This window comes from Zingiber officinale, chromosome 8B (genome assembly GCF_018446385.1).
Source record: "Zingiber officinale cultivar Zhangliang chromosome 8B, Zo_v1.1, whole genome shotgun sequence".
NCBI lineage: Eukaryota > Viridiplantae > Streptophyta > Magnoliopsida > Zingiberales > Zingiberaceae > Zingiber > Zingiber officinale.
This window is the reverse complement of record NC_056001.1, coordinates 108,603,220-108,665,967: the sequence shown is the minus strand read 5'-3', so window position 1 is coordinate 108,665,967 and position 62,748 is coordinate 108,603,220. Positions and strand designations below refer to the sequence as shown.

General features: G+C 39.0%; 4 protein-coding genes and 1 long non-coding RNA gene across 6 annotated transcripts; 3 read left to right on the top strand and 2 right to left on the bottom strand.

Moving 5' to 3' along the window:
• The first annotated feature begins 4,184 nt into the window (after window positions 1-4,184).
• LOC122017189 (pectinesterase/pectinesterase inhibitor PPE8B-like) lies at window positions 4,185-6,078 on the top strand. The gene is made up of 2 exons (XM_042574731.1): window positions 4,185-5,124; window positions 5,313-6,078. Exons 1-2 carry the CDS (start codon window positions 4,269-4,271, stop codon window positions 5,999-6,001), a joined length of 1,545 nt encoding a protein of 514 aa, XP_042430665.1. The 5' UTR covers window positions 4,185-4,268; the 3' UTR covers window positions 6,002-6,078.
• A 30,007-nt stretch (window positions 6,079-36,085) lies between these two features.
• On the top strand, window positions 36,086-37,335 carry LOC122015902 (protein TIFY 10a-like). The gene is made up of 5 exons (XM_042572992.1): window positions 36,086-36,309; window positions 36,404-36,521; window positions 36,617-36,837; window positions 36,921-36,978; window positions 37,062-37,335. Exons 1-5 carry the CDS (start codon window positions 36,177-36,179, stop codon window positions 37,156-37,158), a joined length of 627 nt encoding a protein of 208 aa, XP_042428926.1. The 5' UTR covers window positions 36,086-36,176; the 3' UTR covers window positions 37,159-37,335.
• Window positions 37,336-39,998: 2,663 nt separating this feature from the next.
• LOC122016631 lies at window positions 39,999-42,694 on the bottom strand. The gene has a single exon (XM_042574005.1). The coding sequence runs from the start codon at window positions 41,517-41,519 to the stop codon at window positions 40,341-40,343; it is 1,179 nt and encodes a 392-aa protein (XP_042429939.1). The 5' UTR covers window positions 41,520-42,694; the 3' UTR covers window positions 39,999-40,340.
• Window positions 42,695-44,800: 2,106 nt separating this feature from the next.
• On the top strand, window positions 44,801-45,495 carry LOC122016632. The gene is made up of 2 exons (XR_006121145.1): window positions 44,801-44,936; window positions 45,120-45,495. It is a non-coding gene; the product is annotated as an uncharacterized LOC122016632 (long non-coding RNA).
• Window positions 44,979-50,906, bottom strand: LOC122016630 (3-oxoacyl-[acyl-carrier-protein] synthase II, chloroplastic-like). 2 transcript variants are annotated; one of them, XM_042574003.1, is made up of 13 exons: window positions 50,498-50,906; window positions 49,620-49,813; window positions 49,302-49,505; window positions 49,014-49,124; window positions 48,820-48,915; window positions 48,695-48,740; window positions 48,546-48,625; window positions 48,191-48,259; window positions 48,004-48,088; window positions 47,783-47,937; window positions 47,627-47,707; window positions 45,819-45,878; window positions 44,979-45,225 (listed from the first exon to the last, which is right to left on the bottom strand). In XM_042574003.1, the coding sequence occupies exons 1-13, from the start codon at window positions 50,844-50,846 to the stop codon at window positions 45,109-45,111; spliced, it is 1,647 nt and encodes a 548-aa protein (XP_042429937.1). In that variant the 5' UTR covers window positions 50,847-50,906; the 3' UTR covers window positions 44,979-45,108. The 2 variants fall into 2 exon arrangements, with proteins under 2 accessions (XP_042429937.1, XP_042429938.1); XM_042574004.1 differs by lacking the exon at window positions 45,819-45,878.
• Between the last annotated feature and the right edge of the window lie 11,842 nt (window positions 50,907-62,748).

Genomic DNA, 62,748 nt, shown 5'->3' with positions numbered 1-62,748 from the left:
TCAGCCCCTAAGTCTCTTGGAAGACCTTCCTCTTCTTTCAGTTGCATCTTCTTCCACAAGGATCAAAGCTGACGATGCTAGGACAAAGACAATAGATTTTCAATCAGGTTCCTTGTCTTTATTATGTTTATGTATTACTTTCTTATGTCATGTTTAATTAATGAAACTAGATCTTTTTGTTCTTGTATTTCTAAAATATTAGTTCTTAGTGTTTTAGAATTCATGCGGTGTAATTTTTACAAGAACTAACATTAGGAACACAAGAAGTTGAGTAGAAGACGTTGTGAGTGAGAAGGATGACATGGGAAGCGAGTCGACAGACTCAGTGCATCCAAGGGACGAGGAGCTACGAAAGAGTACACCGACGGAGTGAGAAAGACGTGTGTGGAGCTTTCGAGGTATAAGAAGCTGAGAAGGAAGCTTGCTCGATGAGAAGGTCAAAGTTAGGTTCAGGTGAACTAAACTCTAGATGACTAGAGCATCACCCAAGCGAGCGAAGTTTGAAAATAATCAACTCGAAAGTTGACCTTAAAGACTTGAAGACCTGAGACGCCTCAGTTGTCTAGAAGTGCCTCGGATGAATAGAAAATCTTCTGCCAAAAAAGGGACTTGAGGCTCCTACAATGGATTGGAGGAACCTTAGATGAACAGTAACCAAGGCGCCTCCAATTGATCGGAGGGCCTCCAATCCCGTAGAATTGTTAGGCTGTCATTATGTTGAGGATGAGACTTTATCTCATTGGAGGCACCCTGGATGACATTGGAGGCGCCTCCACTGACACATCAGCAATGGTCACTTGTGACCAGAACACTATAAATAGCATCCTAGACCTAGGAGTTCGACAACATACTGAGAATCAACTTCTATACTTACTTTCTGAGCTTCTAACTGCTGTAAGGGGCTTATCCACCTTCGACTGTTATCGAAGAAGGAGTTTTTCTTTTAGTAGTTTCATTTGCCTTAGATTAACAACCACCTAAGTTATAACCAAGTAAATCTCATAAGTCCTTTCCATTTATATGTTATTTATTTGTTTTAATTAACTGTGTGTCATTGCTAAGAAAAACAAAGGGCGTGGGGAATGGAGAGATCCTAATTCTTCCGCAAGGAAAACAAAAAAAAAAACAACAAGATGCACTTTAGAAAAATATAAAAAAATTAGTGAGAAAAAAAAGAGAAAGGGTTATTTCAAGTGGTTGTGTTGAGGCAAAAGAAAAGAAGAGATAAACCTGCAGCTTAGAAAGAAAAAGTAGAAGACAAAAAAGTAGAAAAAAAAATCAAGAAAAGAGGGTGCGGTTCCGAGAAAGCAAGAGAGAGAAAAAAAAAAGTGCATCTAAAATAGTCTCGTGAGTAGTAGGTGTTAGTCTAGTAAGCACCAATGATTGAACTTAGGTTTTGATGAATGACAAATGGTTTAAAGTTAGATTCTATGCTTGTCTAACCTCTTTACCGAGTGTGCATGAATTGATGGATCTAGAGGACTTAACACCAGGCTGAAGTATAGAAGTGTGATTCTAGCAAGAAGTCCAGCTGGGTCTGCAAGACCTGACAGTCGGCTAAAGTCCAGTCGAGATGTTCGATTCTAGACGATTGGCTGAAATCTGGTTGTGCGATTCTGGCAGAAAGACCTGGTGGGTCAAAAGGCAAGTCAAGAGACTACAAATGATAAGTGAGGTAAGTCAACTGGAGGAGAGTGATCCAATGAGGGTGGGACTGTAGGTGCTGGTTCAGCTTAGATTCATTTTGAAAGTCTAAGTTAAGTTCATGATGAGATTCTTATCATGGTAAGACAGGATCTAACTCATAAATAAACTATTTGTGCATATATTTTTTTTAACTCTGTATTGTAGATACATACACAAATCTTCAAATTCTGCACATGTGGTCACTGACAGAACCTGATTCCGAGTCTGGAGTTAAAAGATATAGCCTCCGGAAGATTGTTGTGTCGAACCAGTGATTGGAGGTGCCTCGAGTGGATGGAGTGAATCGAATTGGACCGGACTGGACCGAACTGAATCGGACCAAACCAAACTAAACCAAATCAGGTCGAACCAAAGCAATGGATAAGATCTGAATTATTTAATTAGTTTTCTCTACAGAATTATCTGTAAGATCCAAAGTCAGAAGGTTTATCCCATATTCAATGCATCTGATAAGAACAAGTTCATCTATAAAAGGAGATTATATGTGCAAGAAAAAGATATAAATCTTTTATGCTAATCCTTGACTGTCCAATTGCTCAGACATCGTCCTACCGTTGAATAATCATATTCTATTTCTTTCTATTTTTCATTGCGCACTCATTATAAAAAATAGGAAAACAAATTTTGATGATTCACCTCCTCTCCTTACTCATGTGCAATCAATCCTGCAATAGGGAGGCATAAAATTTTCATAGCACTTTAGATGGAAAAGTCAAGACAAAGTGGTGCATGAGGGACATCACGTCAATGATCGATCGAATTTAGGCAAAGAAGGAGAAGGAGCGTCCACCTCCCCAATAAAGGAAAGAGAAAAAAAAATGAAGAATCGTGACTATGATATCCATGTTAGGATACATAACACAAAGGTATAGAAAAGAAAGAATAGAGAGTCAACTAAACAGTTGACTATTATTGTTAATAAGATTATTTATATAAATTGTTAAGATAATATAAGAAAAATATAATGATAAAATTAGTTATGATTACAATCCAAGCATGATAAATCATTAATAAAAAAATAAACTTATAATTAATATCTTGAATTGTTATCTTTTATCATTATTAAATTATAATTTCATTTACATTATCATCATTAAATCATAATTTCATTTACAAAACCTTATATAACCGCGGAGTTAGAAGGTCCACCTAAGCTGCGTGAGCGAGCTAGGTGTCGTCCGCACAAGCGAGCAGTCACGTTGGAGGCGACAACCGTAAATCTATACTCCTGGTAATGTCTAGTGGTTAGGCTCGATTCTTTGTCAGGGCCTGTCAAATGTTGAGGTCAATAAGAGCCCTTTCAACCGAGGTTCCTCGGCGCCACTATGGTCTCGCAAATAGAAGTTGTAGGGTTATGATGGGATAATGGGTTTTTGAAACTATAACTGATTACTTTCACTCAGCAAGATATGTTTTTACTATGAAAAATATATACATCTTTCTCTCCTCGCCCCTCTCCTCTCTTTACTGAAGAGATATCGGAATGAAGATTACACCTCTCAACCACAAACAAACAATTAGTATTGACAGTTTCTGGGGAGACATGGAGCCCTATTCATGGCCATTAAAATTAAAAGCTTTCGTTTTTGCAAGGGACTTTAAGTCACCTTGTGACAAGGAGCTCAATAGTTTGGGATCATAAATCGAATTAGTTGAGAAGATCACAAGCGCCGAATTTATTTCAATAGTCAAGGAGAACATGTGCCACATATATGTAGTTGTCTTCGGCTAATGGTATTTTCTTACCTTTTTTTATTTATTTAAAGATTGAGTTTGTGGTGATCTAATAATCGATGAAAAATTTATATGAAATCGATTGAAAAATAGAGAGATGATGAACTCAAAATTCATATTAAATTACAATTTTTGGTACATAAATTAATCGGTTTTTATCAGTCAAAATTGCTCACCCGTCAGCCCTTTTAAAGTCGGATCCGATCCGATTATCCCCGTCCAACGAGTCACTGAATATCCAAATACGATGTCTTTTGTGTTAATAATCAAAATTATGTCGATAAAGTTGATTGAAACATTTAAAATGCTTTTTAAAAATTAAATAACATTTCTTTTGGGGCTTCTCCATGCGGTGTCGGTGCATGGCATTAAAGACTGACGGGACCCTGCTCGACGCACGTTCCATGTTTGGGAGATTGCAGTCAGAGAAATGCCAAATAGCAAACGGCGAAGAAATAAATGAAGATGTGATTGCGGATTTTCGTCTTCTTCCAAAATGTTTTATTTTATATTTTCATTAAAAATGGAGATTAAAATTTTTCTAAAAAAAAAATCGTTCTTTTTTTTTTTTTTTTTTTTTGCTTTTTCTTTCCCTTTCTTCCCCATCTGGCTTCTGTCCCATCCTCCTCCTTCATTTGATCCAGCCGTGGTTTTGTCTTCGTATCGACTCGACACTGGTTTATGGAATCGATATATACGTATCGTTTTCTATGCGCAGCTGTCACGCGTTTTCAGTGTATATAAATGTACACCTCTGCGGTCACTCTGCTCTGCTCCATGGAGTTAATCTGAGCTCACTCTTTACTTCCTCTCTCGTGCAAGCCGCAATGGCTTCTTCCACCTTCGCATTTACTCCTCTGCTTCTCTTTATCCTTCTCCTTCTTCCACCTCAAGCTTTCTCTTCCAAGAACAGTAGCTCTGTTTCGGCGGCTGCGGGATCGTCGTCGTTTGTTCCCTCCGCCTCCCTCGTCTCCACCTTGCAATCCACCCTCGGCCAGATCGAGGACGTGTTGTCGCTGCTTACCAGCATTCCCGGTGTCTTCGACCAACGCCTCTCCGCCGCCATCACCGACTGCGTCGACCTCCTCGACCTCTCCTCCGACGAAATCTCTTGGGCTCTCTCCTCCTCCTCCTCCACTTCTCGTCCTTCCTCCGCCTCTGGCAGCGTCACCGGCGACCGCCGCTTCGACCTCCACTCCTGGATGAGCGCCGCCCTCGGCAACCAAGACACCTGCAAGGAAGGCCTCGGCGGGGGGCTCCCGGCCTCTCTCATCGCCGACGGCCTCGACACCGTCACCTCCCTCGTCTCCGACGCGCTCCAGGAAATCGCCGGCGACTCCGGAGGCGCCGGCCGCAGGCGGCTAATGGGGTTCCCAGAGTGGGTCTCTCCGGCCGACCGAAGGTTACTGCAGGAATCCTCCCAGCCGCCGACCGCGGACGCTGTGGTGGCGCAGGACGGGACCGGGGACTACACGACGGTTTCGGACGCCGTGGAAGAGGCGCCCGACCGCAGCCAGCGGCGATACGTTATCTACGTAAAGAAGGGGGTGTACAAGGAGAACGTGGATATTAAGAAGAAGAAGTGGAACTTGATGATCATCGGCGACGGCGTCGGCCAAACCATCATCTCCGGCGACCACAACTACGTCGACGGCTGGACCACCTATCGCAGCGCAACCTTCGGTGAGGCACCAAGATTTTATCTTAAACCTACCCGGTCTCTCACGAGTGTTAGTGGGTCTCACGTAGGACTTCCTTCCATAGTACGAGTATGCCACTCGGGGAGGTTTCGTCGGTAGCTTTACTATAAATACTTTTTGTCCAAAACGGAACGAATCGGTTTATTCATTTGGTTTGGTTCAACTTGACAGCGGTGACGGCGACCGGGTTCATCGCGCGGGACCTGACGATCGAGAACACGGCGGGCCCGGGGAAGCACCAAGCGGTGGCGCTCCGCTCAGACTCCGACCTCTCCGTCTACTACCGCTGTGAGTTCGCCGGGTTCCAGGACACGCTCTACGCGCACTCCCTCCGCCAGTTCTACCGCGATTGCCGCGTGTCGGGCACCGTCGACTTTGTGTTCGGCAACGCCGCCGCCGTGTTCCAGAACTGCGAGCTGGCCGCGCGGCGGCCGCTACCGAACCAGAAGAACTCCGTCACGGCGCAGGGGCGGGCGGACCCCAACCAGAACACCGGCTTCTCCTTCCAGTTCTGCAACCTCACCGGCGAGGCCGACCTCACCAACGCCACGGCGACGTATTTGGGGAGGCCGTGGAAGGAGTATTCGCGGACCGTGGTCATGCAGTCCTATCTCGGCCCGGTTCTCCGGCCCGAGGGCTGGCTCGAGTGGGACCGTGATTTCGCCTTGGACACGCTGTATTACGCCGAGTATATGAATTATGGGCCGGGTTCAAATCTGACGAGACGGGTCAAGTGGGCCGGGTTTCACGGGCTGAGCGACCCGGCGATGGTGGTCAACTTCACGGTGGCCCAATTTCTAGATGGCGACTTGTGGTTGCCGGCCACCGGAGTTAAGTACACGGCGGGGTTATCTCTGTAATTACTTGATTATTCGATTGACGACGCAGCTTTACGAGTTAAAATTATTAAATTAATGTTTCGTGTTTGATAAAAAAAGTATCTTTATAAACTATGTAAGACGAGCACTGATCGGGTCGGAAAGTGAGGGATGGGTCAACTCCTGTTGATTGTCCTTTGTTGACTTTTACTAGGTTGGTTGTCACCAAATTTGACTTTTTAAACGGGTCGGCTTCTGTTAAGTCGGCTCTTAGAGGATCTGTCCTCAGTCGGCCGATGGCAAGCAAACAACATCCTGGTGAACCAGCTTCTTTCTACCTAACTAAAAAGATCAACCAAAGGTCAAAAGGAGACCCGATGCGTAAATAAGAGTAGGAGAAAAGAAGAAAAGGAGAAAAGTAGCCCCAAAGTAAATTTTGTATTGCATTCTCTTCTTTATTGAAGTCATTACCTTATATACAGCAACACTGTATATCTTAACCATCACACTATCCTAAAAGAACATCATTAGAAGAAATGATGACTTAATAAAGTACCTCCTTCCTAGGAATGGTTGCGTCACTACCCTTTATTTGATGTAATTATTTCAAGCGACCATATAATTCTAGGTGATTGTCTGATGTTCACAACTGACATAACTTTCTTGCCAACACTTATTACCGCTATCAAGAAAATTGACGAGCCCACTTATCTGGTTCCTATTCCATAACCAGCGCATCCCCATAATTGATGCCCTCCCACCCACTCTGTAATGCCATCAGCCAACTTTATTAACATGCTAGGGACTTAGCCAAGTGGGGGTGGAGCGCGAACACTCCCCTATTATACTTTTTTTTTTAGTTAATACTATATCTCGTCGTCACTTTACCTACGGATTCACCGTCGTTCGAATTGACCACATATTGAAAAAATTTTGCCCTAAGTTATCTATTGGTACCAGTTTTTATAAAAAAAAATATCACAAATTGGAATATTAAGTATTGAATTTTAAAAATAAAATATATAATGATAAACAGATGAGCTAAATAGTAGAACATGAAGTGAGAGTGCTAAATTAAAATTGAATTTAGTTCAAACTAAATTCATCAGGTAAGTGCGGTGATAAGAATTATGTTGGTTCAAACTGGGATTGATTTGGAGTTGATTTGGTCAATTTAAAATTTAAACGGGTTCGATCGATTTTAAACAAATTAAAATATTTTTTTAAAAAAAAACCTCCTCTCTCCTTTTCTTTCTCCCTACACACGCTTCAGCTCCCACCTTACAGTACGCCACCATTGTACATTCTCCTATTCCTCTCTTTTATTTTTACCTTCCTCTTCTTCTTAATTTTTATTTTTCTCCCTTTCTTCTCCAACAACAATAAACCTGTAATTATTTCCTCTCCTCTTCTCATGCACAAGAGCTCTCTTTTCTTCTCCTTTATTTTCTCTAACAAGCAAGAACTTCCAGTAACACGAGTAGCCCTTGCCCCTTACATTTTCTTCCTTGATCCTATCTGAAAATTATGGAGATGGTGAGTTGAGAAAGGTGGCACTAATGTTGACCTGGAGAAGACTTCGCTGGAGAGAGACGATGATACCTGGTTCTCCTTTTGGCTCCTTTCTGCGCATACTCAAAAGAGCCAATAGAACGTTAGGGCGAAAATCAAGGAAGGGGTCTCTAGTATAGACCTTCCTACACTCAAGTTAGTAGAAGATCGAGCGAAAAGTAAAGAAGAACTATAGTAAGATTGAGTGAGCATAGTAAGGAGTAATGTTATATAATAACAGTAGCGTACTTGAGATTTTGATTGCCTGAGTCGAACTTCAATTAATGTTAAATTACCTGAGTAATTTACTACTATATTAACTTAAAAAATCATCTACATTTCAAAATATAATCCTCCTTTAAATGTGTGATTTTTTAGCGAGGCTACAAAATGTACAATAAAATAACAAGTAGAATAACATGAGTATTTCAAAATATAATAAAAAATAAATATTACTAGTAATCATTTAATACAATACCTTGCTTTCATTTTAGCTATAAAAGTATAATGCATATTGCTGTTTATGTTTTAGTGAGACTGCAACATATAAAGTAAAATATAAAGTTAAAAAATATTTAATATTACAAATATATATTAGATAAAAATATAAATATTACTAATAATAATTTGAATACAACACATGTTGTTGTTTTAACTGTAAAAATATTAATTAAGCTTGTATAATTAAGATGTTCAACTATTTTCTTTTCAATAGATAACATCGCTCATCCATTTAATTTTTCTTGTGACATGGTTGATCGAAGATGTGTTTTAATCAACTTCAACTTGGAAAAGCTTCTTTTTAAAGATGTCACTGTAATTGGTATGGTTAATAAAATTCTGTATGTAACATGAGTGTTTGGATAATAATCATTCATATTTTTCAGTTAATTCAAAACATCTATTGTTCTTTTTACTTCCACTAGTAAAAACTGTTTCAAAATTGATAACTTTGTATACATATCATCTTCATCAATATCTAACTTGTCATTATATCTCAATGTTTCTTCGAGATTTTTACAAGATTTTATTAGATTATCATCATTAGCAAACTTTAATCTCTATGGATTGAACAAAAACCCAAATATTTCTTCGTACTTTTGAAATTGTTTGAATCGAGTTTTTCATGAAGAAATAGTTTAATCCATTAAGAAAATAAAATAATTAACTCTAAAAGATTCATTAGCTAATTGCATCACATCTTCACTACTACTTTCATCAAATTGTTTCTTTTTTCGGATAATGTGTTTTTCTTTGAATGTAGTTTCAATCTTCATTTCTTCTGCCATTTACTTCGCTTCTATCATGGCCTTATCAAATCCAAACTCTCAATACTTCTCAAAAGTAAGAATAAGTCCTTTTAATTGTTTAATTGCAATATCAATATCCATATCCATATTTTCACCTTAAAAAAATTTACTCACGGTATTGATCACATGCAACAACTTGTACCAAATTACCATGCCAAGCAAGAATTCAAAATTTTTAAGTTCATATATGTTGCCAATGATTCAGCTTCACTCTTTGTTTTTGGATCTTTACTCATTTATGTCAAATCAAGTAAAGCATCTCTAATTTTTTATGTTAGTTCTTTTATAGCTTTCACCCTTGCAACATGACTTTCCCAACGAGTGGGTGGCAGTGGCTTAACTGTCAGGCCTTCTACATGATTTTTAAAAACTTTCTAACACTTTGTAGAAGAGGAAAATAATGTATAAATGTGTTGTATCACTCCAAACATAGAGATAGCTTTAGAACAACAATTAGCCATATCACATAATGTCAAATTCAGATTATAGCATCCACAATGTGTATAAAAGGGTCTATGATTTATTTCAAGTAATCTTTTTTGCACCCCATTATACTTTCCTTTCATATTGGATCCATCATCATACCCCTATCCTCTTATATCATCAATATTAAGCTCGAGATCATTCAACATATTTTTTAGTTCAGTAAAAAGTCCAAATCCATAAGTGTCATCCACTTTTAAAAAAGCTACCACCATAACAGAGTTTGTTGAATTATCCACACAATGTATTACAAGAGACATTTGTTCCTCGTGACTTATGTTTGGAGTGCAATCTAGTATAACAAAATAATATTTTGCTTCTTTGATTTTTGTAAAAATTGTAGTTTTTTACTTCATTTGCCAACATCTGAATCAGTTCATTCTGAATTTTTGGACCAAGATATGTATAATGTGTTGGACCCGATAGCGGTCGGCTAGAAGGGGGGTTGAATAGCCCTGCAAAAAAATCAAACGAACCTTTCTCATTCTCCAACTCAGATTAGTAGTAATATCACAATTAGAATGATCAGAAATGAACAACTAATAATTAAAAGAGGCTAACAGATTTATTTGGTTACAACCTAGATGGTTGTTAATCAAAGATAGGTAAGCGCACTAAAAATTCTCCTTCTTTGAAGGTGGAGAAGCCTCTTACACTCATGAAAAGCTTAGACAATTTCTAGGAAATGATTGCAAGAGTTGTTCTACTATTTCCTAGGTCTAGGAGTCTTTTTATAGCCCCTAAGAAAAGTTATCCATGGCTGGAAGGTGCTTTCTATAGGGATGGAAAGCACCTCCAGCAAGGCAAGTGAGGGTAAAGTTTTATCCTTGCCAACATTCTCTTCTGCCAGGTTGAAGGCGCCTTCCATAAGGCTAGGAGGTGCCTTCGTACTATTCATCAAAGGCACCTTCCATAGTGAGGCGCGGAGGCATCGCACAGACGCCTTGGAGGCGCCTTCAATTCCCTTTGAAGGCGCCTCCAAGAGTATTTCCAACCTCCTTTTGCTCTTCTACTACTCCAATTGCCTGGGTGATCGCCGTCATCCGGAATAGGGCTCACCCAGACCCATTTTTTGACCTTCTCCTCGAGCAGGCTTTCGCTCCGGCTTCTCGTCCCTTGGACTGCCGCACGCGTCCTTCTCGTCCGCCGGTGTACTCTTCCGCAACACCTTGTCCCTCAAATGCACCGAGCCCTCGGCTCTCTCCCGTGCTATCCTTCTTGCTAGTCGCGTCTTCCGCTAAACTTTCTGTGCTCCTAAGCTCCTGCACACTTAGACATAGGGTTAGACACCAACAGGAACTAACCTGATTTGGTTGATCACATCAAAACTACCACGGGTACCAACAATCTCTCCTTTTTTGATGTGATTAAATCCAAGTTAAGTTAGGATTAAAAAAAACTTTCTAATTTTTGCAAGTAAGAGAAAAAAAATTTACAAGTAAGAAAATTTTTCTAAGTAAAATTTGCTAGAAAGAAATTTTACACACAAAAAAAATATTTACCAAAAAAATTTCAAGTAAAAAGAATTTTTAACCTAAAAATTTGTAAGTGCCCTCTAGACTTGTTCCCTACTTCCCCTTTTGATCACATTAAAAATGAGGTTCATATAAAAGTCTAAGAGAGAGAAAAAATTATAACTGTTAAAAAGAAAATTAAGGCATTTTTATAACTTCTTAATGCTTAATAGTTAGTCAATTAAATACTTATTTTAATAATTAACTTCCAAGCTATGGCGAGACACTAGGCCTTCTTGGATATTGGAACAACAACCACTTTCTAGACAAAGCCTCTTAAAGAAAATTCAATATTTAATTTTCTCTGAAAGTCTTAAGTCAAAAAGTAATTAATCTAAATATGATTTTAGAATTCAAAATATATTCCTTCCAACTGGGTTAACTAGGAATTTCTTAGGTATATATTTCTTTAAAAAAAAATAATTTGGCCCTTATGATATTTAAGGTACCCATTTAACCCACTATATTTTCTAATATGTTGAATATTTGAGCATACATGATTTTTTAAAGTTTCTATCTCTTTTTGTAATTTTCCATTTTCAATTTTAATTGTATCAGAGTCTTCTAATCGACAAGATTCAGCTAGTATTATTTTAATTCCTTAACTTCTTTTTCTAATTTATAGTAATTTTTTTGTTAATAATTTAATGAATTGAAATGATTTGTCAAGAGGAAGAGATTGTACCTGACTTACCTTGTCTATCCCATGATCTAAAGCTCCCCCTAAAATACTACTTTCTTCCGATGTCGCTCCCCCTTCATCGATGCTTTCAATGTTCATTTCGGATGAGCTTGCTTTGTCTCCTTCTTCTTGGTGACTTGATACTTGCACAAGTTCGGCGATAGCTTCAATTTCTGATTTGGACGACATTTTGCCCCACATCGCCTTCATATTCTTGTACTTGTTCGCTTGGGTCGGCTTCTTGTTCTTGTCTTTTAATTTAGGACAGTTATCTTTCATATGCCCTTCTTAATTGCAGTGGTAGCATCTTATACTTCTTTTTCTACCCTGCACTTGATTAAATCTTTTAGTTTTAAATAACTTTTTAAATTTACATACCATCTGTTCCATTATTGTTGAGAGAAGATTCTGAATCTTGTTCGTCCGCCTTTGCCTTTAAGGCAATGTTATGCTCCTTCTTCGGACCAGCACATCTCGTTTTATGAACTTCAAAAGTTGAAAATAATTTTTCTAAAGTAGTTGAATCTAGATTCGTAGATATATAATAAGCATCTATTAATGATGCTCATTCAGTATTTCTAGGGAATACATTAAGAGTGTATCTTAGCAAATCTTGGTTACTTACCTTTTCTCTGAGATTCGTGAGTCCAGTGATGAGCTCCTTGATCCTTGAGTGAAGGTGTGCAACGGTTTCGCCTTCTTCCAGTTTGATATTGCTGATTTGGATCCCGTCTCGTGAGTTTCCCCTCCGAGGTTCCTTTGTGTAGTTCCAGGAATTTCTCCCAGAGCTCCTTCGCAGACTCATAGGTTTCGATCTGGTTGACTTCTTGTGGCGGTAAGACGCTTAGCAGATGGAACTCTGCTTTGTTTTTTGCCACGAAATCGGCCTGCTCCTTTTTGGTCCAGTGGTATTTTTCTTTGCCTTCGGGTACTACAAAACCAAATTCCATTATTAAAAGCAAATTGAAATCAGTTTTGAAAAATACCTCCATCTTCTTCTTCCAGTTAGCGAAGTCTCCCTCGAACTTCGGTGGATAGATGCTTGATCAGGCCATCTCATATGCTTCGTTCGGCGATTAGTCCTCCTGAAGTGAACTTGGCTCTGATACCACTTGTTGGACCCGATAGCGACCGGCTAGAAGGGAGGTTGAATAACCTTGTAAAAAAGCAGACGAACCTTTCTCATTCTCCAACTCAGATTAGTAGCAATATCACAATTAGAATGATAAAAAATAAACAACTAATAATTAAAAGAAACTAACAGATTTATTTGGTTACAACATAGATGATTGTTAATCCAAGGCAGGTAAGTGCACTAAAATGTCGGGTCGTTGGTGGCCGGCTAGAGGGAGGTGAATAGCCCTGACAAATAAAAAGAACCTTTCTCGAATTTATGGCTTAATTAATCTAACACTTGCATAAATAAAATCAATGACTGAAAGAAAAGAGACACGAAAGGGTTACTTGGTTACAACCGAAGAGGTTGTTAATCCAAGGAACTTGGAGCTTAGTAAACAATCTCCTTCAGATGGAGAAGCCTCTTACAACAATTGAAGTACTCAATTACAGAACAAAACAAAACAAAACTGAAGTCTCGGTGCTTCAGTTGGTGGTTAGTCTTTCTGAGACGAACTTGGCTCTGATACTACTTGTTAGGACCCGTGCGACCCGCAAGAGGGGAGTGAGTTGCCGTTAGAAACAACATGAATCTTTCTCGATCTTTCAACTCAAATTAGTAGCACACTTTATAAAAAGGAAATTAAACAACTAATAAATTAAAGACACTAAAGAGTTACTTGGTTACAACATAGGTAATTGTTAATCCAGGATAGAAAAAAGCACTAAAAAGATCTCCTTCGTGTAGGCGGAGAAGCCTATTACACTCGTTGAACGCTCAAAAATATGCTAGGAAATTAATACTAAAGTTGTTGTTAATTTCCTAGCTCCAAGGACTTTTTTATAGCCCCTAAAAAATTCTATCCAAGGTTGGAAGGTGCCTCTAGCGAGGCAAGCGAGGATAAGACTTTATCCTCGCTAACGGCCACTTTTTGCCTAGTCTAAAGTGCCTTTAAGTGATTGAAGGTGTCTTCCACTAGAAAGGTACGAGGGTGCCTCCAATAGCATTGGAGGCACCTCCAGCAACTCCAGCATCTCCGTTTTGCTCTTCCGCTGCCTGGGTGAGTTCGCCCATCCGGAATTGGGCTCACCCGAACCCATCTTCTGGTTTTCTCCTTGAGCAGGCTTCCTCCCCGGCTTCTCATCCCTCGAACGTCATGCACATCCTTCTCATCCACCGGTGCATTCTTCCGCGGCACCTCGTCTCTCAAATGCACCGAGCTCGTCTGCTCCATTCCCGTGTCATCCTTCTCACTAGCTGCGTCTTCCGCTTGACTTCTTATGTTCCTAAGCTCTTGCACACTTAGACTCAAGGATCAAATATATATGACCTAATTTAACTTGGTTGACCACATCAAAACTATCACGGGGTACTAACAAGTTATCATCCCAGAAATCTTCTGTTATATAAGTAGTCTCGTGTAACCTCCGTAATAATGATAGAAGTTGTATAGTTATCTTTGTAAGAAGATTCCATTGAGTGCATATGTTGTAACCAAAGAATATTCTCTGACAGATAGTTATTATTCTGACAATCTATTGTATTTCCCTGACAATGTTGTCTCTTGAAATATATCCCGGCCAGATACTTGGACGAACAGGGTATCCCAACTGCCTATATGTCCGACCGACTTTGTCATGAGAATTTCCTTATACATTTTGCCTTATGTGTTCTCCTGGAATATAACCTGGCCAGATACTTGGGCGAGCAAGGCATCTCGACCGTCTCTATATCCAACTGACTTTGTAATAAGAATAACCTTATGCATTTTACCCTGAGCATTCATATATGAAATAGGAACAATGCCTCATAAACTCGACTAAACATATAAATAGGAGCACTGTACCTTTGAAGGGGAGTTGAATCCCATAAGTCTGACCGACCATAAGTCTGATTGGTAATATGCTCGTAGGCTCATGTTGAAGATCTGATGAGTAATGAGGAGATAAGTCTTGCAGGTCCAGTTAGCTCTAGGACTGACCGACAGTATGATGAGACGCTGACTATTTGATAACAAGGTGCTCGAACTCATAGGTACGACCGGCCTTGTGACGGTCTGATTTACACTAAAGGTTGTACTCCACTATAGGACAACATCTGTAAACTGAAAAGTAATATTGCAGAAGTGGAGAATGTAAGTACCCTAGGTAAGTTTTAATGCGATCAATTGAGTTAAGTTAGACCCTATTGTATTTAATCCTTGTGTCTAAGTGTGCATGAACTTAAGAACACAGGAAGTTGAGTGAAAGATACAACTAGAGAGAATGATGGCACGTGATGTGAGTCGATGAGCTCGGTGCATCCGAGGGATGAGGTATTATGGAAGAGTACACCGGTTGGCGAGAAGGATGTGCATGGTGTTTCTGAGGGACGAGAAGCCGGAGCGGAAGTCTGCTCAAGAAGAAAAGACCGGAGTTGGATTCAGGTGAGCTCAACTCTGGATGGACGAAGAATCATCCAAGCGACTGGAGGAGAAGCCTGACAAGTCAACTCAGAGTTGACATATCCAGGTGCCCAGACCATGTTCAGGCGCCCGACCCCCTTGGCACAGCAAGGGCACCCATTGTTGCGACAATGACGTTGAAGTCCACTTCAACAACAGTCCGAGCGCCCAGGCAAGGATAAAATTTTATCCTCAAACCGTTGTGTAGTCGTTGAGTAGTAGATAAGATGCACTACTGGGGGCACTCAAACCGGGTCCAGGCGCCCAGATGCCACATCAGCAAAATGTCTAGTTCGACTAATAGGCTATAAATAGAGCTATAGTCTTCTTCATTTCAGACAACACACTTATACTTCATCTACAAATTCTATCTTTTTGTTCGTGCTTCAAATTTATGTAAGAGGTTTCTCTGCCTACATCGAAGGAGTATTTTAGAGAGCTTACACTGCTTTGGATTAGCAAGCTCTCCGATTGCAAACCAAGTAATTCCTTGTGTCTCTTACCTTTTATGTCTTTTAATTTGTTTATCTAATGTGTGTTTATCCTTACATAGTAAGTGGCAAGAGATTAGCTTTAAATTATACTTGCCGGCAATTCACCCCTCTCTTATCGACCTCAATGAACTAACAGAGAATTGAAACTCTTGGCGCTAAATGGAGAGATAGGTCTATTAAGCCCGCCTAGCTTTAGGGACGCTCGGCCGTATATTCGGCCATATATTGAGAGTGAACCCTAAGCTTGATATACCCGGATTATCTTATTTTGTTCAACACCAAAATCTTATTTTCTTTGCTTGATCAATCGAGCATCCAGTCAAACATGAAGCACGTGTTTCGTAACCATTAGTACTATGCTCATGATTTCCTTGGGCTCCCAGGTGAAGACATCATTATTGTGCATTAAACACATAACCAGCTCTGCTTTAAACTCTAGGGACTGGTCGACTGCTATTTGAGTTGTAGCCTGTGGTTGGTCGGGCTGAATTTGCACTTCTTCTTTCTCTTCATAGATTAGAGTCAGGGGTGCCTCCCAAATAACATAACTTCAAGCAGATGACTTTTCTGGGCAGCGTTAGCTTCAGTCTTGATAATATCAACGTAGCATTTGTGTGCTACTAGTTGATTTCCTCTAGCTTTCCCCACCTAGTCATCTATGAGAAATTTTATTTTTTGTCAAAAAGTTGAAACAACTGTCCAAAATTTATTTAGGGTCGCCCAACTCAAAATGGCATTGTATGCTGAGGGCGTGTCCACTATAATAAAATTCGACCGGTGCATCATCATAAGGGGTTTCTCCCCTAAAGTTATGACCAGTTTAATCTAGTTGAACGGCTGCACTTCATTGCCCGTGAACCCATATAGAGGAGTCGTCATGGGCTGGAGCTCACTTAGCTCTATCTGTAGCTGCTCAAATATCTTTTTAAAGATTATGTTGACAGAGCTGCCTCTGTTGACAAAGGTGTGATGTATGTTATAATTGACTATGGTAGCCTTAATAATCAAAGCATCATTATTGGGTACTTTGACCCTTCCAAATCCTTGGGCTCGAAACTAATCTTAGGCCCTTGTGCCTGCTCTTGGCTACAACCGACAACGTGGATTTCAGTCGGTGGCGTGCGACTTCCTCGTCTAGTTGGAGTCTCCATCGATTGGGCCTCCAGAGATCATGCTAATATCCCCTGAGCGACATTATTATGGTTTTCCTCTTGCCACATCGGGGGCTGCTCCTTCTGCACCCATATGGGGGCTTGTGTTGGTGCAGCAGAGGCCGGCAAGAGAGGGGTGAATTGCCTGAAAAATAAAAACTATACCCTCCTCGTGCTTTCAACTCAAAAATGCAATAGCAATAATAAAATAACTGAAATAAAGAAACAGAAATAAAACAGAGACTCAGCAGTTAACCTGGTTACAACCAAGAAGGTTGTTAATCCAGGGCAATGAAAAGCACACTAGAAAAAATCTCCTTTACTAAAGGCGGAGAAGCCTTTTACACTCTAACAGCTCAGAACTATTGCTAGGAATGAATACAGAGTTGATTGAACAATTGATATCTAATTCCTAGGTCTAGGGGTCCTTTTATAGCCCCTGGAAATTCTATCTCGGATGTCCAAGATGCCTCCAACAGAGGTCCAAAGCGCCTCAATCGAGTAGACGGATAAAACTTTATCCGAAATGCAAACGGTAACATTTGACCTGTTGAAGGCGCCTTCATCAAGTCATGAAGGTGCCTTCATGTTGAGGGCACCTTCATGCTTCATGAAGGCGCCTTCAAGCTGGTTTTCCAGCTTTTGCTTCTTTTCCAGTTCCTTTGCTTTGGCTTCCGATGCTCCGATAGCTTGGGTGATTCGGCCAATCGAAGTAGGGCTCACCCGAGCCCAATTTTCGGCCTTATCCTCGAGCAGCCTTCCTCCCCGGCTTAACATCCCTCGAACGTCGCGCACGTTCTTCTCGCCCACCGGTGTACTCTTTCGCAGCTCTCTCATCCTTCGGACGCACCGAGCCAGTCGACACCCTTCCCGTGTCGTCCTTCTCGCCAGCTGCGTCTTCCTCTCGACTTCCTGCGCTCCTAAGCTCCTGCGCACTCAAACATAGGGATCAAACGCAAAGCAGGACATAACCAACTTGGTTGATCACATCAAAACAACCACAGGGTCTAACAATCTCCCTCTTTTTGATGTGCATCAACACAAGTTTAGGTTAGGGTAAAAATAGACAAACAGTAATTTTAAAGAAATTACTAAACTAACATTTTTAAGCATAAATTTGTAATTAAAATAAATTGTAACTATTTAATTAAGAGTTTAAACATAATTTTTCAAAAAATATTTTTCAAAACTCAGAGTTTTGGGAAAAAAATTCTCTCCCCCTAAACTTGTACCTTTCTCTCCCCCCTTTGACCACAGAAAAAAATGGGGTAATAATAAGAGAATATGATATCTATTTAAAAATATTTAGCAAATTCTTAAGTTAGAAAAATTTCAGAGCAAAATAAAATTTCAGAATTTTCTAAAAAAAATTTCTAACTAAAATGAATTTTTTGAATTTAAAAAAAAAATCTAAGTTAAATGACTTTTAAAAAAGAATTCTAAGTAAAAATTTTGAAGATTTCCAAAGACAATATTTGAAAAACTTTCAAAATATTATTTAATTCTAGTTTAATATTTTTTCAGAAAGTTAATTAAACATTTTATTTCAATATTTCAGCTTCCAGGTCGTGGCGAGGCACTAGGCCTTCTTGGTTATTAGAGTAACAACCACTTCCTTAGACAAAACCTCATAGAGAGATTTTAACGTTTAATTTTCTTACTGGAATGTTTAATAATAAAAGAAATTTAGTCTAATAAAGCTTTTGGAACCCAATAGAGGTTCCTTCCTACTGGATTAATCAGAAACTTAGCGGGTATATAGTTCTTAGGAATTTTCCTAAGTTGACCTTGATGATGTGTTAACATACCAGTTTAATTTTTCATAAATCTTAAGTTTTGATTTTTGAAAAACATTTGTTTTAAAACATGCATCAGTTTTCAAATTTTTAATTTCTAATTTTAAATTATCATTTTCTGATTTTAATTTATCTAAAATTCTATTTAAGTCAGCATTCTCTTTTTCTAATTTGAATAAATCTTTAGAAAGAGACTTAATAAATTGAAAGGACTGAGTCGAGGTTAGATTACGTACCTTACTTACCTGACTTGGTGATGCTCCCCCTTCACTGCAGCTTTCTTCCTCTGATATTCCTCCTCCTTTATCTATGCTCATTTCTGAGCTTGACTCTTCTTCCAGCTGATGGTTAGCTATTAGCGCTAACCCCGAGAATTCTTCGATGTCTGACTCAGAGGATGAGTCTGAGAACATGGCCTTCAGGGTCTTGTATCTGGAGGAATCTGGCTTCTTGTACTTTACTTTTTCCTTCTCTTTCTGCTTGCTCTTCAATTTCGGACAGTCATCCTTGATGTGCCCTTCTTCGTTGCAATTGTAGCAACGGACTGTCCTTCTCTTTTGATGATGTTTACTCGACTGCAATCTAAATTTGTTAGATTTAAAAAACTTATTAAATCGTCTTACGATTAATGCAGCTTCGGATTTGTCGATCGAGGCTTCGGAGTCAGAACCGTTTATTCTTGCCTTTAGGGCAATGTTCTGACTAGTCTTCTCTACTCCATTGGATTTTGTAACTCAAGATTCGTGAAGTTCAAAAGTAGAAAATAAAATTTCTAAAGTACTTACCTCGAAGTCCTTAGAGAAGTAGTATGCATCTACTAAAGGCGCCCATTCTGGAGTTCTGGGGAAGGCGTTGAGCGCGTACCGGATCGAGTCCCGATTCGTTACTTCTTCTCCAAGGTTGCTTAGTTGAGTTATTAGCTCCTTAATCCTTGCTTGGAGTTGCGCTACCTTCTCACCTTGGTTCATCTGGATGTTCGTAAGTTGAGTCCGGAGGATATCCCGTCTTGCAAGCTTCGCTTCGGATGTACCTTCGTGAAGCTCCGGGAATTTTTCCCAGAGGTCTTTCACGGAGTCGTAGCTTCTGATCCGACTTACCTCTTGTGGTGGCAGCACGCTAAGCAGGTGGAACTCTGCCTTTCCGTTGGTGACAAAATCGGCTTGCTCCTTCTTGCTCCACTGATGCTCTTCTTTGTCTTTCGGAACTTCAAAACCAAATTTCATAGTTAGTAAAATATCAAAGTCGGTTTTAAAAAATACCTCCATCCGGCATTTCCATGTCACAAAGTCTCCGTCAAACTTCGGGGGATGAATGCTTGTTCCATCCATCGTCTTGATCTTTATGCTTCAGTCGGCGGTTAGTCCTTATGAGGCGGTCTGGCTTTGATACCAATTATTAGTGCAGCGAAGGCCGGCAAGAGGGGGTGAATTGCCTGAAAAATAAAAACTATACCCTCCTCGTGCTTTCAACTCAAAAATGCAATAGCAATAATAAAATAACTGAAATAAAGAAATAGAAATAAAACAGAGACTCGGCAATTAATCTCGTTACAACCAAGAAAGTTGTTAATCCAGGGCGATGAAAAGCGCACTAGAAAAAGTCTCCTTTACTAAAGGCGGAGAAGCCTTTTACACTCTAACAGCTCAGAACTATTGCTAGGAATGAATACAGAGTTGATTGAACAATTGATATCTAATTCCTAGGTCCAGGGGTCTTTTTATAACCCCTGGAAATTCTATCTCGGATGTCCAAGGTGCCTCCAACAGAGGTCCAAGGCACCTCCATCGAGTAGACGGATAAAATTTTATCCGAAACGCAAACGGTCACATTTGACCTGTTGAAGGCGCCTTCATCAAGTCATGAAGGCGCCTTCGTGTTGAGGGCACCTTCATGCTTCATGAAGGCGCCTTCAAGCTGGTTTTCCAGCTTTTGCTTCTTTTCCAGTTCCTTTGCTTTGGCTTCCGATGCTCCGATAGCTTGGGTGATTCGGCCAACCGAAGTAGGGCTCACCCGAACCCAATTTTCGGCCTTCTTCTCGAGCAGCCTTCCTCCCCGGCTTAACGCCCCTCGAACGCCGCGCACGTTCTGTTGGAGTGTATACTGAAAGCCTAAGCTTTGTAAACATTCATTATGAATAAAGAATCACATTTGGTCAAATTGTCTACATTTGTTTGTAGTTGTTCATTTAATTTATATTGTAGATAACATAGTATGTGGTGTCACATACATAAGATGATGTTATCAGTACCTTATAAATTATAAACAGTAGCTCACGACCAAAATGGAAAGAAACAAACCATTAGAAGGTCGTAGTGTAATTAGGTATTAGTTTATCTTGACTATATAATTACACTAGTACACTCAGAGTATATTGAGTAGGACCATTTGAGGTCGTTTCTTTTATACTGACTTAATAAAGGAACAAAGACATCAGTTATTATGGAAGTGTGTGCTCTTAATCCTAATATAATAACAAGCACATATATTTGATATTTATTTCTTTAATTTATCAATGGGTGAGATTTAGTTCGATGAATCAATAAGCCCGATAAATTGGGAAATGGTATCACTTATAGTGTGTGTTGTTGATTATAGAAGGAAACTGTGTCCTAGAGATACTAGGTTGATAATGTCCTCAAGAGGAGCTCATAAGGATTGTCATGTTAAACCCTGCAGGTGGACTTAGTCCGACATGATGATAAGGTTGAGTGGTACTACTCTTGGACTAAGATATTAATTAAATGAGTTGTCAGTAACTCACTTAATTAGTGGACATTCGATATCTTAAACACGGGGAGACTAACACACTCATAATAAGAAGGAGCCCAAAAATGTAATTTGGGATTGGTGCGGTAGTTCAATAATAGTTCTCTAGTGGAAAGAATTATTATTGATAAAATTAAGTTGTGTGTTCGGGGCGAACACGAGATGCTTAATTTTATCGGGAGACCAAAACCAATTCCTCCTCTCGGTCCCTATCGTAGCCTCTTATTTATAGAGTAATATACCCACCTTCTATACCCAGCAATAGGGGGCCGGCCAAGCTAGCTTGGGAACGAAGCTAGGGCCGGCCTAGGTATAAATTGGGGTGGCCAACCCTAGCTTGAACCCAAGCTAGTGGGGGCCGGCCAAATTAAATTAAAAAAGAATTTTTATTTTTATTTTTATTATGTGGAAGAAATAATTTATTAAAGAGAATTACAATTAAAATATCTCTCTTGTAAAAGATCTATAAAAGATTAAAGAAAGAGATTAGATCTCTTTCCTTATTTGTAGATTGGTGAGCTATTTTATTTTCTCTTTAAAATTATACACATGTTGATAAAATTAAAATTATAGAAATTTCTTTTTATCAACCATGAAGAGATTTTTAAAGAGAAATTTTAATTTTTAAAATTTCCGGAAACAAATTAGGAAGTTTTAATTGTTGATTAAAACTTGTCTAATTTATCTCTTTTAATGTGGTCGGCCATTAGAGATTAATTGGGAAAATTTTATTTTATTTTTCTCAATTAAATCATGTCAAGGGAATTAAGGAAATTTTATTATAATTAAATTTCCTAATTTGCCTAGGCCAAGGAATATAAAAGAAGGGGTGAGGGTGCCTTCATGAGATACAACCTCTATTATTTCTCTCCCTCTTTTATTCCTTGGAGTGGCCGGCCATCCTCTTCCTCTCTTCCTCTTTGTGGTGGCCGAATCTCTCAAAGGCTTGGAGCTCTTGTGGCGGCCGGATACTACTTGGAGAAGAAGAAGAAGAAGAAGAAGGAGAGAAAGCTAGCATCTCTTGGAGCTTGGTTGGTGTTTTGTTCTTCATCCTTGGTTAAGCTTTTGTGGCCGAACCTAGCTAGGAGGAGAAGAAGGTGGTTGGTGTTAGGATCGATGGTCGCGGCTAGAGAGGGGGGGTGTGAATAGCCGACCCCAAATCTTCGCGTTTCTTTCTACAAACTAGGGTTAGCGCAGCGGAAATAAAAACAAGAAACGAAGACAAGAAATCAAACCTCAATACGCGTCGGTGTAACGAGGTTCGGAGATGAAACTCCTACTCCTCGGCGTGCCCGTAAGGTGGACGAAGCCTATCAATCCGTCGGTGGATGAGTCCCCGGAAACCCGGCTAATAATCACTCCTTCTGGGTGGAGAAACCTCGCCACAATGTCTTGCAACAGCAAGATAAACAGGAGTACAAGAATACAGCAAGAAACTAAGTACAATACAAAAATGTAATAACCCTAGCTTGCCTTCTTGTCGACTGGATGAAGCAGCAGCTTCAAACGACGCCTACAACAGCAGGAACCCAGCCGATGAAGCTCACACGAAGCTTCAAGCAGAAGCGAGCTCAGCAAAGCTCAGATTACAGCAGTGAAGAAGAACAGCAGCTCAAGAAGGAAAGAAGAAGAAGAAAAAAATAGTAGCTCTTCAACCCCTTTTATAACCTGCGAAGAAGACACAGAACTAGCGTTGCTACGGTTAGATGTGGACCGATCAGCTTCATCCCGATCGGTCCACAGGGTCCCTGACGGTCATGGTGACCGATCAGTCCTTCCTCGATCGGTCCCATGACCGATCGGGCCTTTCCCTCCGACGTCTCGATCGGCCCGCAGACCGATCGGAACTTCATCAGATCGATCGATCGATCATCGATCGGTCTTGGATCGATCAGCTCCAGTGCTCACCGTGGTTACTGATCGGTCAGCAGACCGATCCGGATACCCAAATGTATCACGATCGATCCAGAGCTTGGTTTTCGCCCAAACCAAGTCTCAAGCCTTCCAAACCAACATCCGGTCAACCTTGACCTGTTGGTACATCATGCTTAGCATCCGGTCACTCCCTTGACCTGCTAAGACTCCCCACCAAGTGTCCGGTCAATCCCTTTGACCCACTTGGACTTTTCTCTTCGTGTCAAGTATCCGGTCACTCCCTTGACCTACTTGACCTTTTCAACACCAGATGTCCGATCTCCCTTGATCCATCTGGATTTTCCCTTGCCCGGCTTCACTCACCAGGACTTTCACCTAGCTTCACTCACTAGGGTTTTCACCTGGCTTCACTCATCAGGATTTCCAATCTGCCCGGCTTCACTCACCAGGACTTTCCAACTGCCCGACTTCACTCACCAGGACTTTCCGTCTGCCTGGCTTCACTTACCAGGACTTTCCAACTGCCCGGCTTCACTCACCAGGACTTTCCAACTGCCTGGCTTCACTCACCAGGACTTTCCCACTGCCTGGCTTCACTCACCAGGACTTTCCCGTCTGCCTGGCTTCACTAACCAGGACTTTCCACATCCAGTCCAGAGAACGAGCTACCGAGCCCTCTCTGACCACAGTTCGGAGAACGAGCTACCGAGCCCTCTCCGACTTCCATCCAGTCCAGAGAACGAGCTCTCGAGCCCTCTCTGACCTCAGTCCGGAGAACGAGCTACCGAGCCCTCTCCGACTTCCCATGCCAAGTTTCCATACTTGGACTTCTCCGTGCCAAGTCTCCATACTTGGACTTTTCCCGTTTCCCGTGCCAAGCTCCCTGCTTGGACTTTTCACCATGCCAAACTCCCTGCTTGGACTTTTCCCATGCCAAGCTCCCTGCTTGGACTTTTCCCGTGCCAAGCTCCCTGCTTGGACTTTTCCGAGTCAGGTCAACTCACCTCGGGTCAACCAGGTCAACCTTGACCTAAGGTTGCACTAACAATCTTCCATCAAAGTACAACTCTTCTATTTTCGTCAAACATCAAAATATAACTCGAGTCAGGTCAACTCGAGTCGGGTCAACCAGGTCAACCTTGACCTAAGGTTGCACCAACAATCTCCCCCTTTTTGATGTTTGACAAAACCATAACCTAACTTAGGTTTTCTAATGTTCTTCCTTGAACATTCTCCCCAAACCTACACTCTCCCCCTTTTTGACACACATCAAAAAGAGTGAATCAAGGTCAAGAGTTTCTTTCTAATGAAAGTCTCATACCTTTCATTGAAACTCTTAATTTCCCCCTTGATACTAAGGTTCAACAATTAATTTAGTGATAATCTCATATCACTCAAGTCTTTAGGAGTAAAAACTCCCCCTAAAAGTCAACTCCCCTTGACTAATAGGTAAAACTCCCCCTAACAATCAACTCCCCTTGACTAATAGGTAAAACTCCCCCTAAAGATCAATTCTCCCTTGACCATTGCACCAACAATGTCTTGGAGAGTTCCAAACCTTTAGAAACCTAAAACACCACTTCCCGAGCTGCAATTTCAGACAAACAGTCGAAATTCAGCAGGTTGGCACGCGCTGATCGGTCACCTGACCGATCAGACCTTCCCTGGATCGGTCACCGTGACCGATCCACACAGACCTGGATCGATCAGGGAACCTCCTGATCGGTCCACGACCTCTGATTCTTATTTCTGAATTTTTCTTCTCCCGAAATTCAGAAACCTCTAGAAAATCACAGAAAATTTCAAAAATTGTGAAATTTTGAGGATACATTCCTCATAACATATATTATCATGAAAAAAATAGTTTTCTATGAAAATAAGTTCCATTTTTAAATCTTGATACAAAGTTCGAATAGTTTTGAAATAGCTCAAAGTTTCAAAAACTTTGTATCAATTTGATCAATGATGAATGCTATCACTAGAAAAGCTTCATCAAGGTTTTTCAAATCAATTTTAAAATGATTTTAAACCATTTAATTTAGGACCACAATCTTTGGGCTAAATGTACATGACTTGTACATAAGCTTTCCCTATGATCCCCAATTTCGAATTAGGCTCATCTAGGTACAAGAACCATGCACCTTGATCCTAACTCATCATCCTAATATCTCATACACATCTAAGGTGTATCAAACACATTCAAGTCAATTTTGATGTGAGATATGAGTTTAGGTTATCTTATTCTAAGGTCTCATGCATTTTCTAAACATCAATTTGATCTCCATCTCAAATTGTGTTTTTATCCTTAAATCAATTTCATTGATTATAAATGCAAGAGAAGAGATGATGACATGGCATATAATGATATCATACATAATAACATGTGCCAATGTCATGATGTCATGACATAAAATATGAAACTTAAATAAAGCATGACATATAAATAACCTAAGCATTATTATGACATTTCAAATGATTATAAATTAAATATGATGTCATGACATGACATATGACAAACAATATATGGCAAATAGCATATAAAGGCATAGAAAATACCTAATTCTAGCCTTAGTTGCCATTTTTGATAATTTTGATCATTTTACCATAAATTCTATATTCCTAAGTGTGATAGACCTCAAATCATATACCAAAGATGTTTAGATCACTATGTGCCAATTAGATTGACTCTAGACAACTCCTCAAATTTGATTGGCACATTCTAATCACCTTAGGAATAATTCTTAATTTTATTTTCAAGGCTTGATTATACCTTGAAAAATCCTAAAGTGCCACATTTTTCCATGATTAGGTTAACTACCTAGTCAAGTAAGGTTGGCACACCCTAACTCATCTAGCTTGATGAAATCACGCTCCTAGGAACCCAATACCTATTGGAGCTCATTGGGTTCACTAAGTATTCACTAGGGATGACTTCCCTAGCAACCCTCCTAATAACCCTCCTAGGCTTTGAAGCCTTGGTCATTTGGGACTCATCAAGATCAACTCTAGGGGTGACTCCCCTTGTGACCTTGGTGATGGTCTTCCTAGCCCTAGATTTTGTTCCATAATCGAATGGAACATTATGATAAGTGGGCTTGACCACTTGGGACTTAGGTTTGTGACCCAAACCTTTCTTGTCCTTGGACTTGGGTTTTTGACCTCTAGACCCTAGAGATGACTTCTCCAAGTTCTTAAGAGCCTTTTCCAAAGTATCAAGTCTTGACCTCAAGACTTGATTCTCCTTCTCTAATACCTCAATTTTTAATTTTTCATTTTTCTTTGAGGTATCCCTAGGCATGTGTCTAGTTGTTTTGGGATTTCTACCTAGATTATCCTTAACCTTAGATGAGTTGATCCTAGGGTTGGCTTTCCTAGTGTTATCCTTATCTAGGCTCACATGTTTGGCACCTAAGCATGTGTATCGATTTCTATTGTTATCATGCCTATCATTATTAGCAATTGCAATCAAACTACTAGCATGCATCTTACTAGTATTGCAATAATGAGCCTTAAAGGTTACCTTAGGGTTTGCCTTAGCTCCCCCTATCCATGTGCTTGGTTTCTTGTCCTTGTGAGGTTGCCTCCCCCTCGGACATTGGCTCCGATAATGTCCCTTTCGCTTGCATTGGAAGCACACCACGTGCTCCTTGCTCTTGCGTATTGGGACTCCGGCTTCCTTGATCTTTGGCGTCGGTGGAGTCCTTCTAACCCTCTTTGGACATTTACTCTTGTAATGTCCAAATTCCCTACACTCAAAGCATAATATATGCAATTTACTAGAACTTGAATTGCTTGAGTTACCTAGGGTTGAGGTGGGATGAACGCTCTCTCCTTCATCCCTTCCGGAGGTAGAAGCTTCTTCTTCTTGCTCCGAACTTGAAGAAGAATTCTCCTCTTCTTCTTCTTTAGATGTTGAGTGGCCCTCAACTTCTAAATTCATCCCTCCATGATGTGAACTCTTTGGCTCACTTGACTCCTTTTCATGGCTTGAAGTGGAGTTCCCCTCATGAAACTTAGCCAAGTTGTTCCACAACTCCTTGGCATTGTTGTATCCTCCTATCCTACACAAAACATCATTAGGTAAAGAAAATTCAAAAATCTTCAATACCTCATCGTTGACTAGGGATTGGTGGACTTGTTCCTTGGTCCACTCCTTCTTCTCTAGGGTTTCTCCTTTCTTGTCCGTCGGAGGCTTGAAACCTAATTGGACACAACTCCAATTCTCAAGATTAGTCATAAGAAAATATTTCATTCTTACCTTCCAAAACGCGAAGTCATCGCGATCGTAGAAAGGTGGAATCGTGACATCTTCTCCAAATAGATCCATTCTCTAGCTCGTGCTCCCCCGGGTGTTGATCCAACGAAGAGCGACCTCGCTCTGATACCACTTGTTAGGATCGATGGTCGCGGCTAGAGAGGGGGGGTGTGAATAGCCGACCCCAAATCTTCGCGTTTCTTTCTACAAACTAGGGTTAGCGCAGCAGAAATAAAAACAAGAAACGAAGACAAGAAATCAAACCTCAATACGCGTCGGTGTAACGAGGTTCGGAGATGAAACTCCTACTCCTCGGCGTGCCCGTAAGGTGGACGAAGCCTATCAATCCGTCGGTGGATGAGTCCCCGGAAACCCGGCTAATAATCACTCCTTCTGGGTGGAGAAACCTCGCCACAATGTCTTGCAACAGCAAGATAAACAGGAGTACAAGAATACAGCAAGAAACTAAGTACAATACAAAAATGTAATAACCCTAGCTTGCCTTCTTGTCGACTGGATGAAGCAGCAGCTTCAAACGACGCCTACAACAGCAGGAACCCAGCCGATGAAGCTCACACGAAGCTTCAAGCAGAAGCGAGCTCAGCAAAGCTCAAATCACAGCAGTGAAGAAGAAGAAGAAGCAACTCAACCCCTTTTATAACCTGCGAAGAAGACACAACAGAAACTAGCCGTTGCTACGCAACGGCTAGGATGTGGACCGATCAGGCTTCATCCTGATCGGTCCACAAGGGTCCTGATCGGTCATGGTGACCGATCAGGTCCTTCCCTGATCGGTCCCATGACCGATCAGGGCCTTTCCCTCCTTCTGATCGTCTCCTTCTGATCGTCTCCTGATCGGTCTGCAGACCGATCAGGAACTTCACTGTATGCTACTAATCGATCACTGATCGATTTTCAGTCCGATCAGATAACACACAGAAGCTCACTGTGTGGTTACTGATCGGTCACCAGACCGATCCAGATACCCAGTGTATCCCTGGATCGATCCACTGATCGATCCAGAGCTTGGTTTTCGCCCAAACCAAGTCTCAAGCCTTCCAAACCAACATCCGGTCAACCTTGACCTGTTGGTACATCATGCTTAGCATCCGGTCACTCCCTTGACCTGCTAAGACTCCCCACCAAGTGTCCGGTCAATCCCTTTGACCCACTTAGATTTTTCTCTTCGTGTCAAGTATCCGGTCACTCCCTTGACCTACTTGACCTTTTCAACACCAGATGTCCGATCTCCCTTGATCCATCTGGATTTTCCCTTGCCCGGCTTCACTCACCAGGACTTTCACCTAGCTTCACTCACTGGGGTTTTCACCTGGCTTCACTCACCAGGATTTCCAATCTGCCCGGCTTCACTCACCAGGACTTTCCAACTGCCCGGCTTCACTCACCAGGACTTTCCGTCTGCCTGGCTTCACTTACCAGGACTTTCCAACTGCCCGGCTTCACTCACCAGGACTTTCCAACTGCCTGGCTTCACTCACCAGGACTTTCCCGTCTGCCTGGCTTCACTAACCAGGACTTTCCACATCCGGTCCAGAGAACGAGCTACCGAGCCCTCTCTGACCACAGTTCGGAGAACGAGCTACCGAGCCCTCTCCGACTTCCATCCGGTCCAGAGAACGAGCTCCCGAGCCCTCTCTGACCTTAGTCCGGAGAACGAGCTACCGAGCCCTCTCCGACTTCCCATGCCAAGTTTCCATACTTGGACTTCTCCGTGCCAAGTCTCCATACTTGGACTTTTCCCGTTTCCCGTGCCAAGCTCCCTGCTTGGACTTTTCACCATGCCAAACTCCCTGCTTGGACTTTTCCCATGCCAAGCTCCCTGCTTGGACTTTTCCCATGCCAAGCTCCCTGCTTGGACTTTTCCCATGCCAAGCTCCCTGCTTGGACTTTTCCGAGTCAGGTCAACTCACCTCGGGTCAACCAGGTCAACCTTGACCTAAGGTTGCACTAACAATCTTCCATCAAAGTACAACTCTTCTGTTTTCGTCAAACATCAAAATACAACTCGAGTCGAGTCAACCAGGTCAACCTTGACCTAAGGTTGCACCAACAGTTGGTGGTTTCTCATCTCGGAAGATCGTTGCCCACACAACGTCCGAGGTTAGAAGAGGAATACGGTAGAAGATCAAGAGGTTTTTCTACAAGGTATAACTAGTAATTTTTCTTTTCGCATCATACTAGTTATTTATGGAAATAATACCAAAAACAAGAGGCTTACGATTCTAGAATTTCGAATATGTTTTTCGATGTTGTGTTCTTTTATTTTTTCTTTTCCTTGTGATTTGATTGTTCTTTTCGGTTAACCTAAAGTTATTTTAGGAAATTAAATATTAGCTTTCTATAAAAGGTTTTGTCTAGTCGGTGGTGGTTGCTCCCATATCCAAGAAGGTCATGTGCCTCGCCACGTCAGTACTGGGAACCAATTATGGAAATTAATATTTAATGGAATTAATAACTTAAGGTGACTTGGGTCGAACGTGTTAAGTTCCGCAGGAGATCCAAGTCAAAACCTAAAAGAACAAATAGATTAAGTTTTGGATCAAACGTGTTAAGTTCCGTAGGCGATCCAAAATTTAATTTAAAAGAACACATGGTAGCTAGGAAAAGGTTCAGACCTTTGTACAAAATTGTTGTACAGTGGAACCTCTAGGTTTTCCGAGTAGCAACCAACACGTTCTTCTCGCCCACCGGTGTATTCTTCCGCAGCTCTCTCGTCCTTCTGACGCACCGAGCCCTTCGGCTCCCTTCCCGTGCCGTCCTTCTCGCCAGCTGCGTCTTCTGCTCGACTTCCTGCACTCCTAAGCTCCTGCACACTCAGACATAGGGATCAAACACAAAGCATGACATAACCAACTTGGTTGATCACATCAAAACAACCACAGGGTCTAACAGCTTGGGCCTGGTTGTCTTACTGCTGGGATGTTTTTTGGCGCCGCTCGGCACCTTGATATCTTCGGGGCGGTCTGTTCGACCTCCGATAATGATGATGGTTGGGAGATGGTGACTGATGGCAGAACGCTTGGTTGATCGTCTGACGCACCTCCCTATTGTAATGATAACAATTATAAGTGTTGTGTGTCCCTAATTGATGATATATATAGAATTTTGGTGGAACCCATCTAGGAGACTCAAGGAATCTTTTCCGCTCGACCTCCACGTGCTGTACAGCTTGAGGGCACGACTTTTGGTGATGCAACTAAGGATCCACTTGGGGTCCTTTATGAGGAAAGGGGGGGGGGGGTTGGGAGGGGAGGAGCTCGATGCTCCACAATAGGTGATGGAGTGGGTGTGGTGACCTCCTTCTTCTTCAAAGTGGATTGAGCTTCATCTATAGTAATATACTTGGTCGTCCGGCCAAGTAGATGATCGAAATCTCTTAGGGGCTTCCTAATCAAGGAGCGAAAAAACTCGTTATCTATGAGCCCTTGAGAAAAGACACTCATCAAAATCTCAGGGGTGCCCGAGAGAATATTCATGGCCACTCGGTTGAACTTTTTGATGTAGGCCCTGAGTGTCTCCTTGCGCCTCTACTTGAGTGAAAAGAGACTCAGGGTGGTTTTGTGGTAACAGTAGCTGCTGGCAAAATGGTATAGAAAAACCTTGTAAAAATCCTTAACACATCATATGGATTCAACCGACAATCATTTGAACCATCTCTGTACTAAGATAGAGAGTGTGGTGAGAAATACTCGGCACTTCACATTATCCGTGTACTGATGAAGGAGGGTGGCGTTTTTGAACTTACGGAGGTGGTCTTCCGAATCAGTTGACCCTCCATATTCCCTTATCATCAAAGGTCGATAATATTTTGGTAGCTCGTCTTCTAATGTTTCATGGGAGAATAACATGCTTATCTACTTGGGAGAACTACTGAACCTCGGGGCTTTCCCCTTGCGCAAATCCTGCATGAGCGCATCCCTTGAAGACGATACTTGTTTAGAAAAAGCCTTTCTTCTCGGCCCATCTCCTCCAAAGGAGTGTGAAATAGTGCCCAGTGATGTGCTATCGGGGACGGTGGCACAGGTGGCATCATGATTGGTTGGATAGGTAGTTGCACGAAGCTAGCCGCTGGTGGAGGAACTGGCTGAAACCCAGTCAGATCTTCCACTAGAGTCCCTCTTTCAGTGTGAGGACCCATCCTGTACATGGCGAGATCATGCGGCAACATACTGGTGGCAGCTGCTTGCTGTTGTTGCATTAACTTCTGTGCTCGAGCGGCTACTAGTAACTCGAAATCCTCTTGAGATAGGATGACGACGGTGAATCATCCAGCTTCTTCTATCTCTACGTTTCAGAATCTGGCAAAAGTTCCTACAGACGGTGCCAAATTTAATCTTATTTAAAAATTATAGAGATGACACGCTGGGAAAAGTGGCACTTCTGTTAACCCGGAGAAGACTTCGCTAGGGAGAGACGATGACACCTAGCTCTCCTTTCAACTCCTTTATGCACATACTCCAAAGAACCAACAGAATGTTAGGGTAAAAATCAGGGAAGAAGTCTCTAGCATAGACCCTTAGACATTTAAGTCAGTAGAAGACTAAGCGAAAAGTGGAGAAGAACTACAGTAAGATTGAGTGAGTGTACTAAGGAGTAACGTTGCACAATAATCTGTAAAGCATATGTCATAAGCGAAGAGAATCCCCCCCTTTTATATCTCCTTTCATAACTTTGCAATAATGAGGTGACAAGGAATATTCAGTGTCAGAAGATGTCAAATAATGAAAGATGTACAGTCTAAAATTTATGCAGTTATTCTCGGAGGAATCTTTTGTTATATGAATAGTCTTGTGTAACCTCCATAATAATAATAGAAATTGTATAGTCACCTTTGTAAGAAGGTTCCATTGAGTTCATATGCTATAACTGAAGAATATTTTTTGATGGATAGCTGTTATTTTGACAATCTATTGTGATTCCATGACAATATTGTCCCCTGAAACATAGCTCGACTAGATACTTGGACGAACGGGGTATTCCAACTGTCTCTATGTCCAACCAACTTTGTAATGAGAATTACCTTATACATTTTACCTTGAGCGTTCTCCTGGAATATAGCCCGGTCGGATACTTGGACGAATGGGATATCCTGACCATCTCTATGTCCGACCGGCTTTGTAATGGGAATAACATTATGTATTTTTCCCTAAGCATTCATATATGAAACAGGAACAACATCTCATAAACCCAATCAAACTTATAAATAGGGGCATTCTATATTTAAAGGGGGAGTTGAATCACATAAGCTCGACCAACCATAAGTCTGATCGGCAATATGCTCGTAGACTCATGCTAAAGATCTGATAAGTAATGAAGAGCCAACTCTCGCAGGTACGATCAGCTCTAGAACCAACGGATCATGTGATAAAAGACTAATTATTGGATAACAAGGCGCTCGGACTCATAGGTACGACTGACCTTGTGACGGTCTGATTTATATTGAAGGTTGTACTGTATTGTAGGATGACATCTATAAGCTGAAAGTAATGTTATAGAAGTGGAGAACTGAACCCCATGTGCTCAATCGACTTCAAAGCATTCGGGTTTAATTTGTATGCCTTGGCACTGAATAGAGAGATAGATCTATTATGTTAGTGCAATTTATACTAACGATCTAACTCAGATTTTGATGAATGACAAGTGAGTTAAGTTAGGTGTTGTCATAGTCTAACCTTATTATCAAATGTGTAGGGTTGACTAAACTCAGTCAAGATGTTCGATTCCTGATTAGTTGAAGATCGGATGTACGATTCTGGTAGGTCAGAATGTATGATTCCTGATTGAAGAAGACCATATATGCAATTTCAGTGGATCAGGATGTTTAATTCTCGAAGTTCGGATGTGTGATTCCGGAAGTAACTCTACACCTAGTAAGTAGAGGAAAGTTACTGGAGGAGAGTAACTAAGTGAGGACACGTCCCTTTTAAAAGGATAGTACGCATCGGTCCAACTTAGGTCCATTTTGAAAACCTAAATTGAGACCCTGACTAGATCCTGGTCTCGGGGAGACATAATCTAATTACTACTTATTATTATTATTATGCTAACATTATCTTACATGTTATTGAACTAACATTTATTGCAGGGCAAAAGAAGCACAAAAGGTCTCGGGTGAACAATTCTCGAGGCGCCTTCCATGGTATAAAAGATGCCTTCGTATTGTTCATGCCAAACGCCTTCCATGGCACTAAAGGCGCTTTTCAAAGGATAAAATTCAGACTTCATCATAGATAAAGAGCAGGTAGTTCGGGATCAGATTCCTCACATTGGAGGCGCGTTCAAAGCTATGGAAGACACCTTCCATGCTCAATAAAAGGATGTTTCGCCCAAGGCTTCAATCAACTTCTATACGAGCTTCTACGCATCTGAACAACTTTCTGACTACTCCTGCTTGCTGCTGCAACTCTACTATGCCTGATTACGGCCGAGAAGCCGCCCAAACACTGAGTTGAAGCCGACCAACTACAAACAGTGTTTGGTAATGAATTAATTACTGTACTTAATTTCTACAAACGGAAAGTGTAGTGTGTTACACTTCTTTGACTCTTTTGTACTTGATCCCCTCTTCCGGCGGTTCTGAAAGAGGTATTTAGTGGATTATCCATCGATATGTCCGTGGGACCTAGGTCTTGGAGTAAGAGTCGTCGAAGGCTCCAAACCAAATAAAAATCCTTGTGTTCATGTCTTTTTCATTTCTGTCTACTTCTTTTCCGCTGCATACTCTTAGTTGTAAAACGAAAAAGATAAGGGTGTGTTTGGTTTTCATGTTTTTCATTTTCATTTTTTGAAAAATGTTCGTTTTTTAGAAAATATAAAATGACTTTTAGACATTCTCTATTTTTTAAAAAAATGCTATCTATTTTTTTTAGAAAACAGACATGGAAAATGTAAACCAAATACCATTTTTCAGAAATACTTGTTTTTCAGAAAATAAAAATGGAAAATGCACAAACCAAATGCATCCTAAGTTCTCGATCTAACATATTAACCCTGCTCGGCTTTAGGGATGCTTGACCGTATATTCGGCCATATACTGAGAGTGAAGACTAAGCTTAGGTACTCTTAGCCAGCCTTTGGGACAACCAGATATATAACAGAGTTATGTTGTGCGGGTCATACTTTCATAGTTTCTCACAAGTAGAGTATTGGATCCTTCAGGCACGGCCGACTCTTAGGGCGGTCGTCCTTATACCAAAGGTCTTAACGTCGAGTGAGGAGCTAAGCCCTGATGAAGGTGACACTCTAGCTGTCACCTCACTTAACTTTGACTTCCACGTCACTTCTAGGTCCGCTTGTAACATCCCGTACCATTCCTCTTCTCATGTTTTCTAAGATTTTGTTGGCACCGTAAAAATAACCTTGTTTTGTGTTATTTTGCTCTATTTGTGTTGTTGTCGAGGTCACCGAAACTAGTCAAGTTTGCTAATAAAGAAGATAAAACTCTATATTTTTTTACTTCTTCCTCTCCATCTTCTCTTTTATGTTTTTCTCAAAAGCAACAATTTTCCTTTTATTTTTTCCAGTAATCAATACTTTACAAGCATTTTTTTTTCCCTTTTGTCCAACCGCAACAATAAGAGTAAGTTATTTTTTTTTATGTTTCATTAATTGAATGAGAACTGTAAAGTATAAATTTTATTTTATTAGGTTATTAGTTAAGATAATTATTTAGATAGGAATGAAGGTCTCATATGTTGAATATTAAATATTATGAAGAAACGAAATCATAAATAATTCAGCAACTTTCAGTCATAAATAAGTTCTGGGCATTGACCAACCATTGTTTCAACTTAGAAACAATGGCTAAATATTTGTGTTGTATTAGTTTTTTTTAATTTATTAAATTTGCCTCCCCTAGTTAAAAATTCTAGCTAAACCTTCTATTGACTTGGCTCCAACTTCACTCAACTTGGCAAGGTCATTCTAATTAGTTCCGAATTTTCCACATTAATCCGACCTATTCTGAGATTGTTCTGACTTCATCCAACTCAAAATCCGAGTACAATCAAGGGTTGGGATCTACGTTGATTTAGTCAATGATTATCCATGTGTGAAACTCTATATCGACTAAGTTAAGTATACATAATGTCAAATTTATATTGACATAATCAGGGAATTTGTTCTCACAGTATGCCCAATTAATTAGAAGATGATAAATTTATTATAATAAAATAAGAATCAATTTTTAACAAATAAATATCTTTAAAAAAATTCTTCTCACCTCCTAATTATTCAATGATCATCTATTATAAATTAATTTTATAATTTATATTCTTTTATATAACTTATTGATAAATGGTAAAAAACCGGTGAATATATAATCATCTTTTAACTACCTCGACGGTCAAAGATCGCATGTAGCTCTTATTTACGTCCACCTCATGCTCGAAAAGAAGGGGAAAAAAAAAATGAAATAATGCTGCAATTAAATTTAATTCAGATTATTTGTCATGTTTAATTATTCAATAATCACATGCACCAAAAAAAACAGCTGTAATCAACATGCCAACCACGTGTTCCACGTTTTGTTTACCCGCGGCCACTATCCAATTTCCTTTTCCAGACATCCACCTCGCGCCCCTGTTGCTTCCTCCATACGTTATGGATTCGGCACGCGTGATAATTGAATTCCCGACAACGCACCGAATCGCCGAACTATAAATCCAGACAACGAAGACGAGCGACGACGCAACGAAGCGAATTGTAAACGGGACCTTTTGCGTCGAGCTATTCGCCGGAGAGAAGAGGGTTTTGCGCAGATGGCGGCGCGGAAGCAGGGGAAGACCAACTTCGCCGTCGCCTGCAACCTCCTCAGCCAGTGCATCAAGGAGAAGAGAAGCGTCACCAATTTGGGGCTCGGATTCGATACCCGACCTCAAGGCCATGATCAAGGTGAGAACTTGCTTTGCGTCTTGCGCTCGGCGCCAAATTCGCGTTTTTATTGCAAGTTCCTGTTTCATTGATTCGTTTCGATCCTATTTTTCAGGCAACTTGGAGGCGTTCCGGCCGCCGACCACCATGCGTCTGCTTCCGGGAGCGGAGATATCCGGAGACGACGATGGGGAGGCAATGGAGCTGTTCCACACTGGGCCAGAGCAGGCCAGGTTTCAATCTTTCATCCATTCTCCCATGAATCAATCGGCACTGTTCGATTTGGTGTGTCGCTGATCATTTTATTGGTTTCTTTCTTGTGCATCAGAGAAAGAGGGAATCCCCAACTCACAATCTTCTACAAAGGGAAGCTCATGGTGTTTGACAACTTCCCTCCCGAGAAAGCCAACGATCTACTGAAGCTAGCCAGCGAGGGAAACAAGAGAAACCAAAACTTAGGTCAAGAATCCTCTTCCTCGGAAGATCAAAACCCAACATTGGAGTCCATGGTTGCTAATTCTTGGTTGACAGCCCAAACAAGTCTCTCTGGTAAAAGAAAGCCTCTCTGTTAATCCAGACGCTTGTTGAGACTCAAACTAGAGTCAAAACTCAAACGATTGTTGTTCTTGCAGATCTTCCTATTGCTCGAAAGGCTTCGCTTCAGCGATTCCTCGAGAAGCGAAAAGATCGGTAGGTAATCCTTACTGCTTACCTTGATGACGAGAGGCGATTTTGCTGAGAGGTTAATTCACCTTCTGAAAAATTAACTGCAGGATCAATGCAAGAGCACCTTATCAAGTTAAGACTTCAGGAATGGCGACTCCATTCAAGCAAGAGAAGAACAGATCATGGCTTGGCTTGACTCCTTAGTTCTTGACTCGAGTTCAGATGATCCCCTTCTTGAGCATGCCCACAAGTTTCAGTTCTTTCTTATTTTCTAGATATTTTTTTTCTTGTAAAGAGGAAATAAAATTTGAGGTGACAACATATTGTCATTGCTCTTACTACAGAAATTTCAGAAATATCAATGTATCAGTTTTTCAGAGAGGATCTGGTTTCTATATGACAACATATTGCCATTAAAGTAAAGCATGTTTCTAAAAGAAGTCTTAGTCAAATTGATACCAACTATCATCTTCATCAAAGTCAAACAATCATTTTTAATTTTGACTTCGACCTGTTCTTGTTGGACTTGGAGTCGCACCATGAGTCTGACTTAGACTCTCATGGATTGGAATGCTTTTATGGATGAATAATTTTGATTGTTTTATTATTATTATTTTCTTCTGAAAAATAAACTTTCTATTTTACGGGTCGTAGTCAAATCTATAATTTCACATGGTTTGATGAAATATACAACAATAACAATCAAGTTTTTTCTCACTAAGTGGGGTCGGCTGTATGAATCCTTTTATGTCATTGAATTCTATCTCCTATTATATTATCATCTATATTTAAATAAATTTTATCTTGTTTTATTATTGCTAATCAAGTCTTTTTGGTCGTCCTCTTCCTCGTTTGATATGCATGTTTATCATGGTTTCACATCGCCTAACTGGAGCATTTATTGGTTGTCTAAGTACATGTCCGTACCATCTTAAACGTGTCTCTCGGAGTTTGTCCTCAATAGATGCAACTCCGACTTTCTCTTTAATGCTCTCATTCCTTATTTTGTCCATCTTCGTATGTCCACACATCCATCTTAACATCCTCATCTCTGCAACTCTCATCTTATGCTCATGTGTTCGAGTCATAACCTAACATTCAGCTCCATATAATATAGCAGGTCTCACCTGCGATTTGATGAAATATATAAAGAAAATTTTATTTTCCATGCTTTTAAAATAACTAATCATGCTATTATTTGACTAGATGAATTGATGGTGTCGGTGATTAATAATTTAATAGTTTTAAATTTTATAGAGAGGAAATTCCAATTTGTCTATTAAATTTTAGTATTTACTTCCATAAAATATATTATGGATTTTTAAAATTATCGAACACTTTAAAAGTTTTCGAATTTTATATTTTCACCCCTATCTATTAATATCAGCTGCAACTTGTACTGTGAATCTGCAAGGGTATTTTGAAAATTAAAAAAAAATAGCATGGGCGAATTGGAAATTTCCCCTCTAAATCGTGACCCGCACGGCCGCACGCAAATAGCCTCCTAATGGCTGACCTAGATCATCAATGGCGAGTCGACGCGGAGTTTACGAACAGAGAGAGGCCATTCACATGCTTCATTCAATTTGTTCGAGATGCAATGTTCAGTAGTAGGTACCAGTCTATTCAATGATCCTGTTTCTCTGATCTAGCAAGAGATAAGGTTTGGCAGTGAGGGATGCAAGCGACGATTTTTTTGGGATTAGTGGGGCGGCTTCTTCCTATTTGTCTGCTCCACCAGTCAGGAATGCGGATGGAGGTTTGGTGGGAACAGCTCTCTCAACAAGTAAAGCCCAAGCCACCGCTGGTTTGCTATCTCAATTTTTATTTGCGATTCGATGCTTTTAAAGTATACGGTCATGTTTATTTACAGAAAATATTGCATAGTAAGTGCAGAATCTTTGGCATTGTTTCTGGAAACTTTTGATGTCCTAAAAGTAACAATCTTTAGCGTTTAAATTGCGGATGCGGTCACAGTGTGACTGATAGTTTTACTTTGTTAGTAGATTTGAGACATTTTTTCGAACAACAAATAGCTCTTTGACCTTGAATCATTGTCTTATAACGCGTGTTATTATGTTAAATGGATTAGGTATGTTATTTCCTTTGATTGGGAAAGTGCCTCCGATTTCCACACCTTTTCTCCTTTCCTGCTATTGCTCTTCTGAACTCTCCTGCAGAATCAGAATGTTCATATTCATGCCTTCTCATGAGAGAATAAGGTATGGACCGTTGTTGTTTGGCATTCATGGTTGAAGATGCCTTAGGCAAGAAAAGAAGTGGTCTTTGAAGAAGTAAATGCATATTATTGTCAATTCAGTGGCCTTTGCTTCAGGTCTTTATGATGGCTAGGATTGTGATGAGAACTTATGGAATTTTCTATATTATGCTTTATATAGTATCTTTTACATATCAATAGCAGAGGACATGCTAGATTAGGAAGTATTTATAGGAAGGTAAACCATAAATTTTGAAGGAAAATATGATCCTCAGGTTTCATATTTTATGCTTCTGCACTTCCATTCACTTGTAACTGGAGAAAAGTTGTAATGAGAATTGAAGTAATGTCCGTACAAACCAAGGATAAAATAATTTCTCTCCTTGTTTCGATGAGGATACACTATACATCCTCATTCAAACTGTATTATGATTCTTAATTATTTCAAAGAAATCAAGAGAATAAAATAAGGCTACATATGTAGTTAGTTAATTTTTGTTATTTTATTAGTTCCAAGGGTTTCAACAGGATAAACCAATTCAAGTCTGGGACTCATCATCATCAATATGTGATTACCCCAACTATTTTAGATCGGCTATATGAATCTTATCCTTTTATTGAGCTCATATTGGGTGAGGATTCATGTTCACAGCTTAGATAAATTTTCGTGCCAATTGTCCTGGCCTAACCTAATGCTTGACCATTTTCATTTGGATTTGGGAATGGTATTGGATGTGTACTAAGTCTGTGACGATTGATCCTTTCTATACAGAAATTATAGCATCCATTCTACATCTGAACTTTCATTTTTCCAATATAAAAAATGCACGAAAAGAAAGAGTTAAAGACTATTCCTAATTGTTTGTTCTATGTAGCACGGTAACAATGATTGACTATCAAATTCTTCCTAAATTTCTAATAATAATTGACAGTCTACAAGGCATGATATCTTCAAATTCCCATCATTCTAGGTCATATTATCTTGGTTAGCTGAAGCTTTGGTTTGTTAACTGAAGCATGGCTTCATAGACTTCAGTCTCTACATATATTAGCAAGATCTTAGAATTCATAGAAATCTAGACAATTTTAAAAGGGAAGGGTCCATATAACAGTATGAAAATAATACTAAAATGTTTATGAATTTTGTCCTCTAAATTCAAATTCCATGTTACCATGGAAATGTGGCATCAGGAAGGTAGTTATCTTCGTTGTAGTAGTTCCACATATGTTGCTCAGAGAGGCAAGACTTCCTAGCATCTCCATTACTCAAACAAGATAGCATGTTGAAAACCTCGTCATGTGAATCCATTTCCTCTCCTCCTGCACTCTCACAAAAGCTGCCATCCATGTTTCTTAGGAGTTTACTCCACCATGCTGATGTCATCATGTTCATCTTGTCATTCCACTCCATGTCATGCTGCTCCCCGATCAAATGGATCTCTGCAATTTCATCAGGATCCATCCTTGGATGGAATGCCCCTGATGCACGGTCAAGTGCATCACAAGAGGCCTGGCAGGAACTCTTTGAGAGGCAGGAGGTCTGGAAATTTGGTATGCTACTATTAGGAGAGTTTGATGAAGATGAAGTTGGCTGTGATGATGGCTGGATTGTGGATTCCCAGCAAAGATTGTCGCTGAAGGGATTGCTTTTATTGTTGAAACATTGAAGGTTTAAATCTAAGCCTAATGGATGATTAAAGAAAGGGTTGTTGAGTTTATCGTGGACAGGTATTGTGGTAATAGGTGGATAAATCCAAGGGAAAGCATGGAATTTACAGGGTAACAATTCGGTATTCTGAAGGTAGGTAGGAAAGGTGTAATTGAATAAATGAGTTTTAAAGTTGATCCTATTCTCATTCAACTCCTTCTGTATCTCTTCTAACACTGCTGGAGATAGCTCTAGAGTTGGAGAAGGTGTTGGATTTTGCTGTTGCTGCTGGAATTTTTGCACCTCAGTTGCATGCTTCATGGTAGCTCTATGAAGTTTAAGGGCGGTTACAATCTCTCGCCTAGCCTCTGCCATGTTAAGTAATCTTTCTTGATAAGGCTTACTTGCATGGAGTCGCCTTCGCACTTGCTTCTTTGGTATTGGAGAATTTACTGATGTTGGGTGTGATTCTTGTTGAGATCCACTGAAGTATCTCCTATTCTTGGAGTGATCTTGGGAAATTTCACTAAAACTTGCCTTGCCTCTAGATTTTGATTCCATGAGATCTTCAGGTCTTGAAGAGCCCAGCTGCTTGGCAACATGATTGATGTAGACACTTGAGAGTTGACATGTATTTAACGTGTGCGCCTCCACCTCCATCTTCTTGGTGATATTCTTTGTATGGGAGTTCCTTGCCATCCCTCACTCTCCAATATTCCTTGACCAAGTTATACCAAGGAATATGAAATGGTAGATGAACTTGGATAGCGATGGATTTTCAGGTTTCAAAGGAGGATGTGAAATGGTAGGTGAATTTAAAGAACCATGATGGATTTCGTCTGGTTTCGTAGGGCAGAACCTATCAACTCTCTAATGCACCGAGATAGATACATAGATACAGAGATGTGTATTCACTCAGTGGATATGATGTAACAAATTTTGGGGGGTTATTTCTTTTCCAGTAAATATTTTAAATGCTTTTTGTAGCTGATAAAATTAGAATCAAAAGATCCTTACAACTTGGAAATCACATTCATAATTACAATCATTACTGTTTCTTTAGATTCTCTATGATTTATGTTTCACTGTACTCGGATACAGAATAATGGAAGTCTGTCATTAGAAAATTTTAATTACTTGAAATTTCTGACTCGGCTGGGATAATGCTATGATGTAAACCTGATTAACAACAAGTGACATGAGTATGCCTGTCCAATAAGTTTTAAAATATTTGATTCTGTTACTGTATAGTGTAATATATTTTAGTTTCTCTGTCCTTGTGAACTTCAATAGAACATAAAGCAAGAATTTTTTTCTTGTAATCTTTGTTGTTTTCTCTTTGGCATGAGATTTCTGCAGTAAATTTCTATATGAATAATCTCACAGAATAATTACGAGGAGTGCTTTATTGAAAATCTATAGTGCCACATTATGCATAACTTCTATTGAAATGCTAGCTGATATGATGAGATTAACTTTCTAAACAAAATCTTAAGATACACTAGATGCTAAAAAGTGAGGCAGAATGTGGTCCTTGGTCATTAGTTGTCTGCCAAGTCTCATTGAAATACCAAATCATTTGGACATCAACAAATGTCTGGTTGTCATTGTTAGGCATTTAAGGCAACAATATTATGCTCTTAAATTATCTCCCTTTCATGTGCCTGGGTGGTCCCATATTTACTGCTGATGTGGTCTGATGCATCCGTTCCATGTGCTTCCTTCAGATTGAAGGTGACATGTGGCAACACTGAACAGGAGAAAGTGAAGGTAGAGGTTTGGATGATTCATGGTCAAAGTACCTTAATATAACTTAGCCCAACCAGAACCAGCTCATCAACTCGGCACCACCAAAGAACAGAAGCTCAGAGTTGGTTTCTTGTGACCTAGATATAGTCCATCTGAGTATCTCATTTATGGGGTGTATGTGTGTATGTGTGGCTATGCTCTATGATTCATGAGGTCACAGTCCTTTCTTAATTATATACCCCAATGTAGGATGGTCCCCTCTGTACATGCATGGGATAATTGTTGTGATGAAAGTTGGACCATGTACTCGTAACCCAATTTCCTTTTACCACCACCACCAACACATTGTAATATTAAGAAGTATGATTTACTTGTTAGATTCTAGTGTTTTCTGGAAACTAGGAGACACTGGGCAGAGGGACCATTTGATCATTCTGTGGCTGAGGCATTTGCAAAAGAAGGCATGTCCTATAGATTATCACTTACGATCTCAGCTAAAATTTCTTGCTCACATCACAGGATCTGAAACCACTTGAGGGAACTGAGTGTAAAGTATTTTAGCATGTTAGACAGTTTCTTGAGCCTTATCTAGTAATCTTTACATCCATTGGTGCTAATTAGAAGAAACCCATGATAGCGAACAGATGATTCAGTTGTACACAACATTACATGCCAGATGATAATACAATCAAGAATTTCACCTTACAAGATGAATTGATAGCCCCCAGACATCGAATGTCGTTCAAGTTCCAATTGAAGAAGATTGAATTCTGAAAATTTTCAGAGCAATATACAAACAAAAGAAAAAAGTTCAATCATTTATTGGACAAAACCATAAACAATTAGTTAGATGTGACTAGTGGACTTAGTTCACATGGTAAATAGATTAAGAAAATAGAATGGAACCAAAATGATCAAATTTGGAATTTGTGGTTCAATTTTGCAAGAGAAAGTACATAATCCAAACACCTGCTACATCTTGTCACACCTCAGATTTCCTGCAGAACTAAGGCTGTTAGGTTGTTTTTTTACAGAAAAATGGCTTCTAGATGATTATTATGAGGGGTTCTGAAATCCTTTTTTGATAAACAAGAGAAAGAATGCACGGTTTGAATCATGATACACTCTGACTTGACGAGAGGTCATGAAGCAATCTGCCAAACAACAAGATATTGTGAGCTAAATATTAAATTAAAATGTATTTATATTTTGACTATCTTGAGAAGTTATCCATAGCTCTATGTGAAATATTCTTCTGCCTTCACTAAAATATTTATCCCAAAAATCTTGCCACTGATCACTTTTGTCTTAGATGATTTTTGAATTTTTTTTTCTGTCCAAGTACAAACAAGGTACATATAATCCTCCACTAGGTTGTATGTGAATGAATGAGCTTCCGGTTGATATTGCTCGATATGCTTAAATTAATTATCAGGGCTATTAGCCGCACAGATTCTTCTCCTGAAATTTCCTGCACGTGTTAAAGTTTCACTGAAATTAGTTGTCAAGCTTTCATTTTATGCAGTTAATTTGCTTGTGAATGTTATGTCCTAATTCTTGGTATCAGTTAAATGGTTTTACGTTGTCAGCTTTAAACCCTTATCAGGATAAGCCTTGTTTGTGTATGAAGATTCGTAAGCTTGACTATCATCATTTTGTAACCCTTCATTTCATAAGTTTGGCTATCTTCATTTTTGTGATTAGCCTTGTATTTTGTGGCATTGTTGGATGTGCAGAACTTCATATGCTTGCCCCTCATCATTTTGTCATTCCATACTATTGTCTTCAAACTATTTGAACTGAAACAATAGCTTAGACCCTTCATTTATGATGGTGCAGGCGGATAAACAAATATAAATGCAGCTCAACAAGTTGAACATGGATTACAAAATGCAAATTTTGGCTTGTTCAGCAACCTCCAACAGTTTTGACGCTGATCACACTTTTTTTGTTTGTCAAATTTATGGGAAAGTGATGAAAGACTTGGAGAATAACTGCAACAATCAAGAGGCATGTTTATCTGTTTGTTTATTTTTATTTTAAATTTCTCTTCTGTTTAAGATGTGTTTTTTTGTGACATATATTAGGGTGGTTCTATCTTTCAAATATCAATGTACATTTATATCTTCAAGTTCAGAAAAATGTGTGCTTGTTTAAATGGTTCTGTTCTATTTTGCCTTAGTTGTATTTGAATTTCTGTTATAACTTATCGAGTGTGTCTCATTTCATATAGACTTGATGCACCTGGGAAATACAATTTAAACTTCCTCCTTTACGTTCAGTCCTGCCGCCACATTGATCCATTTTGGGCGGATGCTTAACTAGAGAAAGCTTACAGACTTGATGCAATAGAAACAGAAATCTCATGTAAGTTTTTGAGGCTTCCTTCTCAAAAGAGAAACATTAGCATCTCAGAACAAATAGCTCATTTATTTTTCTTCTTATTCATGTATCAGATAGACAATTCAATAACCAGAAAATATATTGTAGTAAAGGTAATATGCAGTCCAGAGCTGTGTCCTGAAGCACCATTTTTCTGTTATTTGTAAGGTGCAAGTAGGATCGCTGAGTTGTGGCCGCCAAAACCGAAGGAGTTTGACAGTGCTACCTTCACATCCAACCTCTCCTTCCTTGAACTGACTAGCCGATCCACATCCTGTATCAAATCACAGTGAGAAAGATTACCAAAACTGTGAATCTTGAGTAAGTTCATTCTTGTTTTTTAACAGTATAATTAGGGAGATTGGTGGATTTGCTAATTTGTGATATCTATTAAAATATGCTTAACCGTAAAGCTTTTTACCATAACTACCTCACAGAAAGGTAATCTACTTCTCAGGTAATTTCCCTTTTTCACTTGCAATCTGTTTTTGAAAATTCCAGTGACACAGTGAGATCCTTATTCTCCCTTTTCGTATCGAATAGATGGCAGATCAAAAACCATCATAGTACTGAATGTAGGTCTTTGTTGATCAAATGTACCAGTTTTTGTTTGCTGCAAAGATAAAAAGTATCTACTAGGGAACAAACAATCCTTTTAGAGGGTACTATTTCAAAGGCAACATATTGTTACGCGATTACTGATATTCAATCCCGAACCTAAAGCTCATTTTACCCCTTTCAAGATACCCAACACAGACCTGTGCCGAACACAATTAACAGATTCCTAGAATACCCAACTTGGCATCTCTAACTAATCATATTAATAGTGGTAAGATGAGAAATGCAAATTGATAGATGGTAACATACCACACTTTCCTCTGGATTATCCAGGTTAATGTTAGGATGGACCCAACCTGTTCGAATAGCCTGCACATGTGAAATGGCCAAGATAAAGACATCCATTTGCCCCAAAAAATGAGTGCTTAAATGGATCCATAGTTCTGTGAAGCATTAACTTGCAAGAATGGAATTCCAGGCATCACTGTTATTGATAGTAGCTTTCTTGAATTAGTTCTCATGTTACTAAATTTTGTTTTTTTTTCAATCTGGATTACAAAACTGAAGGGGAAACAGGGGCTCCTATTTGAACTAAAGGGAATTATAACAGGCAAATTTTAACTATCCAAGACATAAAATGCAAAAATCAACAACGATCATAGTGGCTCTTGACTGATTGAAAGGACATAGGAGTTCCTCAACTGTATACCAATACCCCAAAATGAAGAGCCGATCAATACAATTCTGTAGACTTAAGTTTTGCATCACTATGTTCCTCCCACATGAAGTAAATATGCCCATAATTATTTTTTTTGAAAAAAAAAATTGAAAGTTTTCACTTTTGCTATATCCAAATTGGAAAAATATATGTATTATCATCAGTGTATCAAGTTGGCACCATGTTTTGATTATCACATGTGGAATGATCCTTATCTCTCTTGTATAATGTGTGATAAAATGAATTTGAAACCACTGATCAAGTTTGACTAAGGTTTCAAAAAGTGTATGCATGAATGCAGGTGACATGAGTTTGGGTCACAGACATAGCGCATATGTATTTTATTTAGGGAAATATTCAAAAAACATACAAATACATTCTGCAATATTCAAAAACATTTAGTTTTAAAATGATTAACAAAAAGCAATAACATCTAAGTTTTAACACAGCCAAAACAATTAGCTCATAGGCAAAAAAAAATACCTTCTAGTTATAAGTATCAAGATAATTCCTCCAAACTTAATGTATTTTTTTTTGGTCAAGATTTCTTCCATTTTTGAATTCTGACAACATTTTTCAAGATATTGTGCACTCTTTCATTTTGCTAAGTAAGCTCTGTTGATATTTCATGGAACACAATTGTGACTATCAAGCCACATACCATCACTATAGTTTGACCTTCAGAATTTTCAGATTAACTGATAATCAGCAATAGTTTGAGATCCATGAGTATCCAGGTTTACCCCTGTAATATGTTGAGATTACCACATAATGAATTGGTTCTCGGAAATAGTAGGAGTTCAACTCCATAAAAATGTTCATTGAAATTGCAAAATTACAAAATATTGTGGGTTTTTTGTATATGCGTGTGTGAGAGGACAGTATAAAGGTATAGTTTAGTATCCGCGAGTGTCAAGGTTTACCCCTTTAACATGTTGAGATTACAACATGATGAATCAGTCTTGGAAACAGTAGAGGTTGAACTCCATTAACAATAGGCACAGAACCTCCAATTTCTTGTGTTCTAACTGTTACTGTATTGGTCCAATCACTAATGTAAAGTGCCAGCTGCATAATGCTATAATGTATGTAAACAACCTTTCTCGTGGATGTGGTTAGGTTTTACAAAGGACAAAAAAGATAAAATGGTTACATGAAATATTATATGAAGTTAAGAATGCATGCCCTTAACACATGAAACTTTAAGATTGCAGTCAAGTTCCTTTCTAATGCAAGTTGATCATAGTTATCTAACAACGGAAGCAAGGAAGACTAATCAGCTTTTCAAAATCAAGTACAACTTCAGAGAGTATAGTGATCATCACTTAACGACATAAAAATATGGAAGTCTGTAATATTCACAAATTAAAGCTGACAATAAGGAAATGAAGATCCTTACTTGCACTACAGCAACAGCTTCCACTGCCCCAGCAGCTCCTAATAGGTGACCAATCATGGATTTTGTTGAATTCACCTTCAGCTAAAAGTTAAGTTCAGTTAGATCAGTATAAGGGACAGAAAAAAAAAATAGGCATTTTTTACTCCAATTGCACACCTCGGGATTACTTCCAAAACAATGACTAAGAACTTGGTATTCTTTTAAATCACCAAAGGGCGTTGAAGTTGCATGGGCATTTACATAGTTAACGTCCTCTCTGCACACTCCTGATTCTGATAGAGCATTCTCAATGCAAAGAATTATTCCCCTCCCTGATTTATCATATGCCCATTAGGTTCTTGTGAATATTAAAAAAAAAATGCAGTGACAAGTGTTACCTTCAGGATGTGGCTCTGTCACATGGTAAGCATCACAGGTGAAGCTTCCTCCTAGAAACTCGGCATAGATTTTTGCACCTCTTTGCTATAGATAAAAAAATATAAAATAAACAAAGAAATCAAGGATGATTATAAATAAAAAGATGAGAAGTCCCATACAGGAAATACAGCATCAATATTTCTTAACCTTAGCATGCTCTAATTCTTCCAACAGTAGCACGCCAGCCCCTTCCCCAATCACAAATCCATCGCGATCCTGATAATTATCAATCAACAAAATAAATGAAATTCATGCACCTAACATATAAACTCAATTTATAAACCAAATAATTTTGATAAATGTGTCTAACCATTGAAAGAAAAAAGAGTTAACTTGATTTTTTTTTTTAAGTTTTGCTTTGAATGAAGCAGTTTATATACTCTTCTGCTTTGCAGGCAAATGTTTCCAATTAATATTGTTCATCAGACTGCATTTTATTGCAAGTAAGATACTTTCTTTGAGGAAATTAGAGTTTGAATATAAGCATATGGACTCAACTTACAACGTCCCAGGGGCGTGATGCTTTTTGGGGGTCATTATTCCTCTGCGAAAGTGCTTTGCATGCCACAAAACCACCTAATCCTGCAATATGTTCATGGAATAGATGACAATAGTTGTGAGAAACTGTTGACATCAAATGAAAATGCACACCGATAGGTATGATCGCAGCATCAGATCCACCACAAAGCATCACATCCTGTAACATTAGAGAGAGGAGAGATGTATTGTAGAAAGTCTGACACTTGTGGTTAATTTATGAACACTGAGTGACTTACAGCTTCACCTCGTATAATATGGTTGGCTGCATTCAAGATACAGAAATTGCTCGTTGCACATGCAGTTGAAATAGAATAGTTTGGGCCCATCCAACCCTATGAATTTGACAACGAGGTACATCCAATTAATGTGTTTACAAAAAAAAAAAAAAACATACACAATTAAACATGATGAAAGAACAGTTTGAACAAACCAGATCTATTGCAAGCATTGCAGAGCCCATATTTGTGGTTGCCAAGGGCACAGAGAACGGACTTATCTTTTTGTATGAGACTCTCAAAGCTTCAAGTGCATCATTGAAAATCTGCAAAACTAAAACTAAAACTATATAAGCTTCACTCAAAATGAACAATCCAAGTCTGATAATGTGTAAGCTCAAGGAAAATTCAAAAAATAAATACTTTGAATGCAGTGTCAAAATTTCATCAATAATTACTTTCAATTGTGCTTCATGATTCGGGAATGTTCTCAGTAAACAAACCTTCATTCCACCCAAGGCAGACCCAATCAACACTCCACATTTTGTTTTCTCAAACTGGCTCATCACCTCTTCTGTGACTCCACCATCTTCCAATGCTTTTTTGGCAGCGGTAAGCAAGTAAAGCATGAAATTGTCCATCCTCTTCACTAGCTTGGGAGCCACCCACCCATCTGTAGAAAACGATTTAATCTCCCCAGCAATTCTCTACAAAAGAAAATGTTATGAGCAGCTAGTCCTCAGAGTAGTGCCTAAATAGATTAGAAATTGGTTTAGTTAGTGAGGAATAAAAGGGAACACTACACTTAGTAGAAGTTCTACCGTGGGATAACTGGAACAGTCAAATGCTTCAATTTCACTTATGCCACTGATGCCCTCGAGGAGGTTATTGTAGAAGATATCCGGATCATGGCCTAGAGGAGTAACCACACCCATGCCGGTCACAACAACCCGCCTCAGATTCTTATTCCCCACAAGTTCCTTGGCTGACCCCAAGGCAACTGTTATCAATTTCCCTGAACCACAGACACTGAATTAGTAGAGCAGGCAGCCAGCCAAGAAATTTGCAAAGAATAGCACATAACCACTTCATGATAAGGAATGAAAAGAACCAAGTAACACAACCAGACTGATCAAAATGCAGTTATGCACTGAACCAGTTAGCTTTGTTTCTTAGATATGTTATCAAACCAAACAGCCTTACCCACTGTCTGCATATGTCTTACTCTCACAAAAGTCACAGAACTAATTAAATTAACTAGTATATGGGAAGAATCAAGATCGCATTGGCCAGTAAGATTTTAGCTATCAAGATTGAGAACCAAACAAAGAGAATGCAGATGCCATAACATTCAGCAGAAAAATATTTGTGTGATTCCTGGACGAACAAAGAAGCTATTTTTTTATCTAGGAATATTTTTTAATATTGTCATCACGCTTTCAGGTTAAGGAGAAGCAACAAAAAAACGTCAAAAAAAAAAAAAAAGGATGTCCAACGCCGAACTCCATGACAAACCCTGATCTCGAGGACTAAAAAACAACGACTAAGAAAGCATATCCCACAATCAAAGCCCTCGAGATTGCTTGGTAAAGCAACCTTCATCAGTTAAAACAAAAGAAACAAAATGAAATAAATAAATAAATCAGAAACAGAGGAGAAGCGGTTAAAGAAACAATGGCCCTTCTGGGCGGCACCCTACCGGAGGCGGCGGACATCCGCGGGCGCCGTCGATGGACATCGGCCTTCCACAGTCCAAATAGCGACGACCGATTGCCGTGACCGTCGACGCCGCAGGACCGGTAGAAGTCGGGACAGGGCTCGAAGGCGAGGTAGGATCTAAGTAGGGAGTGGATCCCGGAGCCACGAAGGCCTCCGGACGGGATCGCCGCGGCAGGAAAGCAGCGGCTCCTCCTAGGCCCGGCGCCCCCGCGACGCACCCCGCGACGGGTCTGGTCGGAACGCGCGGTGGCTGGAGACGACGAGGAGGACAGGCACGCAGCGGCGGCGATCCACGCGCTGAGGGGCGAGGCGACGGCCGCTCCCGCCATGGAGCGAGTGCTCGAAACAGAGCGACGAAGGCTGAGGGGCGTGAGTGAGAACGGAGGGCGGTGCGCACTATTTAAGAAGGCCAAGGGCATGAATTTATGCTACGTTTACCTGAAGTCGAGGGAAAGGAGAGGAGAAAGAAATTCATCGACAATGTTTACCTGAGGGAAAAAACAAAAGGAAAACTTTAACCGACCTGCAGGAGGAAACATAATGATTAATTACAATAGAGGTCGTCACTTCAGAGTTTTTTACTAATTTACCATTGGAAAGGGAGATAAATTAAATATGAAAAACCCTATGATTTATTATTATAATAATATCAATGTAAATATTATGTACCAGCTCGTGGAGACAACACGTAGTGAATAGTGATTAATAATCAACAAGGATGAAAATTAAAAAAAAAAATAAATAAAGAGCTTTTATTGCTACTCCATAACCAAGTTTGGTTCCACCTAACGTCAAGGAAAGAAAGCATCTTCGATCGAATGATACTTAAATGAAGGGTCTTTTTGTCTTTTTACCTTTCTTCCAAGTCAAAAATAATTTCCCCTCCTTTCAAGTAAACGAATAAATGAAGCCCCCCAGCTTCCTCAATCCTTTTCGTTTCCCACGGAGGTAAAAGAGAGAGCGCGCACGTGGAGTGCGAGGGAGCGAGGAAAGTGGGAGGAAGAGCGTGAATTTATTAGCGAGGGAGGGAAAGGCTGAAGCTTGAACCAAAAAAAATATCAGAAAGTTTTCACTTTGACGTTCAATTCGACCGTACAAATTTATAGGGCAAGTATACATTCCCCTATAAAATAATACAGATACTCTTCTAACGCACTATATGTATACTCCCAATTTTTTTATTTTAAATTATCAAGTCATTATTCCAAAAATTAGTAGTTGTCTATGATTTATCTTGGGGCGCATTGACGAAGATACTAGAGGTGAACGTATTCATCTTTTTGCCGCCACTTATTTTTTTATATAAATTCAATCACATTGTAATTGTTAGTTAGAGCCCTAGAGTCAATCATTTGATGATTGTTGTATAGACTCATTGTATCATATTCTTATATATTAATAAAGACATTTGTTTTGGTTATTATACTTACTTGTATTGGTGTCAAATAATTAAGTATAGTAGCGTCTTTGAGTAGAATGTTCTCACCTATATCAATCGATTGGTTGAATCGATAGTGAGATGATATAGGGAATATTACTCTTAATCATTCCTAGTCGAGTATTAACATTCAGGGATAATGTTAATGCAACGAGACTAGCATGTAGGTCAACTCGATGATTTGATCTCACAAGTCATGGATATGGAGATATCAAGTTGACACATGGGTATGCATTGGAGAATGTATACTGAATGACCCGCCATGAAAAGTATCATGGATCATTATATGAGTGTCATATACTTTCTCATGTGACTATTAATATGACTACTAGTCCTTGGACCTGAAGTCACGATGGATCCCTACATAAGGAGTCAAGTACTTTGGCTTCGTCAAACATCACCCGTAACTGGGTGGACTATAAAGGCGATTACTGGGTATGTAACGAATTATGCCTCAGTGATGTAGATGGGATCTATCCCTCTTATATGACGGGAGCGACATCGATATTCTTGATAGAGTGAGACCACGAAATGCATGGTCATGCTCAAATGAGTCAATATGAGATATTGAGCTCATTTGATTGAGTGAGTCTACTTGGAGTTCAAGATTTAGATTGATTAGAGGATGACACGGTCTATGTCTCACATTGATCAATCTAGATGTCTAGGATAGAAGGACAATGTCATATATTGTGAAGAGTCACAATTAGTAGTCACAAGGTGATGTTGGATCTCAATATTCTTATAACTTGGATAGTAATGATGTGTTGCTAGATACCGCTCATTACTTATGCTTCTAAATTAGTTTAAGAGCATTGCCAACGTTATAAGAACATATAGGGTCACACACAAAGGACAATTAAATGAAGATTAGGTTCATATGATGAACCAAGAGGATTAGATTCATGTGATGAATCAAATTAGATTAAGAGTAATCCTAATTGAACTAATTGAGTTGGATTCGAGTTGATTCATGTGTTCAATGAGTCTAATTTAGATTATGACTCATTGAATCAATTTAATTAAATGAATTAGATTCATTATATTAAGTTGGTTTGAATCAAATGGTTAGATTAGATCAACAATGAGAGAGATTTGGTCAAGTTTGACTTGACCATTTGCCGCCTCATTTGTGAGTTGACATTAGGAGAACCAATGATGATGTGTCACATCATTAAGACTAGCACATGTGTGTGTCATCTCATGGAGATTACAAATCTCCTCTTTAATGGCCACATTAAATGAGAATGGAGGTTACAACTCCAATAGTGGCCGGCCACATTTGAATTGCAAGTGAATGCAATTCAAGGTATTCATTCCATCTTCTTCCTTGCTCTCATTCTCCTCTCCCTCTCCTCCTCCTTGGCCGAACCATTTAAGGTGCTAGCACACCTTTGTTTGGTCTTCTCCACCTAGTTTGTTCGTGCGGACACTTCTAGAGGATCGTACACTTGACGATCTCGAGATCCGGCGATCCGTTGGACGAGCGGAATTGTGAAGGGCATCGCATTGAGGGTAAATTCCTTCTCTTTGTAGATCTAGTTTAGAACTAGCATAAGAAACTCGTACTCGTAATGTTTTTCGAAAATTTTACTTCGCACGGATCCGGTGGCATGAGAATCGGGGTTTCCGCAACGCGAAAAATATTACGAGTACGAGTTTCTTATGCTAGTTCTAAACTAGATCTACAAAGAGAAGGAATTTACCCTCGATGCGTGGAGAAGACCAAACAAAGGTGTGCTAGCACCTTAGATGGTTCGGCCAAGGAGGAGGAGAGGGAGAGGAGAATGAGAGGATCGTGTGGATACTTCTAGAGGATCGTACACTTAACGATCTCGAGATCCGACGATCCGTTGGACGAGCGGGATTGCGAAAGGTATCGCATCGAGGGTAAATTCCTTCTCTTTGTAGATCTAGTTTAGAACTAGCATAAGAAACTCGTACTCGTAATATTTTTCGAAAATTTTACTTCGCACGGATCCGGTGGCATGAGAATTGGGGTTTCCGTAACGCGAAAAAGTGATTTTTACGGTCCAAAATTTCTAACAGTAATAATTGTAAAATCATAACTAGAGTAATAAATTATGTTTAGCAGCTATAAAATCATAATTATTATAATTAAATAGTAAAATTATATTACAGCAGTTAGAATTAAAAGTCATAAATTTAATACATTATAATTATTTAATTAATTATTGAATCACTGGAAACGTAGGAGTTGTTTTAATATTTTTCTTCGTAGTGTTACGGAGATATTTGATATGAAAAATATATTCCAGATATGAAATAAGTTGTCTTAATTATCTCATCAAATTAGAGATAGATATATCAAGACTATTTAATTACTCACTGAAGCACTTGAAACATGTAGCATACACACAACAAAAGTCCATTAACTCAATAAAAGTCCATTGACTAGTTGACTTATTTATTTTAAGATTTATGAGTTTAGATTTTAGTGTTTCTAGCCAAGCAACTTATTTATAAAATTATCAATCTTCTTCTAATTAAAAATTCAATTCTTGATTCCTCTTTGTACACGAATTGTAATTGTAATAGTTATTGATTTGTAACTGCTACAACTAATAATGTAGTTGCATTAACTATAATTTCTTAGTTGTTACAATATTACAATTGTTGTGGATTCATAGTTACTACAAATATTATAGTTGTAGTAATTACGTTCCTATAACTGTTATAATATGATAAAATTTAGATTAAAAAAATACAGTATTTTGTAATCAAATGTATACACATGTCAAAGAGGTATCTATGTCATTTTATTGGAGAATGAGATACTCTTATATAACATATTAAAGTAGAATACTATTTTAATTTCAAAAAAATGTGGGGCGCTCCTATAATTTTTACCCAAATTTATATACATTTTTATGGTAAAATAAAATTCAACGATTCATTTTTTTTAAAAAAAAATTAAGGATTATTTTATTTCTGTCACTCCTAGTAAACAACCACTTGGGATCGGAAAGGAGAGCTGTGGAATGGAAGGCGTTGGACGGATCCCGTTTTGCACGATGTTCATGTAGTATATCACGAGTTGACCTAGGTAGAATATCCAATTGACCCCTTCTACTTTGCTCTTTACCAAGAAAGCATATATGTTTTCCAAATATCTCTTTCCCTTTAGCCATACGAATTGAACATCAATTGTCTTATAATCTTTTTTAGAAAAAAAAAATAGTCCTTTATATAGTTTTTTTTAATATATTCGACTCGTATAAGTAAAATTTACATTGCACTCCCTAATCATAACTTAAACTTTATATACAGTCTTTATATCCTAAAAACTTTATTTCCACTATTTAATCAAATATAATAGACATCAATTTATATAATTACCCCTTATATTTTTAAGATATAAAAGTTTTAAAAAATTAATATAACTTATCTTAAATTTAGCACATTAAACTATAATCTAGTATATTTTTTATTAAATTAAACATGACTTTTTTTTCAACTCAATTGGATGAAAAATATATTAGATTTTTTTTTAAATTATGTTCAATTAGATGCATGAAAAATATATTAGATTCTCTTTAAATGATTTTGAATTTAGAAAAAATTATATTAAGCCTGTGTTCAATTTGATTAAAAATATACTCGATTCTATTTTAAAGTGCTGAATTTAAAAAAAATTATACTTATTTTTATAAATTTTTAACTAAAAAATATGAAGGATAATTAGATAATGTTATTTGTATGAATGAATTGAAATAAATAAAATTTTATATATAGGAGGAGTAGAAGTAAAATTTTATAGGCATGAAAATTGGATGTAAAATTAAAATTATGATAAAAAAATTTTCTCTAATTTACTCCTCGGATAAATTATTGTTTTGAAAAAACAATCGATAATACCTAATTGTACTATTTTTAAACTATCAAAATAATAAATAATTGATAATGCCATGTTTTTTTCTTCCGACTTTTTCCATAAAATAGGAAACGAGGTGATAGGTCAGACTCTATCAACATTTTTTATTGATTAAATGCTTAAAAAACTCATCAAATGTTCTTAAAATTAAGAAAATTAACCACTTACAATATTTAACTGCTGCACAATTTCCACGGCGCATTTCCTTTTTCCCTATAAGTATGGTCGTAAATGAATTAAATATTCATGAATAAATTTAATATTCGATTTAGTAAAAATTTATCTATATTCATTTAATATACATAAGATTAATTGAATAAATAAGTTTGAATAACTTGTTAAGCTAAATAAAAAAGCTTGAATACATATGTGTTCAGTTCGTTAATGTTCGTGAACAACGTTTATGAACAATGTTCACGAACCATATTCATTAATAAAACTCTTTTCAATATGCTAAATAAATAATAAAATAAAATAAATAAATTTATATTATCAAGCTTAATAACCAATCAAATAACTAAAAATTTCAAACAATCAAACAAGTTTGAATTAAGAGCTTGATAATATTTAAACGAACCAAACTCGAACCAAACTTAAGCCAAGCTCGAACCAAGTTTGAATTGAGAGCTTGATAACATCTAAATCAACCAAACTCAAGTCAAGTTTCAAACAAACTCAAGCTCATAAAAAATAAATCAAGCCAAGTTTAAACACTCATTTCCAGTGACGGATCCAGACAAAAAAGGAAGAGTGTGCTCAAAGAAGGGAGTTGGAGCTTGTCTTCCTTCTCGCTACCCCTCGGACTACAACATATTGGTGGAATTTTCCGGGAGCAAGGGGGTACTCAAGCACACCCTGCTTTCTCCTAGATCCGTCATTATTTATTTTAAAAGTTTGATTCATTTTAACGACTCGACTTTGATTATCTTCTAAATAAATTTGAACACCTTAAAATTCGGCTTGACTCTATTTATTTACAACCCTACCTATAGGTTAATTAGAAAAGAAGTACCGTATTTATTATGAATCTCCTGTGACTTTAAAATCGTATTAAATATGCATTAATGTCTTTCACCAAAAGCGGAAGAAAAAAAAAATATCGAATTCCGTTGGACACCTAACTTTCCGAATTAAATACCTAACATACATTATATTTTATTTTTTAAAATGTTTGTTCGTGTTTATTATAATAATTTTATGAAAAAATTAAATATGCGTCATTTCTAATTAAAATTAAATGGGCGGTATGTCCGAAATATAAGATCATTCATCATATAAAAACTAACAACTAATTTTTATAATGATAGAAATTAGCATGTAGTTTCTATAATAGGTAAAAACTAACAATTAATTTATATAATATATATTTGATCATTCAATCATGTAAAATATATATATATATATATATATATATATATATATATAGATAGAGAGAGATGTTATCCTGGGCGACGCTTTGTGCGCAATCATGAGCGACGCGCAGACGTGGCACCGACAGCTCGATTTCACTACAAATAAAATAATCCACAAAAGTTACTCTCTCCCTTTCTCACATTTGTTCAAAATTTCGCCTGCGCTTATTACCAAAAAACAAATAAAATCACCCTCTCCGCTCTCTCTCTCTCTCCCTCCCTCTCCCTCGCCGCTCTCTCTCCCTCGCTCCCGGTCCCCTTCGACGTCCGTCCTCCGGGGCGACCTGACGCTTCCCCGGAAAGTTCAATATTTTTTGTCTGGCTCGCTGCTCGCCCCCTTCCCTCGATCCCTCCGTCGAAACTCGTCCCTCGCGCTCCCGGCTGGAAAGTTGCTCCGGCGTCTTCAATCGCAGGTCTACTGTGATATCCTACCACCTCACTCCAATTTAATTTCTTAATCCACACTGTTATTACCTTGTGAAATCGGTATAAAAATAGCTGTAATAATTGTATAAAGATGCACCGCGGTTGTGCTCCCATTTCTAACCGTTGCATCAACCTACGACTGATGAAACCGTGCTTGTAGGATATGACTTGGATTGGTCGTGGTAGAAGGTCGGAAGGACTTATGCTACGACCTGGATGGACAACGACTCCAACAACCGTCTGCTCTCAGGTGGACTTTCATTTTGCTGCTACAAGGTGTAGCATCTTCATGGGGAGGAAGCTGCTACAACGTGTAGCAGTTAACTGTGCATGAAGCTGCCACACCTTGTAGCAGCTACCTTGATATTTTCTAGTAGAGATTAACGTACTCGGTACCCATAGTTTTCATATTGTCTTTATCAACCCGATTCAAAAATTATTCTTAAAAATTTTTTTCACTACTTCAGCGCCTTTCCTGCTACAGATTGATCAGAATTCTCTCTCCTTCGCTCCCTCCGTCTCCCTCGTCTTCGTCGAAGGTCATCCTGCTGACCACTTGGGCCCCTGCCGGGAAAGTGAAAGGTCGGCTGCACCAACCGCCTGCTCTCCGGTGGACTTTCATTTTGCTGCTACAAGGTGTAGCAGCTTCATGGGGAGGAAGCTGCTACAACGTGTAGCAGTTAACTGTGCATGAAGTTGCCACACCTTGTAGCAGCTACCTTGATATTTTCTAGCAGAGATTAACGTACTCGGTACCCATAGTTTTCATATTGTCTTTATCAACCCGATTCAGAAATTATTCTTAAAAAAAAATTTCACTGCTTCAACGCCTTTCCTACTACAGATTGATTGGAATTCTCTCTCCTTCGCTCCCTCCGTCTCCCTCGTTTTCGTCGAAGGTCGTCCGGCTGACCACTTGGGCCCCTGCCGGGAAAGTGAAAGGTCAGCTGCACCAACCGCCTGCTCTCCGATGGACTTTCATTTTGCTGCTACAAGGTGTAGCAGCTTTATGGGGAGGAAGCTGCTACAACGTGTAGTAGTTAACTGTGCATGAAGCTGCCACACCTTATAGCAGCTGACTTGGTTAGTCGGATTTTTAGCCCCTCTATTTTCTAGCATAGATTAACACTACACTTTAGCCATAGTTTTCATATTGTGCATATCAACTTAATTGAAAAATTATTTTTGATGCATGACTTTTCGCTCTTTCAGCGTCTTTCCTGCTACAGGATGATTGGAACATGTATATACATTAGATTTAAAATTTTTTACAATTTTTTAAAATTTTTTATGCTTCTGCAGGGCCATGTGTTTAGGTTTGCTGCTACACGGTGTAGCAGCTTCCTAGACTAATAACTTGCTACACCTGTTTGTAGTTGTATATCATATTGCTTAAAGGCGCTGAAAAAAGTGATATGTGATGCTGCATCAGAATCCCTTTGGTTTGCAAAGCGTTGTAGCAGCTACTATGACTAATAACTGCCACACATTGTAACATTTACATATACATGTAGCTTCCACAACTTGTTGCATTTACCCAAATTTGTATTTATTTGTTATTGTTTTATTTACCTTTAAAAAGTTTGTAAGTAACTTCCATGTTTCAGTAAATTATAATCTATTGGATGTATGTGTGTAGTGCTTACCGCTAGTAAAATTGTCAGACGTTGTAGCAGCATGCTACCTCGTGTAGCAGCTCTTAATGAGTATAAATATATTTGGTATTAATACGTGTGACCGGTGTGGCCTTAGCAGATCACGTCACGTCACCGAATTAGATTCTACATCGTATATAAGCTAATCCTCACTAATTGCCATATAGTGTAGCAGCTAATATGCGCTCCATGTGGAAATGATGGATCAGTAGTGATATGTGCAACAATAACTTAATTCGGTGTTTACAAATAGAGTAATATATGGTAGTTGCCGCTACAAAATGTAGTAACTACTTAGTACGAGGATAACATGTTATAGCACCCATACATTTCACTAATATAATTACCTGAGAAAGTAATGTCAAAACATTTACATTTCGAGGGCATGTTCAGATATATTTTGCACAATGTTCAATACCTCTAGGATCACCTGTATTACTCTCTTCAACTTAGAGACTAGAGAGTGGTAGTACCTATCCTCAGAACGGAAAGGGCAAGGTGTTAGACCCTACAAGATTAGTGCAAAAATTATAAGATAAATATGCGTCCAGATTGAGTCATATAGGTACACAAAAACATGATTGTACCGGCTAGAGATGTCAAATCTTCTTCATACGATTCGTCGTCGTTGGTATTATCCTTCTCTGTAGCATTTGATCTGGAAATCGTATAGTTATTTACTATATTGTTTTTGGATGATATAAATTGATATGCGCAACTAAATATGTATGATCTAAGGCGATAACTAATGGACGCATACCTCTGCTGCAGTAAAGGACAATTGCGTTTGTCGTGTGAGACACCTCGGTGACCGCATCCACGACATAGCCTCGCTTTTGAGGTTGTTGTCTCTTTTGACGATTTCAATCATTTTCCACACCCCTTTGCCCTGACCAAAGAAGGGTCAACAATAGAGGGTCCCCCATCGATGCTTTGGTTTCTTTGACTTTGGTTGTCATTTTTACTGCTAATGTTAAGATCTTGAAGTTTACTGTATATACAATCGAATTGATCATCCAACATGTTTGTCCCCTCATCAGTTAAAGATGCAACATCAATAACTACTGAAGCTTTATAGGATAGCCTAGAGTGTCTTGCCATCAACTTTGCATCTGGAGTGTCGATGGAAGTTTGCGCACCAAAGTCATAGATTGCCCCCACCTTGGCATTTCTTGTCCATCGGTTGAGTATGTACTTATCAGGCAGTAGAAACACTTGGTTGATATGGAAAAATGCTAACATATGCCTACATGTAATACCCTCAAATTCAAATTTACTATAACTACACGATATGTAGTCTGCAAGTTTGTCATGTGTGAGGACCCTTGGCTTTACAGATGAACCACTTTGAAAATTCATGACATGGTAACCCACTAAATCACCAACCATAGATGCTTGTTGCACATAATAACCATGACTCACAGAGTCACAGTCATTTCACTTTGAAAGTCCAACCATTTTTTTTGGTGTACACCCTGACCATTTGATATTCCATAGGCCAGTTTGTCTTAATCTTAGGTTGCTCGACCATATCAATATGGTCGGCAACTAACTCATTGTGTCGTTGGTGTCGCAATGCTCTATTAAAACGTGTGATAAAATCCATCAATGAGTTCTTATGTGATACATACTTCTTGAAAAATGAATGTGAGCTTTCAGATCGCTGACTGCTTGACATTTCAGCAGAAAAAACATGGTTAAAAAATAATGGGACCCACCTTTGTCTTATTTCATACATCAATGTTAACCAATCATTGTTCTCCAATCCAGAACACCTGATAACTTCTTCCCATGTCTTCTCAAATTCGGCTGGGGATGAGGAGTTAACAATTACATCCTTTATCGTTTGATAGTAGTTGCGAAAAGCCAAGGGGGGTAATTTATCTTGAAATTTATTGAGTATGTGCCACAAACAATACCGATGCACTGTTTGAGGTAAAACCTGGCCAATGGCCTTGGTCAACGCTGGATCTTGATCGGTGATAATCACAGTTGGTGGACCTTTAGGCATTACTTCAATGAACTTTGTAAGCAACCAAACAAATGACTCAGTTTTCTCATCACTTAAAAAGGCACAACCGAATACGATGCTCTGATGATGATGATTAACTCCTATGAAAGGTGTGAAAATCAACCCATATTTGTTGGTGTTATAGGTTGTATCAAATACAACAGCATCACCAAAGACGCTGTATGCCCTCCTTGATACATGATCCGCCCAGAAACACCTAGTGAATCTTCCTGTTGAATCAATCTCATAAGCATAGAAAAAGACGGAATTCTTCTCTTTCTCAGTCGCAAAAAACTCAATCAATGTTTCAGTGTCAATTCCTTTTTGTTCATCCCTTAACTCTCTCTCAAAGTTTCTAATATCCCGTTCCGTGCAACCTAGAAACTCAGGGCCTCCGGAATCTATCTCCAATAATCACACTTGTTGATAAGTTGGGATATTAGCTTCTGCAAATTGCTGCATCAAAACTTTCTTGGCTTCAGAAACATGGCGATATGAGCGGAGCAAATGCACCTTCGAAGGTGTTGAGAGTGGATGATTATGACTTTCTAAGAATTTAGTGACAATCCAATTTGCCCCGGTCTGTTCTTTAACAAGTGATAGTTTTGCCCTACATCCAGTCCTTACTTCCCCACGTGCTCTTTCCTTTACACTGTCAACTTGAGCAACTTTTTTTCGTTTTTCATCTGTATGTCCTTCTTTAAAGCATACAAATTGTTTCCATCCAACTTCATTTGTCCGCTTATTCTTCTTACTGTTGCCTAATCTTGCACTAAAGCTGGATTCACGTGCATATTGATTATAGAACGCGAAGGCCTCCTCCAATGATGGAAATTCCATCCCAATCTGTGGTTTTCGATCTTCCCCCACTTGGGGATTGTATAGGTGAGGACCCTCAGAGGTGTCTGCCATTGCTAGAGGATGACATATTTAGGACCGATTGTATATATGAATTACAATCAATGATGATGACTAATTATGTTAAAATATTAGATTGTGGAAATGGTTATATGATCGAAGATATAAGTACGATAATCTAAAAGGCGAAAATATTCCATCTAAACCCTTACCGTCGTAACCCTATTCCCAAAGTGAAGAGTCAAAATAACTTACAAAAGTCAAAGAATCGAAGGCGGAAACAAGATGTCGCAGTGAGGTTGGGGGGAGCTGCGACGGTCCCAACGGTCGAACTTAAGATGGGAGAAGCAGTTTCTATAGCTTAGCTGATACACTCAGTAGCAGTTTCTATAGATTAGTTGCTACACATTTTCGGAGAAGGCACCGACCGTGAGCTGCTGATTTCTTTAGCATTTAATTCGAATTAGTTTATAGACATTGTAGCAGCTACCCCCTATATGGAGATGCAACTCGTGTATTGGTTACTGTCGATTCAG

Bases quoted from the DNA above. Each gene is read 5' to 3' on its own strand.
- LOC122017189 (XM_042574731.1), top strand. From the start codon at position 4,269: ATGGCTTCTTCCACCTTCGCATTTACTCCTCTGCTTCTCTTTATCCTT. The intron at 5,125-5,312 runs GTGAGGCACCAA...TCAACTTGACAG, and splicing joins CTATCGCAGCGCAACCTTCG to CGGTGACGGCGACCGGGTTC.
- LOC122015902 (XM_042572992.1), top strand. From the start codon at position 36,177: ATGGCGGCGCGGAAGCAGGGGAAGACCAACTTCGCCGTCGCCTGCAAC. The intron at 36,838-36,920 runs GTAAAAGAAAGC...TTGTTCTTGCAG, and splicing joins AGCCCAAACAAGTCTCTCTG to ATCTTCCTATTGCTCGAAAG. The intron at 36,979-37,061 runs GTAGGTAATCCT...AATTAACTGCAG, and splicing joins CTCGAGAAGCGAAAAGATCG to GATCAATGCAAGAGCACCTT.
- LOC122016631 (XM_042574005.1), bottom strand. From the start codon at position 41,519: ATGGCAAGGAACTCCCATACAAAGAATATCACCAAGAAGATGGAGGTG.
- LOC122016630 (XM_042574003.1), bottom strand. From the start codon at position 50,846: ATGGCGGGAGCGGCCGTCGCCTCGCCCCTCAGCGCGTGGATCGCCGCC. The intron at 48,916-49,013 runs GTTTGTTCAAAC...TCAAATTCATAG, and splicing joins CAATGCTTGCAATAGATCTG to GGTTGGATGGGCCCAAACTA. The intron at 48,260-48,545 runs GTAAGTTGAGTC...GATAATTATCAG, and splicing joins CATCACGCCCCTGGGACGTT to GATCGCGATGGATTTGTGAT.